The sequence below is a fragment of the Microtus oregoni genome, unplaced genomic scaffold (assembly GCF_018167655.1).
Source record: "Microtus oregoni isolate MIOR12 unplaced genomic scaffold, Mior012 000020F_ref0000438, whole genome shotgun sequence".
Taxonomy (NCBI): domain Eukaryota; kingdom Metazoa; phylum Chordata; class Mammalia; order Rodentia; family Cricetidae; genus Microtus; species Microtus oregoni.
The window spans coordinates 3,736,006-3,808,094 of record NW_024543079.1 but is presented as its reverse complement, the minus strand read 5'-3'; positions in this window follow the sequence as shown (position 1 = coordinate 3,808,094).

The following is a 72,089-nucleotide window of genomic DNA, read 5'->3' as shown; positions in this document are numbered from 1 at the left end:
GGTGCTGTAGGAATTCCTACCACCAATAGCCTTTAAGTTAACTGCCTACTTGACCATAGCCTCTTCTACCATATAGGCCTATGTAAAGTGTACATCCGCCTCTTTTCCTGCTGTGGGATTCAGTTGCTGTTCCTCGTTCCAGCAGAACATTGTGATCTGTGAGTCTACATAAAATAAATAACTTTTATTATATTCAATTCTGAGCTAGTGTGGTATTTCTTTTTTAGCGCCCTTCTTCATCTTACAGTTGGACCAACAGAAGCCTTCTTCCTTGTTGCCCCACCACCCTCACTGCAGGTTCCCTGAGTCCATCAGTGAGAGGACTGAATCACAGAAAAGGGAAAAGCCTATAGATGACACCAGATAAAGGGGTGCCAGGTGAGTGCCCAGACCTCAAGATCTGCCTGAACCCAGTACTCCAGGTGATGGCCAACCACATGGAACAACCTGACCATCAGGATAACCGTGACACCATGGCCTTTGTGCTCACCTGGTCAGTCCTTGCCCCTGTGTGTGTGTGTGAGGAGACCCCTGCAGGCCTGGATTTCAGCAACTGTGTAGGGAGGCCAGCTCCCATTAGGCACAAAGGCTCTCAAGGGACCCTTGAACTGTGCTTCAAGTCCCCACAATCCAGCTTTGGTGAGGATAGACCTAGAGCAGCTTTAGGGCTCTGCCAATGTAGAATAGTCCCATGTTCCTCTCAACAGTGATAATCCTTTCCAGATATTCCAATGTCTGATGACATCCTGGAAGAGCTATGTCTTCTCTGACCAGACCGATGAAGAGAGACAGCACAGCCCCTGCCGGAGCCTTGTCCCAAGAGAAAACCGTGAGCTCATAGCATTGGCTTTAAGGCCTCGGCTGGTTAAGTAGCTTCCAAGCCTGACAGGCGTTGTGATGACACGAGGCTTTGCTCCTAATCCGCTCGCTGGGCACCGAGGCACGTTCCCATTCTGTCATTTTCTACGGCTGCCTTTGGTAATTACTTCCAGTTTGGCTCAAAGGAAGCAGGCACAGGAGGACACAGGCTGGGCGGATCCAGTATCTCAGTCAAGCATCCCTGATTAGGAGCTGGGGTGGGAGACCAAGAGGTTGGAGCTCTGTGTTCCCAGATCCCACTGGGAATATACAATGATCAAAGAGTTCTAACGGTTGTTGAGGCCTGCCATGGGGCAAGCCATGTCCCAGGACAGTGTCCAGGTTGTCACTGTCTTTCATTTATAAAAATGAAGTCCAGCAATGACTCCTCAGGATGGGTTTGCCTGTCTGGACAGCTCAGGGCAGGATGTGGGATGTAGGGGAAAGGCCAGTTCTGGGGGAGATTCTAGAAGAGTGGCCAAGCCTGATGAGAGAAGATTCCGGCAGGTGAAGGAGCCTGGGAAAGGGAGGGCAGTCAGGGAGTGGCACAGGTGGCTCAGGAAACAGGAGACAGTCAGTGTGCTTAGCAGAACATTCTAGACTGAGCTAGTGGTGGTGGTGGGGGGGGGGCAAGATAACTGATAATATAGATCTTAAAGACTGGGAAGTGTCTTCAGAAGCTAAGGCTTCAGTAAGCAAGGCAAGTAGGTGACATGATTGTGCTTTGGGAAGGTCACTATGTATGCTACAGAGAGTGACTCAGAAGATAGGTGAGTCCAGTGTAACCCCTGAGCCAGGAGGATGACAACATTGGAGGAAGCAATGGTCCAGTGTCCAGTAGTATTTCAGAGAAGAAGGGATATAGACCTATCTGGGAGTTTGGCATTGTCTTGGATGGACGGGGTCACTAGATACTATGTGGGGATCCGAGGGTTGTTTTCGAAAGTGACCCCATTGAGCTAACCTCACTTGCTTAGGGATCCCTGTATGTCCTCACAGGGTTGAAACCCTGGAACGTAGCATTCCCAAGTGAGTGTAGCACTAAGATCCTAGGAGGCTGAGCTCCCAGGAGAGAGAACACAGATGTGACTAGAGGGGCCCTGACAGTTAGGACAGGCAGGATGAGGGCTAAGGAGGCTAAGGGGCATCAAGCAGGAGGTACAGCAGGGGACAAGGCAACTGGCAGCCAAGGGTAGGGAGTTGGAAAGAAGGTGCAGAGAATGGCTGTCCGTGGGGTTGTAGGCCACTGCATACATCATGGAGTGTCGGAAACATTCCTCTCTTTTCCTTGACCTGTCCTTGACCTCTAGCAGAGCCTCCTTGGCTGAAGCCAGGTGAATACTGAATGACAGGAGGAAAGGCAATTTGGAGGGCCTCAGGGTCAGGTCCCAGAGTGAAAAAGAACACAGAAGTTTCCTGGGAGAGGAAGAGAGGGTGGAAAAGAAGCCCTTGTGGCACCCATGGCTTTCCCTTCAACTTGTGCCCAGAGGACAATGTTCTCTCCACATCCAGCCCAAGCTCTAAGGGCACAAGTGAGGGGAAGCAAGGGGGAGGGGCAGAGTGTGCTCTGGAGAGCTGGAGAAGCTGGTGGGGAGCCAGCCGCCTGGAGGGCTTGAACGGGGAGCTGAAGAGGAGAGCGGTGACTTAGGAGATCTAAGTTGACACAACACGGAGCGGGCTGAACCTGGGTCGGTCTGTGCGTCTCATGGTAGGGTCACGTTCCCACCCCTAGCAGACTTGTAGAACACAGGGGAGAGGGTGACAAGTACCTGTGCCCTCTTGCACACTACCTCATGGACAAGCTGACCTTGAGGACAACACCCTGCAGAGTGTTCTTACTGGAATCACCTTTGAGGTCTAACACCTCCTGTGGCTTCAGTGGAAGCTAGAGAAGAGGGCGTGTTCGAGATATTAGTTTAAGAAGGCCACTTACTTCATGTGCAATTGAAACTCATAAATCACTTCAAGCTCTTTAGAGACAATGTACTTGACAGGAGCTCTGTCTAGCCAGCTTCAGACTGAACACAGCTCAAGTTCACATAGAAGCATGCCACGTCTTCCTCATAGGCTGCAGACAAATAAGCCGTGTCAGCTCCCAGACGCTGAAACCCCAGAGGAAGGGAAGCGAGCTCTGAGTAAGCTTTCCATGACTGTAATAAACCTCTACAGGCTGCCTGGGGAAAATAACAGAAATCTAGTTCCCAGGGTTCTGGAGGGAAAGTCAAGGTCGTTCTGCATTTTGTTGTCCTTGCCTGGAGGGTCGGGTTCTCCCTGCATCTTCATCTACCGTCATGTGGCTGGGGTTCTTTATCTAGATCCAGATGGAAATTTCCAAAATAGACAAGTGGTGACCTCCAGGCTCCTGAGCACGGAGGGTCTGATGCATGGATTAAGATCCGGCGAGTTATGACTGGGATCCGAGAACATAAAGCTATGGGTCCAAGCAGTAGAGGCCAGAGACTTGGTTGGCGGGCTTTCTACTCTGGGTCTAGATGTCAGTAGCCCTGCCCTCTGTGACGAGCAATCCAGGACTCAGCAGTAGCTACTGGCCAGTGTTATGGTGCTCAAGGCCTGAGCATTGGGACCTCAGTGAGTGTTGTGCTTGCAGGCTCTGGGTGTTGGGACCGCATCAGTTCTGAATTCTTCTAGAGACTATTTCTGCAGACTCCTTGTTTTCAGCTTTTCACAACCCCTTTCCTGGCTTCAGCGATCTTGGCTGTTTTTCCTGTTCCATTTCTTCTCTGTTATTCCCCCACCCTCCGTCGTCTCCACCACCTCTGTCCCCAGGTGCCCTCCGGAGCTCTCCAGCTGCCTTCTTGCCACCACTGATGCTGGAGTTTGCCCGCTCTGCTGTTGCAGCAGCCACTGTCACCATGTCATGTTACCAGTGCAGCCCAGTCTACCATGATGAGGACCACAGGTAGGCAGAAGACGACCGAAGAGCCTGCAATATTGTGGCCTATGTAGCAACCCCAGGGAGGCCACATAGAAGACAATCTCCTGTCTAACCTGAAAGACAAGTTGACCATGTGTTTGTGAGTGTGTGTGTGTATGAGATATATATATATATATATATATATATATATATATATATATATATAGAGAGAGAGAGAGAGAGAGAGAGAGAGAGAGAGAGATGTGGTCATTGTGACTATCACCAGTTACAGCTCAATTTCCAAAACTATCAAGACTGATCAAAGTCAAGCATATAGCCTGTTCTGGTCAGTTTTGGGATTCAACTTGACACAACATAGAGTCGCTTTTGTATTAAAAGATTAACATTAGATGTGTTTATTTTGTCTTATATGGAAGCGTTTTACCTGCATGTTTGTTTGTGTACCATGTGTGTGCTTAGTGCCCACGAAGGTCAGAAAAGGGTATGAGATCTGTTGGAACTGGAGTTACAGATGACAAGCCACCATGTGGGTGCTGGGAATGAAACCTGAGTCCTTTGCAAGAGCAACAAGAGCTTTGAATTACTGAGCCGTCTCTCCAGGCCAATGGGGAAGAAAGTCCTCTGAGGCATCTTCTAGGTCAGGCTGGCCTGTGGCGGTGGCCGATTGTCTTGACGGTTAGCTGGGCTGGGAAGAAGGCGGGTGGTGCTGGCCCCGGATGGTATGAAAATGTTGCAGCCAACGGAGGACTTAACACAAGCAAACAAGCAGCTCGGGCTGGACGTTCACTCTTGCTCCCGACTAGGGAAGTGGTCCTTTACGTCCCTGCCTTTGTGCCCCCCAACATGGACTGTGCCTGCCATCGTAAGCAAGGGAACCCTCCTCTGCTGTGTGGGTTCTGGTCTGAGGGTTTCAACACTATGGCAGGAATGAGGCTAGACCGCAGTCCCTCTCTCCGCCAAGGCTTTGACTCTGTTGCTGCAGAGGGGCCTTGCTTTGCAGACGGTTCGTAGTGCCGAGATGGTGCTCCCTGGAGCAGGTGTCCAAGCGCCCTTCTAAGTTCTCCTGGGCCTTTTCCTAGTCCTGGTACAGGTGCTGATGGGAAAAGGCCCGTGACCAGAGTCATGTCCTGGACTCTGTAGTGGGAGTGCTGTCCCTTCTAGACAGTTATTCATCAAAGGCTGCCAGGACTGCAGGAAAGGCCTGTTGGATGACCCACCCTGATGCCTTCATTCAGTCACAGAAAAATAGCAAAGCATGCAGAAAATAGACATAACAAATGCTTACCTGTCATTCTCAGTAACATTTAACTGTGGTTGACTGTAGGGCCCGGGTCTACCCCTCCTCCCGGGGTTCATCTTGAGGACAGTTTCCGGCCAGACATTTTGTTGCATTTTCCGGCTATCCTGTGCTCCCTCTGCCCTGCCTGGTGATTAGCTATAGGGCATTGCTTACTCCATCTTGGGCATGGTAATTTCCCACCTGCCTGGGGGAAATTCCATTGTGCAGCAGCTAGGTATATAAGGCTTTTCCTAAGCTTGAATAAACGGCATTCGACTGATCTCCTTTCAAATGACCCAAGTGTCTTGTGTGTTCTTTCAATCTCCAGGCCCTTGCCCGGCTCGCGAGCGGTACAGTGGCACGCGAACTGTACTGAGAGTAATGCAGGCTTTACAGTTGACCTTGTATCAAAAGGTCTTAAGGGCTTCTTAGGATCCCAGGGAGAGTTGGGTCCCTCTGATCCAGTGGTTCTCAACCTGTGGGTATGACCCCCTTTTGCAGAATTCACATATTAGATAACCTGCATATCAGATTATATTACATTCATAACAGCAAGATTACAGTTACAAAGTAGCAACGGACATTGTATGGTTGGGGGTCACCACAGCATGAGGGACTAGATTAAAGGCTGGCAGCATTAGGAAGGTTCCCTTTCACCTCGCGTGGTCTTTCTCTGCCCACATCTGTTCCCCACCCTCTTCTTGAAAAGATGCTTAGGGACAGGGCTCACTCTAATAATGTCATTGAACTTTGAAAAAGAAGGTGAACCCGTCTCCAAACACAGTCACAAGCAGGAGGATTGGGAGATGGGGCTCTAAAGTCTAACCCCGTAACATCTATTTTCTATTAAAAAAATAAACAAGTACTCCCCCCGCCCCCTTTGGCAGAAGCTCACATATTCCAGACTGCTCTGAACTTGCTAAGTAGCTGAGGATGACCTTGAACTTCTGATCCTCTTGCATCCACCTCCCTTGTTCTGGGATTACAAGTATGTATCACCACATAGGGGTTTATGTGGTACAAAGGAATCAGATCAAGGGCTTTGTGCATACTAGCCCAGTACCCTACCAGCCAAGATTAATCTCAACCCTTTCCTTTTTATTACTGTTGCTTTCTAAAAAGATCTGTTTTATTTTGAATCATGTGTGTGCATTGTGTGCAGGTGCGTGTGTGTGTGTGGACTGGCCAAAGACAGAGGAGAGAGCTGCATCCCTTCGAAATAGTGGGACAGGAGTCGTTAGCCGCCAGACATGGGTACTGTGACCAGGGCAGGGTCCCTGAAAAGGCATTGGGCACTCGTACCTGCTAAGCCATCTTTCCAGCCGCCCCTCTGTTTTGGGTTCCATTTTGGTTTGGTTTAGGAGACAGGGTTTTACTCCTGGAAAGTCACATGCTGTGTCTGGGTGACACACATGAGCCACCACACCTGCTGGGCATTTTCTTTTTCTTCAACAATCTTAGTTTACACCAAGTCACCTCCTGGCTCTGGATCCAAGAGCCATCAATCAAGCTGCCAGGCAGAATTTTCTCAGGACATCTTGTCCTTAGATTCAAGAAATAGTAGACGGATGAAGACAGCTCCCAGCTCAATGCTAACTTAACCCCTGATAGCCTCTATCAGGGAGCCGGCTCTAGCCATAGACTTAGTCCTTTTTTTTTTTTTTTTGCCTCTTCAGGTATGTACCACGGGGCTCACAGACCCACCCCAGACTCCATTTCGCTCATGTGTAATTGGAAATCGGGCCACCCTTGTTCCAGTGACTCAGCACTAAAGAAGCCATCAATTTCCCATTTAAAATGAACTGCAAAATGCAGAAAAGACAATTCAGCATGTGGTGGGGTGGGGGTGAGTGGCAAGCACATTTTGCAAACTTAAAAAGCATTTTGGAATGAAATCATCCTTAGAAAGCTGGAAGCTAGGGGAAAGAAATCTGCCAAATCGGTTATTAAAAAAAAAAGCCAAACCCATTATGTATATCTTGAAATTCTTTGGGGATATTTTATCAAAGGATCTGTTCCTGGGGATGTTATTTCGGGGCTGTGTCTGAGACCAGCTGACACACTTCTATTTAGCATTTCACTGGCTTTCAAAATCACAGCCACCAAATTGCTGTCTTCTAACTAAAGCGGGGACTCATCTGCAAGGGAGGCTGATTAATATATTCACATCGTTATCGTTGTCTGGTTTTTGCCTCAGATGACGGATGGAAGTGACGAATGAGTTATCTATTCTTCTCGGAGAAGAAGGCAAATGGGGTGTGTGGTGGCTCTCCTGTGATCTGGCTTCATCTCTGTCTTCCTGGACGCTGGTCACTGCATGCACAATGCCTGGCCCATGGCGGTGGCTGTGAACTTGACTGCTCCACTTTGGAAAAAGCATGTGAGGTCTTATGGTCCATCTTATAGGTGGCAAGGAAGGCCACCCACCATGCCTGCCCTGAGTTGCTGGGGGAAGGAAAGTGTCTGTGAAACTGGAGGTGGGAGCATCCTAAGGCTCAGACTCTCATGAAGGGGGAGTCACCGTTGTGCCTTCAGAGAGGGATTTCACTCTTTTAAAGATTTATTTTTATTACTTTAAATTAGGCATATGTCTACATGATGGTATGAACCCGAGCCCGGGGAGAGGGTATCAGATACTTAGGCGCTGGAGTTACAAGTGTTTATGAACAGTTCAGTGTGGGTGTGGAGACTCAAATTCAGGTCCCTTGCAAGAGCAGTTCTTTCTTGGAGAACTCCAAGGGTCAACAGACTCTGGATACCCATCCTACTCATTATATTCCCCATGAACTGAGATAATGCATGCCCATGGAGATCTCTATGGCAACTACTTATCACCTTCAGAGATACCCTGACCCGTGACATGACCTCTGCTGTTGACTTGACAGCACCTATGTGGGTTCAGATGGCTTGGGCCAGTTAAGGTTTTCAAGTTAGAATTCCAAGAGATTATCCACTATGGTAGTTTCAAAGAAAATGGCCCCAAAGGAAGTGGCACTATTAAGAGATGTGGTCTTGTTGGAGGAAGTGTGTCAATGTGCAGTGGGCTTTGAGGTCTCATCTATGCTCAAACTTTGCTCAGTGTGATGCTCAGACCACTTCCTGTTGCCTGCAAGATGTAGACTCTCAGTTACTTCTCTAGCACTGTGTCTGCCTGCACGCCGCCATGCCCGGCCATGATGATCATGGACTGAACCTCTGAAGTGTAAGCAAGCTACCTACCCTAATTAAATGTTTTCCCTTCTGAGAGTTGCTGTGGTCACTGTGTCTTTTCACAGCAATAGAAACCCTAACTAAGACAGCCACCAACAAGATTGAAATTACAATTACTCACACTAAGGAGTTAAGATGTGGCAATACTTTCTCTTAAAAATATTATGTGTATGGGTGTTTGCCCGCATGTATATCTATGGACCACATGTGTTCTTGGTGGCTGAAGAGAACATTAGATTCCCTAGAAATGGAGCTAAAGAGGATTTTGAGGGGCTATGTGGGTACTGGGAATTGAACCTGGGTCCTCTGGAAGAGCCGCCAGTGCATCTAACTGCAGAGCCATCTCTCCAGCTCTAACAGATAATTTTTCCTATCTATAACCAGTGATGGCGACGACAACAAAGGAGGCATATGGGCAATAAATCAACCAGTGGGATTTTGGAATTCATTTTTCAACCAGTCAAGATTTCAAGCCATAAACTGCTCTTTATTATGGAAATGCCATGGGCCGCCTTTAGAGGAGGGCAAGAACACGGGGCTGAAATGGCCCTGGTTAATGGGGAACACTTTGTAAAGAGCCCGTGTGAGGTCTGACATATTCTCAATTTTGTATGTTCGAAGTGGGTAGGAGAAAAAAAACGAATCACCCGCAGAGTACGCGGTTATGAATTCCCAGGGGCTGTTTACTTAAATGGAGCCACTTAGCAGTGGTGCAGTGGGAATCCATCCAAATTCTGCCTGTTGTCTTGGAGCATGGGAAGCTCAGTCAAAGGAGGGCAGCTGCCACCCCTGTCAACCCTTGTGTATCCCACCATTGCTTTCTCTTCATCAAGTGGCAATCTAAAGCCCATTCCAAAGCTCTCAGTAGATTGTGCTGTGGAAGCAAAAGCAGGCAACCGCTAAGGGGGAAATAAATGGGACCTGGGGGATGTGAGCAGTCCTGTGGAAGAAAACAGTACGTACCAACGCCTGAACATGTCTCCTGGGGAGTGTCCCTTACAAACTGCATCGTGAATTTCAGTTGAAGTGGGCTAGGTGTAGACCCTGTTTCTCCTGTGTGTCCCAGGGTGCTGGAGGCTGACATCGTGCATTGTCTTGGCTTGGGATCTGCCCCAATAAAGAAGCAGGGATAATCCCAGGATGCATTTGGAGCCACTGACTCCGGGTGAGTCATTCAAGTACAGATGTTTGACGTGCCTCCAGCTAGAGATGGAATCTGTGTCTGCTGCCCATCCCTGCAACTTTCAGTTAGAGAAACTTATGCTCTGAGACTCCCAAGGCTTGATGAGAAGAGGTCTTTCAGTTTCTACCTCATTTGTTAGACTTTTTGCTCTTAGAACCTGAGCCGCCACAAAAGGAGCCTGACCAACCCGAGGCAGCCGTGCTGGGAGGAAGCCCAGCTGCATGAGGGAGTCTCTCTTCTTAGGGTATTAGTTGGGTTGACTTCTGAGCCATTCCCGGCAGACTTCCGGGCTCAGTCCTTCCTAGTGGAGCTGTGCAGCCGTGTCTGACCTGGGACTAGATCCAAAGAAGCAGATCCAGCAGGTTCTTGTCTGGCGCCACTAAGTTTTGAGGTGAACTAGACAGTATTTCTGTGTAGCAGACTAGAGCGTGCTTGTGAGTGGCTGGGCTGAGCCCCACTGGAGACCGTCAGGTACATGTGACAGTCTGGGAAGTCAGGAATGGTGACACAGGGCTGCCAGTCCGGCACTTGGGAGGATGAGGCAAGAGGAGGAAAAGTCCAAGACCATCCTTAGAAACAGAGAGCGTTAGAGGCCATTGTGGGTCATATGAAAGATGAGAGCCTACGTTTGAGGGCTTTGGCTATGAAACTCCATGGAGCACATCCTCATCGATAAGCCCAGAGCTGATTTTCCAGGGCCAGTCTGGGGGCGTTCATCTGCTTCTGCTGGCACTGTGCCCTGATATATAATCCCAGCGCTAAAACTCACAGGCCTCTGGGGTTGGGGAGGTGACTCAGTTGGTAAAGTGCTTGCTGTACAAGCAAGAGGGCCTGAGTTCAGATCTCTGGAACTCATGTAAAAGTCATGCGTGGTGGCATGTGCTTGTTACCCCAGCACTGGGGAGGTAGAGACAGGCGGGTCTCTGGGGTGCCAGCTAACTTAGAAACAAGCAAGCTGCAGACTGTGTGAGAGTTTGTCTCAAAAAAAATAAGGTTGAGAGTAAGAAAGGAAGACACCTAACTTCCTCCTCTTGTTTCCACACGCCTGAGTCCAGACACACATACAAATATGTATGTTAATCCCAGCAGGCAAGAATAAGACCACTACCACAATTTTTTGAGCCAAATTTGAAGCAAACTTTATTAAATACTGGCCAGGACCATATCTAACACCTATGCTCAGAATAAGGCACCGAATTATATTAGTCAGGGGCTTATAAGGGCAAAACTCACTAAGCTACTTATTTCTTGCCTTTGTCCAATCAGAGGCAAGCATGCATCCTGATGTACTTCCTGCCTGTGTACTTCCTGTCTGTGTGGGATTCAGCACACATCCTCTCAGATGGGGCAACCAAACCTGTTATCAAAAGTGAAAGCACAGGGCTTGTTATTGTATGTGAACAACAGCCTCTAGCATTTCAGGAAGTTATCTGTCCTTGGGCCTTGCATGTTAGAGGCATTTTCTTTTATAGATCTCCCAAGCTCAGTAATTAAAACTTAAAGCATACTGTTATCCATTGCAGTACAAACACATATGCACTTACGAACATGTACAAATGCACATGCCATCTTGAAAGACAGAGGGGCTCATGCATCTTTGTGAAAATTCAATAGGAAAGAGGTACACCAAAATTTAAAACATCTTAACTTTGTTTGGAGACTTCAAAGAAGCCTAAACATTCTTTAAATTTCCTCTTAAATATTTAAATTCTCATGACCCCCATTCTCTACTACAGAGTCGTAAGAACTTTACATGGTCAAGATCGCCAGTGTTGCTTGGAGATTTTTTTTTTTCTGTCTTGACCTTAGAAAGGTCCAGAACCTGCAGCACGGCATTCCTTCTGTGTCTGTGAGTTTCTCTAAGGAAAGGTGACTTAGAGTTAAAGTTGTTTGTGTCTTTATTTCCTTAGCTATTAGAAGCCTCACAGACGCTGTATGAGAGAGAAGAGCAATGTCTATGTGCTTTCCTGTCAGGCTATAAATAAGTGAACAGGAAGCCACCAGTGTATCTGCCCTTGGTGTGTGCTCAGCCTCTGGTCCTGAGCATCCCAACCCCTTGTGGCACCATGGACTACAGTGTTGGGGAGGGAAGATCTTCTGACAGTCGTGGGTTCCAATCAGGGCTTTCCAGAAACTAAACTCACAAGATAAGATCTCAAGATGAGATGTAAAAATCACCAAGGTTGCACTTGGCTCACAGAAGACCCACGGCTCTCACAGGCATACAGATGCCGTAGGAAAAGCTGATTTCGATGCATTGTATACATCTGTCACTGTGCGCTCTCTCTCTCTCTCTCTCTCTCTCTCTCTCTCTCTCTCTCTCTTTCTCTCTATCTCTGTGTGTGTGTGTGTGTGTGTGTGTGTGTGTGTGTGTGTGTAAGCATGCACAGGCAAATGCAAGCAGAAAGGGGTGGGTAGCACCAGTAATGTTGTTCTTCTTGTTTTTTCTTTCTTTCCTTTTTTTTTTTTTTCAAGGCAGGGTTTCTCTGTGTAGCATTTGAGCCTGTCCTGGAACTAGCTCTTACAGACCAGGCTGGCCTTGAACTCACAGAGATCTACCTGCCTCTATCCTTGCCAAGTACTGGGATTAAAGGCGTGCGTCACCAACACCGGCAGTAATGCTGTTCTTAAAAGACCACCAAGGGAATCTTCCTGGGTAAGAAGACATTGAGACAAGATCTGGGGTTTGCAAGTTCTGGGGCAAATTGAATAAGAGAGAGGAGGCAGCTGGAGTGTGGCTTTTCCGGTTGGGCTGTGCAATGCTGAGGAGCAAGAGGATAGAGATAGGTGAGGGGACAGAGGGGGCTTAGACAGGGATGGGACCAGAAGAACAACTGAGGAAAGCAGAGATGCCAAGACCCAATCAGCAGAGTCACCCTTCTGAAGGAATGGGGCGGGGCCTCGCTGACTCCCCCATCCCAGAGCCTCCTTCCTTGTGGCTATGTGTCACGAAGATGGAAGCTGCCGACTCTGCTCTTGTCTCCAGGGATGAAGGTCAGTGTCACAGCAGCGTCCACTCTGATGCCGTCTTCACGCTGAGGCCCTGATATTCAATGTGAAATCTGCATTGATGAAATTTTCATTACAGAAACATCTTCCCTTTCATGGCCTCGTTAGTCTGTGGCTTTGGGGATCCGCTGGCTTGGGTTTGGTTACCCTGTGAGTGAGGATGGGCCGTTATTAAACATTTAGATGAGGGATGGTATGTCAGGACGTCCTCTCCCATCGTGGGCAGAGCATGAGGGGCTTTGCTAATGACTGCAAGGGAGTCAGGGCTGGGAGCCAATTGCAGCATCCTCTGTGGTCCAAGGGAGCCTCCACCTTCTGCCTGCAATGGAGAGGAGCTGCCTGGCTGCAGGACGCAAGAGAAGCCCAGTCCTCCACCCACCTCACATCCACCAGGTCGTCTGTGTGTCTGAGCAGGCCCCACTCACTTCTGCACCTCACAAACAGCATAAGGCAGGTTGACCAGATGGACATTTGGATGCAGTGACTGTGGACTGATTCAGGTTTAAGGAGGATGCTGTGTTGTAAGCTGGTTGTGTTTAACAAACGCTTTTCCAAAAGTGAGAGGAGACTCTGTGTCTCACGTGTACACACCTGTCAGATTTTCTCACCTGTCTTATGGGATAGGTGGCCTCATCACTCTGTTCCTTGAGTTATTCAACAGCGTGTGAGTGCCGCTGAGTCAGTTCCGAGTTGTGTGCCAGGCTTTAGAGCTGGGGAAACAAAGCTGGCCCTGGAAGCCAGAGACAAGAGGGAAAGTGCAGCCCTGGCAGCTGAATCTGAACTTGTTCTGCACTTGTTGCCCAGAGGCCTTTGTGGGTGCAGAAGTTGCACAGTACACAAGGCTGAGCTGAATAGCCATGGGTGTCACCCCCATCCCAGATGTCATTACGACAGAAGTTGGAGTTCAAGCCTCAACAACCCAGAATTTCAGAAAACACACAAAAAACAACCTAGGAGGTTGTTCTTGAGAAGGACAAACTGCCATAGAATGCTCAGCCTTACAGTATCTTAATTCTGGTTTTGGACAGGTGCTCAGCTTCTGCCATAAACAACACCACGGAAAAGACTAAAATGTCCAGAGTCTCCAGCATTCACAAGGTTAGCAGACCTCAGAGTTCAGCCACCAGATGCCACGTGGGGGGAAAACAGACAACAGGAGGCCCCAGGTGCTTAGTCACTGAGGTGACTAGGGACAAATTTGCAATATCAATTAGCAATTTATTTTTAACAAATGAAAAGCCGGAGTACATTATCAGAGGAATTGTATTTGAAAATAGAGCCAAATCACATCCAACTAAAAGGCAAATTCAAATGAAAGCCACATGAAGCTGGCACAGTGATTGTTTAAACAAGAGATAAGCAAATTTTCTAAAATGTTCCAGGCTGAGGAGGTATGGAACAAAACCCTTGAGAAATAAAAGAGTACACTAGGGTATGCAGGGTGCTGTGGAGAAGTTGAGAATGTGTAATTAAAATTCTTAGAAGGGGGCTGGGGGAGGCTCGGCAGTTATGAACTTTGATTCTCTGCTGAGCAAAGCCTGCCATGCCCAGCAAAGGAAGAAACTGTAGGGGGACTGCTGACTTCTCACTGGGAACGATGGAAGCTGGAGGAAATGGAATGGCGGCTATGAAAGTGCCAGATGAGAGCCACGGCCCGCAGCCTTGAGTCTTGTTCCCATCAGGACACTGTAAAAGTGCACATGAGATTGGCACATCTTTAGAGAAGCAAAAAAACAAAGAGGATTCACTAGTGGCCATTCTGTGCAGAGATGAACACCCAAGAAGGGTCCTTCAGGCACAAGTGGTGTGATTTTAAAAGAGCATACAGGGGTTAGAGAGATGGCTCAGAGGTTAAGAGCACTGGCTGCTCTCCCAGAGGCTCTGAGTTCAATTCCTAGCAGCCACATGGTGGCTCACAACTATCTGTAATAAGATCTGATGTCCTCTTCTGACCTGCAGGCATATATGCAGGCAGAACACTGTATACATAATAAACAAAAACATTTTTAAAAAAAGAACATGCAGACACACAAGAAAGAAGGAAGGGGTATGTACATTTGGTGAGAAGTTCAACACTGTCTATGGTCCTTCGAGCCTGTAGCATTTGGAGAATTAAAGGGTAGCAGGGATACAAGCTTCCAGAAGGCTAATAATGACTGCTCCGGTGTTTTCATGCAGCTGCACCTCCCAGGAAATGGTACCATTTGATCCCCTCCCCCTTTTTATGGTTTTTCGAGACAGGGTTTCTCTGTGGCTTTGGAGCCTGTCCTGGAACTAGCTCTTGTAGACCAGGTTGGCCTCGAACTCACAGAGATTTGCCTGCCTCTGCCTCCCAAGCGCTGGGATTAAAGGTGTGCACCACCACCGCCAGGCTAAAATGGTACCATTTGAAAGCAGGTGAATCTTGCAGTGGGAAATCGACCCTTCCTACACGCAGGGAGCTCAACGGAGGGATTAACACGAGCAGCCTTATTGAAAGTTGTCACATAGAATAGAGACAAAATATTTGGCAAAATAAAATAAGGCAACATGGGCAGAGAAAGGTAACACAAAGAGCTAACCATAACAAAGCTAACTCAGATTCTGGAATAATTAATGTTAACAAGGACTGGTCTCATTCTTATTTGCGGGGGTGGGGGAATGGAGTTGGGCTTCATATTCTGCAAACTGGTTCACAGGATGTGCTTCTGAACCAATGCGGGAGCTATACAACGTTTCACTTCCAGGGACCAACACCAAAAGTGGAGGAGTAGAGCTTGGGGACCCTGCTGTTTAAACAGGTCTAGGTACCCTTGGAAAGACAGCAGCTACCTGTATGGAAGGAGGGTAACAGTTAGTACATTCCTCTAGTTGTTGGGGAGTGAAGAGCTCATGTAGCAAGTTAACAAATCAATCTACCCCGAACAACTGTCATCTAGCCTCTGACCTTCTGCAGCCAGCTCCGCGGAGGTCCTGACTGTCCTCCTGCATCTTAACTCTGCAGATCTTGGCAACCCGGGCTCAGACCAGCTGGAGTCAGGGATCCCCAGCCAGGCAGGATCCATCCGCACACACTGTGTTTACTCAGTTCTGTAGCTCAAGCATTGAAGTTCAGGACGGGGTTGAGCCAGTGAGAAAAGGAGGCCATGTGAGGGTTCTGACTCTCCTAGGACACCCGGCTCCTGAGGCCCTGCTGGGGCCAACCCTTGCTGGACACAGAAGGCACGTGCCAGTCTGTTGCATGGAGGCTGTGGTTTCAGAGGTGGCAGCATGGGTTGGTCCTGGCTCCAGGCTGCTGGAGGGCTCCCTGCTTTTGACAGTGAAGGGAAAACAGGAATGTTCCAAAGCAAATGGAGTGCAAAGCCTGTGGTGGCTGAGAGGTCATCTGTGACAACTGAGGGGCTGGCTGTGATTCCAGGTCCCCAGGGTTGCTCTGATGAGGACACGGCAGAGCAGAAACCTCAGAACCTGGGGAGTGCTGGCATGGCCTGCCTCGCACTGTGCAGGTGACAGGTCAGGGTTCTGTGTATCCTGGGAGCCTACTGGGGTTGGGGGAGCACTGAGAGAGCTCCCCAGGTCCCGAGTTCCATTCAGAGAGGTGCCGGTGAAGGTGACGACGGTCCTGCCATGCCAACTTCACTTCACCTGACTGAAAGAACAAACAGTGGAATAACATGATTGCTTTTTCTTCCAGCCAGTTTTGGAATTTTACAACTAAGTTTTGTGACATCACTCATAGGGGTGCACACGTTCTGGGCCCCTAAAAATCCTTAAATAATTAAACTCGAAAGCCGCAGCTCTGGGAATGTCACCCCGATCTCATGAGGATCTGAGGGATTCAGAAGATGCCGGCAGCTCCACAGGGAAGGAGCTGAGCTCAAACCAGTACTAGGGCTGACAGGACAGGCTGGAAGCCAGAAGTAAGCAAGGCTCAGCTTCTTAGTAGACTGCAGAGCCTGCTAGAGGTCAAGGGTGAGGTCAGGGCAAGGTCACTGCAGACCTGCAGGGTGGCAGCCTTTCTCAGAAAGACATTGGAGGAGAAGTTGTTCTAAATGAGACAGAGAAGAGGACACTGTGGGACCCCAGACTTGGCACCAAGTCCCAGGACAGACAGAGAGCATGTGGGAAATCTCCAGGTACTGCTCTGAGGCAGAGAAGGGAGCAGTCCTTCCCCAGGGTGTTGCCAAGGGAGACAGGAAACCATCCTTTTTTCGAGTGGGTGTGTTGAGAGGTGGGTTACAGGCAGGGTGAGAACTTAGTGACGGCTAGTGATGAGCACAGACAAAAGTTAGACATCGGAAGAAGATGGAGCCAACAGCAAACAGCGCTCTGGTGCTAGCCAAGTCTCTGAGGGATAATCGGTAAATAACAATCGTGGGACTAGGGAGATGGCGCACTGAGAAAAGCGTCTGCATTGCAAACATGAGGACCCGAGTTTGAATCCCCAGAACCCACAGAGAATCAGCTTACTATGATCAAGCACGTGAACAGACTCATCGCCTCCCGCAGCTTCATTTTTCTTTGACAGCAAGAACATGGCAGAACCGCCTTCTTGGCAACCCACAAGTTCAGGTGCTTCGGTATGGAAACGCAATACACTGCCATCATCAGCTGTGGGAACCATGCCACACACGAGGTCTCCAGAATAAGTTCACCCGACACGGAACACCTTTACCATCTTGCCTACCTCCCTGCTCTGAAGCACCCCAAGTTTTTGTGTGAGTGAGGACTTGCAGTGGCTGCCCCGGGTCATGGGTGAGGGGACCGTGTGGAGCAGAAACACCGGGCCGAGAACCAGCTCTTCAGACTGGGTTTCACAGGGGCCATGAGGAGCCAGGCAGACAGACAGGGAAAGGAGCCATAGATGGAAGATGCAAACTCCCAGCTTCTTTACCTTCCTGACCTGAGATAAAAGAGGGGTAGGTTTTTTCTCTTGCTGACAACCCCCCCCCCGCCCTCCCCAGTGTGCCCCCCACCTTCTACTGGCAGGCCAGGTAAGCTCAAGGCCTGTTCTGAACACGGTTACCTGAAGCTGTAGGCCTATCAGATTCTTTTTCTTTGTGCAAACCGACCAACCCCAATTAGGGGAGGGAGAACTGTCTCAGACCACCAAACAACTTAACACCCCCCTCCCCCGCTGCCCTTCAGGTCTTTTCTGTTTGTTCTTCCTCACCTATAATTACCCTTGTCACCCGTGGCTACACACTGTGTCTTGAGATTTTTTTTTTCTGCTTTTTAATTCTTTCACTGGTAGAGAAAATAAACCGGACAAAAATCCCTTGCAGGTAACAATAGCCCCTCCATCCTAGGAAGCGAGTTAGAAAAGGAACCATTCAGCAATTTCATCATATTACTTAGAAATACAGAGTTCCAGAGACACAGAAACACCATGAACTACAGGAACTGAAATGGCTGTTTTTGGAGTGGGTGGAGTGAGAACCAACATTTTTTTTAAATATTTATTTATTTATTATGTATACAACATTCCTTCCATGCCTACCTGCATGCCAGAAGAGGGCACCAGATCTCATTATAGATGGCTGTGAGCCACCATGTGGTTGCTGGGAATTGAACTCAGGACCTTTGGAAGAGCAGGCAATGCTTTTAACCTCTGAGCCATCTCTCCAGCCCCCCAACATTTTTTTTTTAAAAAATTAAAAGTCATAGAATTCTAAAGTTCTAGTTGGCTTTTGTTAAAAGTTATAATTAAATAATGGCAGAATATATTTTTGGTGTTTGCTTTTTTATTTATGTATTTTTTTAATCTAGAAATAAAAGCACATTGCTTTTTCTCCTAATGGTTTTTCCCCCTTGGGGGTATTTTTTTGAGATTTATGTTGATTCACATAGTTTTGAATTTTTTTTTTTTTTTTACTATAGACTATTTCTTCATGATTTTACCCCTGGGGTTGTTTGCTCATTTGCATAAAGGCTATGTGCAGTGTTTTCATGCCTCCCAATAGTATGGATGAGGCTACAGTGAACATCTCTGTACCTGTGTGTGTGTGTGTGTGTGTGTGTGCATACGTGTGTGAGTGTAGTGTATGTGAGTATGATGTGCATATGTGTATATGGGGGTGTGCATATATGTGCATGTGTACTTGTGCTTATGCATGTGAGAGTCTATGTATTTCCCTAAGATACGTAAGATCCAAATAAATCCAGACTTTAGCTTTAATGGATTAAGTCACATCACCAAGCATTTTGTAAAACAACATAATAACAACAAAATGTGTTCTGAAAAAACTGATTTCAGAGTTTGGAGACCTAGCTCAGTAGTTTAAAGCTCTGATGCTCTTCCAGAAGACCCAGGTTCGATTCCTGGTACCCACATGATAACTCACAACTGTCTAACCCTGATTCCAGGGGCTCTGACATCTTCTTCTGGCCTCTGTTGACAGTGCACACATGTGGTACATGGTCATACATTAAAGCAAAACGCTCATACATGTAAAACAAAATGACGATATTCTTTTAAAAAGAACCTGACTGAGGATAGAATCCTCTGCCCCCTGTCCTGTGTTCTGATTAGATCATCAGGGCTGCTTGCACACACCATGTGCCCTTTCAACCTCTCTCTGCCTTTTTGTGCTTTTAGTGCAAACCTGGCCTGACTGCTCTGTTTTCCAGACCTGGCCATGACACCAGCTATGTGGGGACAGAGACCATAGACTTGTCCTTGAGAACCCAGCGCTGAGGAAGAGATGAGCAAAGGGATGGTTATGATACAAGACAAAGAGGACCATGGCCATGGAAGCAAATGGCGTGGAATGCCAGGTCTGAGCAGCGTTCGGACCTATCTGACATGGGGGTAGGGTTTCTCTCAGCTGCCCCATCCAATTGTCTTCAAGCCAGGTCACCACCCACATTTCTCCTCTCCTCATCTGTGGGTGCTCCTTTCAAACACACCCAGAAAATGTCCCCTTCTCCTCTGTGTCCCTGACTATCACTCTCCCATCTGATTCCTGCAAATACCTCATGGGTCTTCTTATTCCTCCCTGGCCACTCTGCCCACATCCCACCCCTCAGTGCTCCCAATTCAGGGTGGGCCCAGGGCTGTTCATCAAGAATAAATCCAGTGACCTTACAAGGCCTTGAAGGGTGCCACCCCTCACTCCCAGACACCCATCCTGGAGTCAAAACTCCTCTAACCCAAATGGCAACAGAACAAAGGACTTTCTTACCCTCAGCAGCCAAGTAGCTCCAGAAGTGACATCACATCTGTCACCACGGACTGCTGCTCTTGCCATGAGTGTGCTGAATAACTTGCTTGGGGACTTCGTGCTCAGGTGTCGGGCTGTTCAGAGTGGCAGATTTACATACATGGTGCAGGCTATCTTAAAGGCATGTTCCTCACTGTGAAGAAAGCAGCAACAGAGATTCTCTCCTCTTCTCATCCTTGGGTGAAGAAGGGTGGAGATGGATGGGTCCTTCACAGACAGCCCCAGGATGGAGAGGGTCTCAGTGGAGCTACACCCTCCAGTCATGCCCTGTCAGGGTGTGGTGGTGGGGGGACTGAAACGGGGTCCCACCTGCATGAGAAAACTGGTCAGCTTCACGGGAACACAGGGGAACTCCCAAAAGCCTGGCTGGGAGCAAGAATCTCATCTGGTTTTCATATTTGTCCCTAGAGACTGGAAAACAAAGACAGACATCTGAGGAGCCTCCCAGCCTCCATGCGGGCTACTCTGGGCTCAATCCTTGTGCCTTTTAGTGCTCTTTTGTTTTGGGTGCAAGCCATTGGAAGCAATGCATTCATTTAACACTTTCTCCGGGCTTCTTAAGGGAGACAGTGTTCCCCTCAGAAGCCATACATTGCCAAATAAAATACTCAGTGCCTAGTGTGTGATATCTCCCCTCCAGTGCTTGGTCAATGGTGTCCCAGAGAACCTCCAAAACAGTATAAGCTATCGCCACTACCCTTGATTGCTAGCCAGAACTCGATGATTGAGCCTCTACCTATTCCTGAAGACATTACACTTTTCTCACAATACATGGAGAAAGCAGAATCGATATTTCTAGGTCTGAGTGGTTTGACAGTTGATTGGCCTATCCAGCTCACAGAATCCACCTTTAGATCCAACAAAGCCCCTTCTTCTGGCTTCATTGGTTCCAGGGATGAAAGTCATATCCCCATGCTTACAGATCATCTCCCCAGCCCCAGTCACTGTCTCTTTAACAACCTCATTGCCCACCTTTTTCTGCTAAGCAGGGGTCCTTGGAAAGCTAATGAAGCCTCCTCCCTATTGGGCTATTTCCGCCCTAATCAGCGGGGGACAGACAATTCCTCTTTCCTCTGGGGGGGGGGAGGGGCGAGCCCATTAGTGGCTTATCCAGCTCAGAGCCGCAGGAAGACCTGAAATCCTCGCGTTCCTGTTCCGGCACGCATTTGGCCACGGAAATGATCTGAGGTTTGTGGCTTCAGAATGACCCTGAGATCTGTCTATGATCGCTCAAGGCCTGACTGAGCAAAGTTTATCGTGTAGTTTCTGAGGCAGGAAATCTTTGTGCTCCAGACTGACAGCCCCTCAGCCACCACCTGATCAGTCACACCAGCCCTTAAGAATGCCACCTATCCGCAGGCCTGATCCATCATGGGTCCCTGGGATAGAACTAAAAAGTGCATGGGCCTTAACCACCAACATAGGAGTGTGCAGACAGGCCTGGACAAAGGGCATCGGGCCTTAGCCACAAACATGGGAGTGTGCAGGCAGGCCTGGACAAACGGCTTCAGTCCCGATGACTCACAGGACTCCAGTGACTTGTCCCAGTCCCCTGCTGGGGTAAATATAGGGAACAAAATGCAAAGTAACATTGGTGCTCGGAGACCCACGGGCACACTAATTGCCAGGGCATTTATCATAGATCCACACACATGTATTTTCACAGCTGGGAGATGTTAAACACTGAGAGGGAGGGAAGAGGAGGCAGAGGTCCCAAACAGCCCTCATCTCCACAGAGGGTCTCTGTGAGTTCTTCCACTGTAAGGCTCTCGGTGCTCAACAATCCCGGACCAGTCACAAACTACGACTGTACCTAATTCCACAACAATACAGGGTGGGTACAATGGGTATCAATCACCCAGAACTCTTTATTAAAGTGATAGATTTATGAAACTGTATTCTTTGGTTGAGCTTGGCTATGTCAGAACTTTTTAATGCAATTTTCTTTCAGAGAAAGTTGACTTAAAAATTATTTTCATTGTTAATTATGTGTGGGAGCATGTGAGCACAGTCACAGGAGGAGGCGTGAGTCTTCAGATCTCCTGGAGCTGGAGTTAGATGTTGTTATAGCCATCCATCCAACGTGGGTGCTGGGAACTGAACTCAGGACCTCTGGAAGAGCAGGAGGGGCTCCTAACCACTGAGGCATCTCCCCAGCCCCAGTGCAAAGTTGATTTTAACTCTTAGAAAAGAAAGGGAAAGCACCTTTGTGAATATGTGTGCACACATATGTGGAGGTCAGTGGTTGATGGCCATGCCTTCTCAATTGTTCTCTGGGGAGCCCCAGGGATCCTCTGTGTTCACCTCCCCAGCTCTGCAGTTACACTGGTATGCCATGAACCTGACTTTTACAGCGGCAATGGGACTCGAACTCAGGTCATCGGGCTTGCACAGGGAAAGCTTTCTAACTGTGCTGTCTTTCCAGCCCCCAAACCACATCTCTGTAGAATACCTCTTTTGTTCCCCAGATCTAAGTTTCTAAATACTCTTCTATATGAGAGCCATGTAGAGAAGGCAATGCCATCTCGTGTAGTCTGCTCCACAAAACTCTGGGACACACACCTGCTTCCCATTCTTCCTATAACAAGTTCCAGGTGTCTCAAAATGGCATCCGCACAGACCTCACAGATCCGCCCTGTGGGGTGGAGTTAGGCTCCCAACTCAGGGAGTCAGCTCACTGCCCTTTTCCACCTTCCAGCAGCTGCCTGCTTTCTTTAGCTCGGTCCTAACTTCAGTCTTCACCTTCACTCTCCCGAGTCAACCCAGTGGCTCTTCTCTCTCTCTCTCTCTCTCTCTCTCTCTCTCTCTTTCTCTCTCTCCTCTCTCCTCCTCTATTGTCACAGTTTTTTTTTTTCTCTGAACCCTCCCCTCCTATCAAGACCCTTGAGATGTCATTGGGGCATCTGAATATCCAGGTTCACTTACCCATTTCAAAGTCCTCCATTTAATCACGTTCATGGGGTCCCTTTCATTCGTGTGGCATTGTGGTTCCTGGCTCTAGGAATTAGGAGGTGGACACTTTGTTGGCTTCATATTCAGCCTAAATATATATGTGTTATAACAAGCAAATCAAGAACAGGCTGGGTCTGGGTCAGGCTGCAGGAACAAACAGGGGCTTCCCCAGGAAGAGGGTCTCTCGCTATCCCCTCCCTATCCTACCCTTCCCCGCTCATTCCCACTCAGGGACACAGGTTAAGGTGGCTTTTTCTTCCTAGTCCCACAGGAGGCTCTTACTCTTCTGCTGTGCTGTGACACACAGGAAGTAGGAGAGTGACAGTCTCCATCTTCAGGCCTGGGGCTGTTGAGCGGCTTACACAAGACATGTCCACAGAGCACTAGGGTGTCAAAGCTCCCCACCTGTGTGTCCAGCAGTCCCAGGTCCCCTCTGCGCCTGTGCTGTGAACTCTCCTAAGAGCAATGCTTCTTACTTTGTTCATGGGGCACAGCTGGAGAGGGGACATGGAGAGTCATGTCCTGGCCCTGACCCACAGCCCTTGATTAACCACACATGCACCCTCCCCAGGCAGGTTCCTCAGCCCCTTTTATAAAAGTCACAGTCTGAGCTCACTGATCTCCTCTGCTCTATTTATTTTTCAGGATCTGCTTCATAAACCGTTGGGCATCCAAGTCAATCTTCTTTATTGCTGTTAACTTCGCCTTCCAATTATGCAAAATGTCCTGCAGTTCCCGGAACGAGGTCCCATTTCCACTGACACTTGGACAAGGCTGGGGGTCTCAGCCTTGACTGACAGGGGCAGTGACTTCTCATGTCATCTCCAAAATGCAAACAACTCTAGGACCAGAGAGATTTCTGAAGGACCCCAAGGCTGAAGAAACAAAGAACACAAACCAAATCCAGTACCCACCACGGCTGTAACTCAGGTTTAATTGCTTTCTTAAAAAAAAAAAAAAATCAAGATTAGGAGATGGTTAAAAAAAAAAGGCTTCCTAGATTTCGGTGGTTTTGTCTTTCTGTCCTTGGACACATCAAGGCTCATGTGCCTCCTCTCACTGGGCATCTGGGATTCCAGCAAACATTGTGCTTTGTTCTGTTTTCTAGTTCATCCCTGAATAATTCCTCCATGCATTCACCAAGATCTAACTTTAGCCTTCTAGGACACTCTAAGTGCTGTTCCAGGTTCAAAACATTCAAACAGAGGATAGGAAAACACAGTCACCAGCAATACAGAGTTCATGCTCTGGGCTGGGAAACATCACTGGAAAGCCAGACTGTAGTTAGTGTAATGGTGGAATCTCCTTCCACGGTTGAAAGGCGAGGCTCATGTTGGGCAACCCACCCTTGCCTGTAACTCCATCTCCGGGGAATCCAACAGCCTCCCTTGGCATCCAGGGTCCCTGCACTCATGTGCAGATACCCATGATCTTAGGGTTTCTGTCGCTGTGGTGAAACACCATGACCAAAAGGCAAGGTGGGGAGGAAAGGATTTATTTGGCTTATACTTCAACATTACTGTTCGGCACTGAAGGAAGTCAGGACAGGAGCTCAAACAGGGCAGGATCCCGAGGCAGAAGCTGATGCAGAGGATGGAGGGGAGCTGCTTGCTGGCTTGTTTACAGTTTAAAATTTCAGTCCATTATCATCATGGTGGGAGCATAGTGGGGAGCATGGCAGCATTCAGGCAGATGTGGTGCTGGCTATATCTTGATATGCAGGTCACAGGAAGTTGACTGATACACTGGGCAGTGTCCTGAGCATAGGAAACCTTAAGGCCTGCCCCCACATTGACACACTTCCTCCAGCCAGGCCATACTCTCCAACAAAGCCACACCTCCTAATAGTGCCACTCCCTATGAGATTAGGGGGGGCAGTTACATTCAAGCGGCCACACCCACATTCCTATTTACAAATAAAAATAAAAATAAACCAGTGGCAACAATTTGCAGAATTACCAGCAGGCCAGGAACCCTGTACTTTGCTGGTTCTGTCCTGAATTAGCTGCAAGAGAGATGAGCCTGAGCAGCTCTATCAGGCGCGTATGACAGTGTCCCTTGGAGCGACAAAGGTGTGAAAACAGAGAGGAAACACCTGTTCTTCAGAAATTAGCTGAGAGCTACAAGCCTTTTCAGGTCGATGCTGTTGCTGTGAAATCCGACATTCTGAGGAAGGGAATTGAAGCGAGGCTACTAAACACGAGATGGCAGGCCGTCTCATTCCTCTCTAGAGCTGCTGTCAGCTGGGCTGCTCCTGGGAAGGGTGAGAGGATCCCTTCAGAATGTGTGCTGGCCTGCAGGGTGTGGCCCTCAGGATCACGGGGTCTTCTGTAGCCTGCTCTGGACTTTCCTTAGATGGAAACTAAAAAAACAGAAACCATGAGCCTGGGAGTCAGCTGAGCTCACTCCGATGCTGTGGAGTCCTCTGGCTAGGAAGTCTGTGTCCTTCGGAATCTCCCTCCCGTTCTGGGAAAACTGCGATTTGTTTACGGTACAGAGGAAAGGTTGGGAATCACCTCAGGCAACCACGTCAAGAATCAGACTCATCCAGAACAAGCATAGCCAGGAGCCTTTGGGGAGACAGAGGGGAGGGAAGCAGCCTCTGCTCCACCCCTTAATCCTTATTGTAAGCTCTCTCCCCCCCCCCCCCCCCCCCCTGTGGCCCAAGGCTTTGAGTGCTCTTTCTCAGTGCCTGTAATGGTTACAAGTGTTGTCCCACAGGGCCTGTGGTGTTTGACATTACATTTAGATTTTTCTATGCTTGAGAGACTGAAAAGTAACTGATGTCTCTAACATGTAAAGGCCAAGCTCGTTCAAGCTGTACCTTAGCAGTCCATCTCTCTCCCCTCTAGATGCTAAAAACTATTCTTAAATTAACTGATCTTGTAAAATTTGCCGTTCTGGCAAGACTGCCTTTTCTGCTTTTGTAATCAAACCTGCTTACTCTGCTCAATGACTGGGATAACTGTAAGACACAAATGTTAAAGTTAGAGCCACCGACATGTGGACAGAGTCCGTGTCATCTTGTGGGTTCTGACTTTATAAGCCCTAGACTGACATGAGTAGATGCTGCGACTTGGGAGCGCTCTGGGTTGCAGTCCTGGTGCCATGGATGGGTATCCAGCCTCTATTTTACTAAAACCAGAACTTGAGTCAGACTAGTGAATCTCTGAATGACACCCATACCCACAGCATGCCCTTCACCTCTCTGAGTTGGTGGTCTCTCTGCATCGGAACTCACTGAGTAGCGAGGCTGGTTGACCAGCAAGTCCCAGGCATATGCCCATTTCTGCTTCTGCCTGGCTGGGGTTACACCAGCTGATAACTCTGACTTTCTTTACATTGGTTCTGGGCATCAAATCTGACTCCTCATGCTTCAACAGCGGGCACTCTGCCCTCTGAGCCATCTCTGTTGGAACACCCCATCAGCAAGTCCACCTTCAGTAACCTAGCTACGGTGGCATGTCCTCATCAGTCACCAAACCTGGACACATTTCCACTGTTGCCATGAGTCCTATTTTCTCCCCATGCACATGTGCTATACCCTCTTATAAAAAGCCAGTGCCTTCTATTCCCGTCCTCTTTCCTCTTCCACTCTCTCTCTCAGAGGCAGCCTCCCCTCCACCCCAATAAACCTCTTGAGTGAGACCGTTGCCTGGTGTGACCTCTTTGTATCACACCCTTTGGTATCAACATACCAAGGTACTCTACAGCTAAACCCTAACACTGGTCCCACCACTAAATCATAACAGTCTCCCCATTGGCAGAAACTTTCTAAGTGTTGACATGGTGCCACAGGTGGGAAAACTATGATGTGATGTTGCTTCAATTAAAAGTATTGTATAATGGTCTGAAGAGATGGTTCCACAGTTAAGAATGTTTGCTGCTTGCTACTCTTGCAGAGGATCCAGGTTTGGTTCCCAGCACTCACATCAACATAGCTACACACACACACACACACACACACACACACACACACACACAGAGGCAATTAAAAATAAATATATAAGAATATTTTACAAAATTACCTCCAGTGGCCGGGCGATGGTGACGCATGCCTTTAATCCCAGCACTTGGGAGGCAGAGCCAGGTGGATCTCTGTGAGTTCGAGACCAGCCTGGTCTACAGAGCTAGTTCCAGGACAGGCTCCAAAGCCACAGAGAAACCCTGTCTCGAAAAAGCAAAATAAATAAATAAATAAATAAATAAATAAAAAATAAAATAAAATAAAAAAATAAATAAAATAAAAATTACCTCCAGTGTACTTGTGTATAGTGTATATGAAACATAAATTGACTTTGTTTGAACTTGAATCCCTCCTCCATCATACCCTATCATACATGTGCAGATATTCCAAGATCTGAAAAATCATCCCAAATTAGAAACACTTCTGGTCCCAAATACATTGAATAATGGATATTAAACTTTAATCTGTCACTAATTAGGGCCTAGATACTTCACAACTATGGAAAAGTAGAAGCTGAACAGAGAAAACATATACAAAATAATACTAAATAAATGATGTTTTGAAAAATGTGGGGCAGGTAGACCAGATGGCTCAGCAGGTAAAGACACTCACCACAAAAGCCTGATGATTACAGTTCAATCCCCGAAATCCATATGAAGATGAGAGACTTGATTCCACAAAATTGCCTTTTGACCTCCACAGATCATATGTACCTTCACAGTCACACACACACACACACACACACACACACACACACACACATCACTACTAATAATGGTAAAATTAAAACATTAACTATACAAAGTATAATGTTTTTCTTAGTGGTATTAAAGATGGCTGAAGCAATCAGGTTTTGCTCTCCATTAAAATGGCTGCCTCAAATTCAGTATGCCTCCCAGTGTGCTTTCTCTCTCTGGGGTTCACCGTCTCACTTCCTGTTGAAAATCAACTCTGCAGCCCCATTAGTTTATGATGTGGATAGATGCTCCCATCCAACTCATGAGAATTATGCTTTTCATATTTTGAGAATTCTACTACTACACACACACACACAGGGACTCAACAGCTTACTCTTCTGAAACCAAATAGCTTTCATTGCAACATCAAGCTCATGCCCAAAACACGCATTCCTGCAGAAACATCTGGACCATGTATCGTGACCTGTCTCCACCCATCCCTGGCTCCTCCTTTGTCTCTGAGTCAGGAAGAATCAATCATGTCATCATTTCTGGCTCAGACTCTTCTGTAGATTTTAACGAGAAACACAACCGTGGGGAAGAGCATTTCTGTGAACCAGTGCCTGATGGAAGATGGAAGAGACACTGCCATGTTCTGGAGTCCTCTGGGACCCTCAGGACAGTTTCACAGGTCAGGGAGTCCCTCTTCTTCATGGAGAAGAAAAGCCAGGAGTCCACAGTCCCAGCTCCCCTCAACCCCCACCCGGTCAGGGTGGCATCAGGACAGCGACAGTGCCTCTTGGATGGAGAGGACGGAAGTTTTTCTTCAGAAGAGAACTGGAGAGGGCATTACTGAGGCAGCGGGGGCCTCAGAATCACAGAACAACTGGGGCACCCTCTCCATCCCTAGCTTTCCATAAAACTAAGGAGAACTTCAAGGCGCACCAGAACCTGTTGCCGAGGACTCTGCAATCACCCCCTGGACTCCACAAATTAGTTATCCTGCCATCTCCACCAGTTCTTTGATGTCCATCCCGCCACTTAACAAGCACACAACACAAGGTTATCTGAGGATTTGCCTTGCCTCTGTGTTGGCAAAATAGCAGGGAGACCTCCAGGGTTTAGCGCACCCACCCCCTGGCACACCAGCAGGGGAAGCTCATTTAAATATATATTCGAAGATTTGATGATCAGGAGGTGACTCCTGGGATGAGCTTTCTTGTTATCTTCTTCAAAGACAGATTTGCCTGTGTGAAAAATAAGGAAGATGCGGTATTGAGGATGCTCGCACGGATACAGATGAGGAAGAGAAAGAAGGGCCCACCAGGGAAGAGGAGCACTAGACAGGCTTTTGTATTTGTCACATCAGAGCTTGTCATAGGTGCTTATTAAAGCTCAGCTCCTGCTTTGGCTAAAGTCGCAGGCCCCCATGCCTCTCTGAATCACTCGGTGTTAAGCCTGGAGAGAGATAGCCAGGGGCCAGAATGGCAGTTCTTCAGGGACCTCAGCTGCTTCCTGGATTCTCACCCCTCGCTTAAAAAAATAATAATTACAAACCCTCAGGGGACCAGTTCATTCAGGCATTGAACATACAGATTTTCTCCAAAGACTCCTTCAAGTAAAAAGACCACCTGATTCTTTTCCAAAGACTGTCTCATTGAGAAGATTGAGTTAGATTGCAAAAATGAAATTTAAACTAAGTACGTTTGTGTGTGTGTGTGGGGGGGGGTGTATATATGTGTGGGCATGTGCAGGTGCTTATGTACCTGTGTGAACGTGTGTGTGGAGGCCAGACATCAGTGTTGGGTGCCCCCTCAGCCACCTTCTGTCTTTTCATTTTATCTATTATAGTTTTAAGTGTATGGGTGAGTATCTGGAGTTATTTATGTGCTTGGTGCACCTGCCTCCAGAAGAGAGTGTTGGAACACCTGTAACTGGAATTACACACATCTGTGAGCCACCATGTGCATTCTGGGAATTGAATTTGGGTCCTGTGGAAGAACAACCAGTGCTCTTAACTGCTGAGCCATCTCTCCAGCCCCTGCCTTCTTTGCTAAGCCTGGAGTTTGCTGCTTTGGCTAGACTAGCTGATGGGTGAGTCCCAGGGCTGTCTTTTCCACCTCCCTAGCACAGGGATTAAGATGTGCGATTTCCTACCCATTGTTTATGTGGGCATTAGGGCTCCCAACTTAGTTCCTCATACTTGTACAACACTTCACCCACCACTCGTCTCCCCAGACCCTGGGCCAGATATGTTTTAGAAATATTATATTATTTTTTTAAAAAAAATAACCAGATAGTCAAATCAGCTTTTTGTGGGTGCCAAGTTGGTGATGGTAAACACATGTCTTGGCTTACCTTTCTATTGTGATAAACTGCCATGACCCAGCCAATTTATGAAATAAGTGTTTGTCTTCTGGGTTCAGAGGGTGGGAGTCTGCGAGGGCAGAGGAAAGGAGCAACTGAGAGCTCACATCGTTACCTACAACCTTGGGATGGCATGTGTGAAACCTCCAAGTTGGGCCCCAGTGATGCCCGTCCTTCAACAAGCCCACACCTCCTAATCTCTCCTAAACAGTTCCAATGGCTGGGGACCGAGTATCCAAACTACAGCTATAGGAACCATTTCCGTTCAAACCACGACACCACAGCTATAGGCCGACTGTCAACACAAGTATAGACTGATATGTACCCCACCACAATCAGGGTAAATTCCAGTGATTTTTTTTTTTCTTGAGACACGGCTTCTCTTCTTCCAATCTTTATGTGGATTCCAGGCTTGAGCTGCAAATATCTTTGCCTACTGAGCCATCTCAACCGCCCTTCGTTTTTGTAGTTGACTCGCCAGGGGACAGGTGTCTGGGTGGTCCCTGTGGTGTGTTGAGCCTGAGTGGCAGCGCTGTGAGTGCTCACATGTAGAGCTGTGTGGACATGTGTTTTCATTTCTTCCGGCTTGCAGCTGTGGGGCTGGGGTGATCTTCCAAACAGTGAGAGTCGGAGAAGGATGAAGCTAGCGCGTGTCTGTGTCTGCGTGCCCAGCCAAGTCGCCTTTGCAAAAGTAATAAAACGAAATTAATTCTGTCACTTCCCATCTGTAGTCTTCCTACACTTTCACGTTCCCCTCAGCGTGCTCTTTACGGAGTAAGAGCGACTAGGACTCGTTTGATTTCTGAGCTGGGGTTGGCGCGTGTCCTTCAACCTCCTGTCTGGGCACAGTCCCTCGCTTGTCTTCTCTTATCTTAATAGACTTCAGATGCTCTTGAGGCGGTAAGGTCTATAGCTCCAACAATTCCAAACAGCGAGGAATGCCCAGTCAGTCTTGCAGGTGCTCATTGTTATGGTCGCCCAGGGCTTCTCTTTCCAACCTCCCTTGACCTGCTGTGAGCATCCGTCCCCGATGACTGCAGCCCCTAGGGACCGCAGTCGGCACCTGTCTCCCCTGACAGTCCCGAGATGTCATCCTGGAGAAGGCTGACAACTCTGGGGAGAGTCCAGAGGGAGCCATGGCTGCATTCCTTACTTCCCTCGTTGCTGTTACAAATGGTGAAAGCAGGTTTGGGAAGGAAGAGATTATCTGAGTTCCTAGACTGAGGGGACAGACCCCCATGGTCCCCCACCATGGAGAAGCTATGGAGGCAGGCACTTGAGGCTGCAGGAACTTGAGGCAGCAGGAACTTGAGGCTGCAGGAACTTGAGGCTGCAGGAACTTGAGGCTGCAGGAACTTGAGGCTGCAGGAACTTGAGGCTGCAGGAGCTTGAGGCGGCAGGTGCCATCACATGTACAATCAGGAAGTGGAGGGGATGGACACTGGTGCTCAGCTCGCTTCTCCTTTTGATTCAGTCTGGGACCCCAGCCCACTGGATGGTGCTCACATTCAGGGTGGCCCAGTCTAGAACCTCATTCATAGATGTGCTATGAGGTTTGTCTGCTAGCTTATTCTAGATCCTGCCAAGTTGATAGTTGAGGCTAGCCACCACGCAGGCGTTCAGTGTGTGTACCTGTGGGATCCCGTGGAGGAGGAGGGTGGTGTGATGGTAAGAGTGTACAAGAGTGTGCTGGGGTAATGAACATGACCCACTCTCCACAGTGTAATAAAGTCAAGAGAAAAACAAAACTAATAAAAAAGAAAAGGTTTACCCATAACCCTTACTGTATATGTGTTGTGTGTGTGTGATGTATGTGTGTGAGTGTATAATATGTGTGTGTATGCATGTGAATGTATAATATGTGTGTGATGTATGTGTGTAAGTGTGTGTGTGTGATGTATGTGTGTAATATATATGTGTGCGTGTATGTTGTTGTTGTTGATGCTGGGTGCCTTCTTTCTTCTTTCACTCCCGTTAAGTTGGGAGCATAGCTCCCAGCCCCCAGGTCTGAGAGTTGTATTGGTCTGGACTCCAAATCCCAGCATGCCAGGTGCTGACCCCTCCCTGGGGGGCGGTCAGGACCACTCCCACAGGGTATTTAAGTGAACTCCCAAAAGAGGATCAGGTGGTGTCGTTCCCCCCCAGCCTCCCCCCCCCCCCCCCCCCCCCGTCGTGTTTGTGGCCTCCTGGTTCCCCCTCGGGGCCACCTGAGAGCACAGGAATCCCATTAAACCCGGATATTTTTTAATTTGGCTTGTTGTGATTTGGCATAATTGGGATTTTTGAGTTGGCAGAGAGCTAGCATTAGGAAAATTCCTAACAATTCCTTCTCCTCCCCTTTTTTTTCCTTAAATTTTATTTTGTTATATTTTGTGGGTGGGACTACAGGGGCAGAGGGTGAATGCAAGGGAATCGGGATGCATGACGTGAAAGACACAAAGAATAAAAAAAAAAGAAAGTTAAAAAGAGAGCTAGTTGGGAACAAGCCTAAGCTAAAGGCCAAGCTTTCATAATTAATAAGTCGTCTCAGTGTCATTATTTGTGGCTGGCATTCGCAAAAGAAAGTCTGACTGTGGTGTGGGTTTGGAGGAGGCTCTTGGTCACCACGGTGGATCAGCGATCCCAGACTGATGGAGGTGTCACTGTCTTGACACATGGTCCAAAGAAGAGCGTGCCACAGAGGCACAGAGTCCCACTGTGGTTCTTCCTGGGGGCAGCACCTGCCGCTTTCCTTTGATTTATTTCTGGGAGTGGTCACCTGTCTTCAGGAACACTTGGGCATCTGTGATTGGAACAAATGACCGGGGGATGGTGCTGAGTAACCTCCAGCAAGGAAATGAATGTGGACAGGGATAATTGGGCTTAATAAGCAATTTGATTTGCATGGTTGTTCTTTCTTGGACGATTTGGATTTTGGCAAATTATCGTGCCTGTGTGCTGACGGGGTGGAGAGCATTTGTATTTGAGGCTGGGGACTTTCTGCTCTGCTTCTCTCTAATCTTATTTTGTCTGCGGGAAGGCGCGGCATGCATCTTCTGGGCTTGGGGCCAGCTGAGTCATCTCAGCCGGTTCTCTGTCTCTGTGGCTCGAGGTCTGTGTCAGAACCCAACAGCTACAACTGAGCCAAGGGTACAGACATCACCAAGCTAGGCAGCTCTGATGCTTTTGATTGAACCACCCTCAGGCTGTCACCAGGAGGACCAGAACCAGGGACTGTGTCCCTAGGAGCCTTGTGAGTCAGGCTTGGTTCATGGCCCAGATCAACTTTAGAAAAGGGATGGAATTAGCAACACTTCCTCTCCAGGACACCCTCAGGAGGTCCTTTGTTGTGGAAGTGGGATTATAATCTTCCATTGAAAGCGCCACTGCCCCAGAGATTAGAGAGCAGGGATAGATAGACAGACAGAAAGATAGATAGATAGAGAGCAGGAGAGAGTGAGTTCCTGGGGAAGGAGACAGGAAACACCCCAGGCTAAGTTTAATTATCCCATTCTTAAAAACAAACAAACAAAAAAAAAAAAAAACCCAGGTGCAATAGCCAGGAGGCCTAAAGGTACCAAGAGAGCAGGTAACCAAAATGGTTGGATCCCATAGGGCAGAGCAGCCCAGACCCTGGGCTGGACAGTTTAGGATAGAGTACAGGGTGTGCCAGCCAGGATAACCCTGTAACTGGTAGGGACTGAGGGATGCAGGTAGAACCTAGTGGCTGGTATTGGCTTTGATATGTTAAATAAGCACCTCCCCTTTGTCCTGGGATTGAAACCTAGCAGAAGGAAGGAAATGAACTAGCTAGCTGGGATGATTTTGTCTGAACTGCTTTAGCTTTCCCTGACTGAGGGTAAGAGAATGGATGAGCCCCATCTCTCATATGCTGAACTGGGGAGCAGATGTCATGGGAGATGGTGGCCTATCAGTCAACAGCAGTTATCTTCTCAGTGCTCAGAAATACTAGTCCTGGGCTGGAGAGAGCTCAGCAGTTATGAGAACTTGCTGTTCTTACCAAGGACTCAAGCTCAGTTCCCAGCACTCCCATCAGGTGGCTTGCAATTTGCAGCTCTGATTCCAAGGGGTCTGATGCCCTCTTCTGGATTCTGTGGGTACCTGCATGCACATGGGACTCATAAACTCATGCAGGTGTGCATGTGAACACACACACACACACACACACACACACACACACACCAATAAAAATAAACTGAATAAGCCTTTATCATAAATGCAAGTTCTAAGCCATTGTAGTCCGAATAAAGTAGCCACGTTGGCTAATGGGTATCATTTACAAAAGATAGTTGAGAGCTGGGAGGGTAATTCAATTGATGAAGCATTTCCTTTACAAATACAAGAATGTGACTTCAATCTCCAGAATCCACATAAAAATATCGCACACGGTAGTGCATACCCTAAAATCCCAACACTAGGGAAGTGGAGACAGAAGGATCTCCGGGACTTACCAGTCAGCCAATCTAGCCTAATTTTTGAAGCCCAGGCCAATGAACCAATGAGAGATCCTGCCTCAAAGCCAATAGATGATCTTCCTAAGGATGACACCCAAGTTGTCCTTTGGCCTCCATATCTGCATACATACACATACACAGAGGGAGAGAGGCAGAGAGAGAGAGAGAGAGAGAGAGAGAGAGAGAGAGAGAGAGAGCGCCTTCCATAGGAACTCCATCTATAACCTAGCAACCAAGCTTCTCTGGCTAAACGTGGGGTGTCCCACCCACCCCGCCCAGGAACCATGCCCTTTGCAGACAGACAAGTTCATACATCTATAAATCTTGCTGTTGCCTAAGGTCAGTTCTGCTCATCTGAAAATATCTATGAGGAGACTGTCCATGTAACAGACTGTGGCTCTGATTTCTAGAATTTTCATGTGAGGGACTACAGATGCTTCTATGTGTCCTGCAGTGATGAGCCAGCATCCCAAGGGCAGATGTTTCAGGTCGCCCAGTGGTCAGCCCCAGTTCTGTCAGTCCCGTCTTAACCAGGCTTCCCTCTTCCTTTTCAATTAGGGTCTGACCCCAGGGGATAACTTTCCGGGGTGGGAAAGTTTTCTAGGAAGTGTCTTTTAGAAAACAGGTCCAGGAGAAGAGTGTCTTCTTCCTGGTTCTGAAGTTGAGGACAGAAACCCACCATGCAAAGTCCACCAAAGCAACCGTTATGTGAGGACACGCTTGCAAACCACGCCAATGAACTGAGGAAGGCAGAGCCGAGCGGGGCTGAGGCAGTGGTCAAGCTGGGTTATTTACCCCTCCCTTTCAGGGGGTAATAGGTGTGGTTCTTGAAGTCCCTGAGCTTGGTTTCCGGCATGCACTTGTTTCCACATACCCTCTACCCACTATGGATTCATTTAGAAGCTTGGGGCTCTGAGAGAATATTCTACATGCATGTCGAGCCTTTGATATCGCTGGGACTTTTCTCTTGGTTCAGGCTGTGTGAGCCTTTATTTCCTTCCACACACTTGATCTTCCTCTTCTGCCCGAGGCTCCTTTCCTGGGGTGAGGAAAGCCAGAGCCTCTGCTGCTAAGGGCAGAGCTGCTGTTTGGTACTTAAATTCTTTAGAATCCTTTATCTGACAGGTCCAGCCCCATCCCACCAAACATCCTCCAAGGGGGGTCTACCTGTCTGCTGACTGTCAACACTCTTCCCTGAGCCCTAGGCAGAGCAGAGAGGGGCAGCTCCCAGACTCAACTCTCTTGCTCTCTCCCTCCCCTGAACTCCCTTCTGTCGTCCTTCTCTGAGGACAGACTCCACTCTGCAGAAGCCTCAGGTGTGTCGTCACAGTGTGGACAGTCTGAGCTCAAGAGGAACATGGCAATTACAAAAGGGAGGTCTGACTAAGGCAGGGCCTAGTTCTGCAATCGCTGATGAGGGCAGCTGGCCCATTACATCTGAACTCTTGTTAAAGGCTGGAGGTTCTGTGGGGACAGAGACACTGGCTCTGAGTACGTCTCTCTCTGGATGTTACATGTCTATCGCGTCCAGCTCAGGATGTGGTTGCACTTAGATCCTGGTTCAGACTTGTACCTAACAGTTGCTGTCCTGGTTTAGGGCAGCTGGAGGAAGTCCAGGTCCCTGTAGGCAGCTGGCTGTGCCACAGGCAGCTCCTTCTCAAGCCCTGACAATCAATAGACAAACCACAATGCATGTAGTGTTGCAGGGAGGAGAGCTCATTGCCCCCAACAAAACAGAAAAGGAAAGAAAAAACAAACAAAAAACCAGCAAAGAGTAGAGAAGACAATCCAAAACCGCTAATTCGAAGACTTAACCACACAAGCCATGTAAGCAAATTGAGGAAAAGTACCATACAGAGCATAGAAACGCATGACCGTGGAAACACGTGAGCATGGAAGGGAAAACAAGTCCCAGAATTCCTGGGGGATTTCACAGGTGAGGGAAGCGCAGAGAATTTCCAAGACATCTTCCTTATGAAGCCTGACTTATTTTTGTTTTTCTTGAGATAGAATTTAATGTGGCCCAGGCTTGCCTCAGACTCCCTATGCAGCCCAGGTTGGACTTGGGCTCCTGATCCTCCTCCTGCTCAAGCGCAGTGTTAGAGGTGCACCCTGATGCCCAGCTAAAATCTGACTTATCAGAGAAGGCTGGGGGCAGGGTCCTCTCGGGGCAGGGGCTGCAGCTTGAGTCTTATTGTTGAATTAGGTAACAAGCACCTACTGGTGTGTGTGTGTGTGTGTGTGTGTGTGTGTGTGTGTGTATGTGTGTGTGTGTGCGCGTGTGTGTCTGGTGTGTGAATGTATGTGGGTTATGGATGTTTGTCACCATTTGAGGGGTTGTTTGCAAATTGTTACTGGTCACAGTAAGGAAGGAAACTAAACAAGGGAGATTAGATTCAAGGATCTCTTTCTGAAAAGGAAAATGGGGGCTATAGAAATGATAGGATAAAAGGGTAGATTATTGAGTCTACTTTAAACTAAAAAGCAACTATTAATCTCAAATATTTTACATTGGTATGGATTTTTGTACATTGATACAAATTTAAGGTTATTTCTGTTAGAATATACTCAATATATGTTTCTACTCTTAAGGTATCTTGTGTATTTCTACAAATGTAAAATTATTTTTCTTATACTATATATGCTTCTACTCTTGTTTAAGGTATTATATCTATGCAGCTTATTTTAAAAGGTATAATTAAGAAACACAGGTTAGTAGTCATCTTGTAGTCATGATAGGTATGTCTTCAAGATCAAGCATATACATACATACATACATACACAAGTGATCTTCAAATACTTCAGAGACCTACAGAATATGGTATTTAAGATGTTTTCATAACATAAGGCTTTTCATGATAATGAGACACCTCTGCTCCTGGCAGCACTAATCTACTTCAAAAAAGGATGATGGACATCAAAGAACCTTCATATGGAGTTTGCTTTGGTTGTGGCAAACTTAGCCACGGGGCAAGAAACTACCCTTGACTCACCTGCTGACAGTATGCTGTCTAAATTGGATGAGCAGGATACAAAAGAAAGCAACTGCTGAACTTTTACAAGACAAGGTCGGACAGTTCTTCAAAATTCTTGCTTCACTGAAAAGTCTGCCAGAGATTCTTAGGCCTTGAGTCTGAAGATGGATGCCCCAACATTGGAAACTTGGGTGACTATCCAGGCAGCTGCTGTCTCTGTCATTTCTATAGTTTTAGAAGTTATTTGCTCTGCACTTCCTTTTACTCAGGTCATATTATATCCTTTTCAGGTCTCTGGTGGGGTTGAAGACTAGATAGTTATAGTTACCAAATTTCAGAAAAGAAATTTACATAAGAGATGTAAAGTTTATAAGGTTGAGAAACATAAAACTTAAGTTGTTATTCTGAGATGATGCTTTTAGGTCTAAAAAGATATTTTTAAGATGATCATACAAGTAATGATAGAAAATGGTTTAGGTATAAAACTTTGGACTCACCAAGATAGAATAGATAATGGAGTAATTTCTCTGAATTTGTTAAATATAAATGGACTGTATACTGTAAATTAAATGTAATTTAAAAAAAATTTTTTTGTTTTTTGAGACAGGATTTCTCTGTGTAACATCTCTGGCTGTCTTGAAACTAGCTTTGTAGACCAGGCTGGCTTTAAATTCACAGTCTGCCTGCCCCTGCTTCCTGAGTGCTGGGATTAAAGGCATGTGTCACGGCTGCCTGGCGTAAACTTAATTCTTACCTGATAATTGTTCTTACAGTATATATAGTTTTACTGTGTGAGAGTTAGAACTTTTCCTTTTTACTTAGACAGAAAAGGGGGAATGCTATGGGATATTTTGATTGCACTGTGATACTCTGAGACTGTTAAATAAATCTTAGGAAAATAAAGTTTACCTTGATCAGAGGGTGGAGCTAGTGCTCAGATTACTGGAATTAGCCACAGAGAAGCCAGCAGTTTGGATAGAGAAGACACACGGGAAGAAAAGGGTAAAGTCTGGAGTTTGAGCTTCCTTTTAGTTCTGGGACAAGGGAAGAGCTGTGTCTCTTGTCGCGTCTTGGACCAAAAAGCAAGGTCAGCTAGTTGGTACTCAGCCTCTCTGAGCTAGCAGGTTTCCACCCCAGCTTTTGACTCCTGAGTCTTACTGATAAATAGAACAATAGAGATTTAATTTAAACCTAAATATCGCAGCCACAGCTGTGGGACCAGAAGGTCTGCCAGGTCATGGCATAAGTGGCTGACTGCAAGGCTGTGGGGCCTCAGACGATAATTAAAATATCAGTAGATTTATGTGCAGGCCCTAAGCCAACAGAAAAGAATCACTTCCTCAGCTCCCCAACCTCCAGGCCTGGCACCCTATCCTGCGGGCAGCCTGGGCCTGGAGCACCTAGCCTCTTTTAGTGCTGTTCATGGCTTGAGCCGCACAGTGCAACCAGCTGCTGTCCCTGTGGACTCTGTTCACCCTCGAGAGGGAGGGACATTTCTGTGAGTGTGGACTCCTGCATCCCTTCCCAGGTCTCCTTGTCTGAACATCCTACCTCCTGGCTGCTCTCTTCTTGCCTCTTCCTCCTCCCTTGTCCGTCTGCCTTCCTCTCCTTCTGCCTTCCAGTCTTTTCTTTCCTTGGAACCATTATCGTAGAACTAAGGCATGCACGATATTTGAGGGGAAAAAAAAATCACCAAGTGGCTGAGAGTGACATTTCTCTACAGGCCTGGGTCCAAGCCTTTGACAAATGGAGCTGCTATCAGGGAAACGAATTGTTAATATTACATCGCGGCTTTGTGACAGGGGACGGGAGGACCTCAATATCTGTGTCAAGCAACCAAATATAGTAGGGTCGAAGCAGATGAATCCCCTTCTAAAACCACTAAACTGAGCAAACGGCTGCAAATTAGGTTTGAAACGGACACCCCTGTCCTCGGAGATTTTGCAGTGACTAATGGATTAGTCCCCGAGTGGAGCGCAAGCCTACTTAGCTTTCACGGAAGCGGGTGGGACTAATGAAGGCTTCGGCATGCTGCAGCCCTGAATCACCGGCTGACCCCCTTGGTTTGATTGCCCTATGCTTCTCTGTGAGTTTGTTAATTAAGTTGCAATAAGAGGTGGCCCTCGAGAAACTCTCAAACACCTGAGTCCTTACGTTTATTTATTAATTAATGTTTGATTTTTCTGTAAAGCAAAGTGTCTTTGATTCTTTTATTAGTTTTTGTCTTCTAATTAATAGAGACAGGGCTCAGAAGGGAAGCCATAGCCCCCGCAACCTCTGCTCTGCTCCCTGAGGACACTATGAAATGAGGAAAGGTTTGTGGTTGTTATTGTTGTTGTTTTCTTTTTAGTTTTTTGAACCAGGGTTTCTTTGTGTAGACTCAGCTGTCCTGGAACTAGCTGAGTACACCAGGCTGGCCTCGAACTCAGAGATCCTCCTGCCTTTGATTCCTAAGTGCTGGGATTAAAGGTGTGTGCAACCACTGCCCACATTGGGAAGGACAAGACTGTAATGCTTGGAGAAAGCAAAGAAGAAACAGGAAGAGAGGGAAGGAAGGAGAGGGGGAGGGGAGAAGAGGAGGGAGAAGGAAGGGAGAAAGGGAGGGTAGGTGGAAGGTATTCTTTCTCCCCCCGGGGCAGGCCTCCCTTGCAGCCTGGAACTGTACCAGGCTGTGTGCAGAACAAAAAGATTCTGGCGAGGGAACATCTAGAGAGCTGTGTGCTCAGGAGACCTCTCGGTAGAGTAAAGGTCAAGTTGTGAGCACCATTCTCGGCTACCCCACCCTGAGGGTGCCCTTCCAAGAGGGGAATCCCTTTCTTGCAGTAGGCAAGGCCCTGGGATGGGTTGTTCAATGCCTTCCCTAGGCCGCATTGTGTGTGTGTGTGTGTGTGTGTGTGTGTGTGTGTGCCAAAGAGACCAAGACAATTCTGAAACATTGACTTAAGGCAGTCTGTGGTAATATTTTGTTTGTGCTCTAACAAATAAAGCTTGCCTGAAGATCAGAGGGCAGAGCTAGCCACAAGTTAACCATAGAGACCAGGCAGTGGTGGCACACACCTTTAATCCCAACACTTGGGAGCTGGGAGCAGGAAGATCAGGAGTTCAAGGCCACCCTGGGCTACTTGAGATTAAATCAATCTAAAAAGAAAATGAAAACAGAGCTCACTCACACCTTTGATCCCAGCACTAGGGAGGTGGAGACAGCAAGTGATATGGCTGGGTAGAGAGGAATAGAAGGCAGGCGGAGACAGGAGCTCCCCCACTTTTTAGGCTGAGGAGCTGGCTAGGCGAGAAGTGGCTGTTGCTTGCTCCCTTGTCTCTCTGATCTTAGTACTTACCCAGGTCTTTATTATTAAGACCAATTAGAATTCGAGCTACAGCAGTCCTCTTGGATAAAGGAGGCAGGATCCCTTTCCCTCAGAGGGGAGGGGGAGCTTTTTCTTCATCTTCACTGACTTGGAGAGCAGCTTCCCACCTCCAGGCTGTCTAGCCTGGGACTCTTGTCATTTTTCCTTTCTCTACCTAGGGTCAGGTGTTCCCCGAAATAACATAGCTGACGGGACTTTAACGTAGAGTTCATTCATTCACTCAACAGCTTGCTGAGGCTCTGTCACGGGCCAGGCTTTGCAAAGTCTCTGAGCTGTAACACTGAAGACGTCGCTGTTCACAGATGGCCTGGGCAGTCCTGGCTCTTACGCACTCGGGGCAGGAAGACCCGCGCTCACAGACCCTGGCCCAAGGTGTGCCCAATTAAATGACCAACATTTGTGAGGTATTAGGAACATCGCCCAGCACTGAGTGAAAGCTAGAGACGCCCTCTAAGAATGCCAGCTAAAAACAAACAAGCTAAGGTACATTAAGTGTCTCTACCTAAGGGAGCATGTTTTCATAGATTACCTTAAGGAGACCATACATGTAAGAGAAACAGAACAATGAACACTAATATAATCTTTAAAAAAAAATTCACCAAAGCCAGGTATGTTGGTACATAACTGTAATCCTAGAACTTAGGAGGCAGAGGCAGGAGGATTGGCACAAATTTGAGAAGGCCAGTCTAGGTAGGCTACAAAGTGAAACCTGTATCAAGATATAATTAATTTTTAAGATTTTCTTTAAAGATTTATTATTTACTTTTTTCTTTTGGTTTTTTTTTTTTTTTTTTCAAGGCAGAGTTTCCCTGTGTAACAGGCCTGGCTGTCCTGGAACTCTCTCTGTAGACCAGGCTGGTCTCGAACTCATAGAGATCCACTTGCCTCTGCCTCCTGAGTGCTGGGATTAAAGGCGTGCACCAGCACCGCCTGGCTTATTTACTTATTGCATCAGCTCCCCAAGAACTGGGAATCACACGCCTACACCTGCCTTCCACAGAGGAAGTTAAGTGCACATGGGTAAGCCACAAACATCATTGTGCTCAGTTTCCTTGTTTGCTAAATGAAAACCGAATAGGGACTTGGTTCAGAACACTAAGAATAAGAGGCGATCAATACCGTGTTAAGTATTTATAATGTCTGCCACCTCCAAAAACAACAACAAAAAAGAGTTCTGCAAATGCATTTAATATAAGCAGCCAGATGCTGTCTTTCCAATGCCAGTCATGATCCAACTGAAGCAGTAACCTTCCATTCCGCTCCCCAGTCACACACGCATGCACGGTGGCACGCGTGCGCACACACAGCTCATCAGCACAGGCAAGTCACCGTGAAAAGTTTGTCACATTGTTATTGCTTTTGGCCCAAGGCCATTTCATGATTAAATGAAAAGCTGGGGCCTTTGGGTTTCCCACGGCCTTGTGGGAACAAGAGGAGAGGGCTGCTCTGGGGTAGCTCTCACCCTTAGCAAAAGAGACTGAGTCTAGCCCTCAGTACCGTGACATCGTGGGAGACACACAAGGGCAGCTGGGGGCTCGGGGTGGGTGGGTGATGGGGTGCTCAGAGGCTTGAACAGTGAAGTAGCTGGAAATCTGGAGTCTAAATGTTGATAGCAAAGCTGAATGAGACGGGCTGGAAGAGCAATGGGAAGTCTGGGGGATGCTGAAGGGCAGAAAGACATAGCAGGGCATCCTAGAAACATGGGCTAGGGAGGGCTTTGGTCATGAGTGGATAGCGGGGCCTTTTCAGCATCCGAGATCCTTGGGTAGTTGGTCTCTAATCCCTGAATGTCACCTATGGTATCCTGCTCAGGCAGCCCACACTCAATCCCTTCCTCCAACCGTCACTAGGTTGACATGATGACCAACCAAAATAATTAATTGTAACGTTTATATTTGCTTGCTACCAGCTGGATCCCTATTGCTTCTTAAATTACCCTGGAAACAAAATCAATAGTTTATTTTCTAAAGATGAGAAGGGGGAAAGACGCGCCCTGAGGAATGCTAGCGCTTCTCCTTGGAAAGCCGTCCACCCGGTGGTGCAAGCCTGGGACTTGGTACTTGAGGTGGAGGTGGGAGGAACAGAGTTCAGGGTCAGCTCTAGTGACATAGCAAGCTCAAGGTCAACCTGGGCTCTGTGACTCGCTGACTCAAAAAAAAAAAAAGTTTTACCTGGGAAGGCACAATGTACATATTGATAAACTGAGGGTCCACATGGCCAGTAGGACCTGGAGGCCAATACACCCGAGTCTTTCCTGTTCATTTCTTGGCCCCTTCTTGTGAATGAAGTTTGTATTTCCCTTTAACTGAGTGACAAGAATAAAGAACACTGTGGACACAGTGTGAGCTCTCTCTCCACCTCCGACAGCATCATGTAGCTCAGGCTGGCCTGACTGTGAACTCCTTTGTCTTCACTGCCTCAGGGTGGATGCTCTACTCTAGCTGACTTCTCGTAGACTGTCTTGAATGGGGTACCTTGGCCCTCAGTACATTGGATTCCCCAGTTCAAGCTCCAACAGCAAAATTCAAACCAGTTTGAAATCTTTACCTCCAATGCTTACTCGGTTTTAGAAATTTTCAAAAAAAAAAAAAAAAGGTCTCTGTGGGTGTGCACGTAGGTGTACGTTCCATTGCCCTTAGATGCCATTCCAGAAGAGGGTCCCTAAAGCTGTGAGCTGCTTGACTTGGGCACTGAGAACCGAACCTATGTCCTCTGCAAGACCAGCAACTGTCATTTCTCCAGCTCCATTGTGTGTGTGTGTGTAATTTTTTTAAAGTGAAATTTCTTATGTTTTCTGCCCCAGTTCATGGTTCCTTTACACACACCACCTTATTCTGGGCTGCAAGGACCCAAACACTCAGAGTTGCTGTTCCCACCAGTGAGTTTCTAACACATGTGTTGGGTGCCTCCCCTGCAAATACCTAGCAGATGTGGGCTCAGACCTTACATGCCCAGGCACTCCTGGCCAGGCCTGAACAGCTGGTGGGTGCTTTGCAGCCAACACCCTAGTGTCTGGTGGGCATGGCCCCTCCTACTCACCTCCTGGTGACAGCTGACAGATTAACGGAGTGGAAAACTTTGGTTTCTCCCCCTCAGAAGAAGAGCACAGGGTTGTAAATCAATGAGAGGGCCCATCTGGGACATGTTCTCCACAAAGTCAAAACACGTCATGTCAGAGATGCTCAAGTCCCTGGAGCTGTTCAGTACTAGATCTAATGGTAGCCATGGAGATGAGCACTTTCTGGTAATGAAAAGGGCTCATCGCAGATGGAGAGAGTGAACCCTGGGCGCCAAGTCCCTTGGGAAATGGGACAAGAGGATGGAAAGATGCTCCAAGCCAAGGCGGGAAGGTTGGGTGGAGACCCTGTAGCACACTGGCATGGCCCCATCCCTTGTATCGCATCATCCTTCTGTGGTAGGGATGCCACTCAGCAAGGTGTACAGGGCAAGTGTTAGAGTTCCTGCCCAGGTTCGCTGGGAGATATGGCCACTGTGTTCCAGTTCATGGATAAGTCTCAGTGCCGTGTTTGAGTTCTGAGAGGTATCTCATGGAGGGGCATTGCCATGTTCCTTGCAGCTGGCTGGGAGCAGGTTGAGGATTTCAATCTGCAGCCACCTTGAGGACCTTTTCTGAGCAGGTGAGAGCCACAAGGTAGAAGAGGCCTGGGCTCTTCATGTTCACAGAAGCGCTCTTCTAACTACAGACCAGCCACATCTCTATGACAGAGGTGTGTTTTTATGTAGTGGGGAGGAAAGTGTAGCCAAAGAAAATCTCAAACCTCATGGCAGTGGGTTAGAAACCTCTGGGCTAGAGATCTTCCCACAGGGTACGGGTAGTTCTGGGGCCCATTCTGACTCTAAGCTCCAGGGGCTGTGGGCTGGGGAGCAGCACAGACTGGGAGAGGTGCCGATGTTGGGGAAAGAGATGAAACGTGACAAGAACGATTAAGAAAAATTCTTTTTTTAAAAAAAAATATTTTCTTTCCTGTGTATGTACATATGCATGTGTGGGCATGGGCGGGTATGTGTGCTTGCACGCGTGCGTGCATGTGTGTGTATGTGCGTGTGTGTGCGCGCGCGTGCCTGCATGTGTGTGTATGTGTGTGTGTGTGCGTGCATGCGTGTGTGTGCGCGTGCATGCATGTGTTTGTGTGTGTGTGTGTGTGTGTGTGTGTGTGCGCGCGCGTGCGTGTGGAGTCCAGGAGAAGACTTTGGATCCCCTGAAGTTGAAGTTACAAATGGTTTGAAGCATCCTGTGAGTGCTGGGAACTGGAGACCTCTGTAAGAGCAGCAGATGCTCTCAGCCACTGAGTCATCTCTCCAGCCCCAAGTACATTTATAAACTAGTGACACAGTCGTTCGTCACCCTCAGCAAGATCGTGCAGTGTGTAATCCATGTGCCATCCTTTGTGAGTGACTGGTGGGAGGACAGGGCTATTCACACCAGCGTCACTCAATGCGTGAGCAGCATACTGCATTGTGACGTCATGACAGCGGCAGTGTCATTGGGTAATAGGGAGCTTTTAGCTGCACAGCAGTCTTATAGGACCCCTGTTGTATGTCTTAGCTGTCACATAGCTATGACCTATATGACAGCACACAACAGTCGTTTGCAGAGTGAAATAAAGAAGAAAGGACTGCTCGGGTACCACCCAGAGGCACAGGATCAGTAAGGGACAGTGGCCCAGGAGTGCTGGGTGCTAGATTCTGACGGTTAACCTGATATTCAACCTGGCTGGACTTAGAATCACCTGGGAGACACGGCACTGGGTTTCAGAGAGGGCTTTCCCAAATAGGTTAACTGAGGAGGTAGAGGACTTACCTTGAATGTAGGTGACACCATCCCACAGGCTGAGATCCTAATAGAGAGAAGAAAGCTAGCTGAGCACAGACTGGGGACACAATGTGAACGGTCATCTCACTTCCTCCCACCATGTCTGTACCTCCGCGATGGGCTGTGGCTGACAAGATAAACCCTTCCTTCCATCTGTTGTTGGCTGGGCGTTTGTCAGAGTGAGGCGGTGATGAACACTTTGTAAGCAGGTGTCTTGGACCCACGCATCAGCACATAGGACTGACCCTCTGCCCCGTCCCTGTGGCTGTTGGGGTGCTGAGTGATGTGTCAGTAGGCTTATCTGACAGAAGGGAGGGGACTCCCTAGCCCCAAGCAGCCTCTTTCTAAGTTTCTCGGGCATCTTTTCCTCCACACTTACAAGTCCCTCCGACTCTCCCTCAGGCCTTGTTAATCTCCTATGGTTACTTCAGGCCCCAGCGGTCATCATCTCTGATGGCTTGAGGTCACCCTGTCATTGGACACTTGGTGTAATGGTTCCTTGACTGACTCTGGGGGACTTGGTTATTTCCTTCTGTTTTCTCTGCAGGCAATGGGCAGACAAGGAGCTTGCTGACAAACTTGACTGCTACTGAATTCTGCCGGACACACCCTGCATTATGTCCTCCATCCAGGATCTGCAGTCACGTGACTGTCCTCTGAATAGTTATCACAAGTTTAATGCATAGTTGGATATAGCTCTATGTTTTATATAGACATTTAGAATATTTATATGAAATGAACAAATTGATATATTTGGCATGGTATAAATATTGATATTTAAGAGATTTTAAAATAACTTTTCAAGCTTGTTCAATTGAGCTCAGTACTACGGTGGCTGATGTTCAGAAGCGTCAGGTTATTGAAAACACACACGTAGGAGCCTCGCTTTGCCAGGAATTTTGCATTGTTCTTTCTTCCTCATTGAGCCTGAGGAATATGAGTTAAGTATCATTTTTCATTCTTGGAAAGCTGTTGTTGATCACTCTATTATGTCACAGCAAACATATGGGCACAGACTGAAATTGAGAATTTAAAAATTTAGGGGCTGGGAAGATGGTTCGCTTGATATGCAGGCACGAGGAGCAGAGTTTGGAGCCCTAGCACCAGGGAAAATGGTGAACCACCTGTAATCCCAGGGTTCAGGTGGAGACGGAAGGTCACAGGAGCAAGCTGGCCCGGCTGGACTAACTGAGCTCCTCAGTGAGGTCTGGGCTCAACAAGAGTCTTTGTCTCGATAACTACAGTCGAGAGTGATGGAGGAAGACACTCAGCATCAACCTCTGACTTCCCAGGCACACACACAGATACATGCATACACACGCACACACATGCACATGCATTCCACACACAGAGATAAAATTAAAAGGTTTTAGGGTCTTCAAGTTTTTAAATTTATTTTCATTGAAATCACTTTAAACAAGTAGACCCCACTCAGTGAGGATGCAAACAAGCCATACCTCATGATAAAAACAACTCCGGAAAGAAGAAATTGCTTTGGGATATGTCTGTCCCTCACCGTGATGGAGGCTGTGTTTACAGTGACTGACTGTGTTGAGAAATGGCCGTTGCTTGTCATTTAAAGGACACAGGCAGTTTGTCAGCTCCACTCTCAGTGTCCTGGTTTCTTCGGCTTCAGTGCCCAGAGCATTTCCTCATAAACAGTGAAGAGGGTGGAGAAGAATAGTGAAGACTCCATTCAAGTTGCATGCCAGACTCACACTGTGAGTTGTCATAATAATACATCGTGTGTGTGTGTGTGTGTGTGTGTGTGTGTGTGTGGTTGAGTGTGTGTGTGGCACACATACATGTATGTCTGCAGGTCTGGAGTGGCCAAAGAAAGACACTAGGTGTCATACTCTATCACCTCCTATTTATTCCCTTAAGACAAAGTCACTGAAGATGAAGTGAGGTTGGCATCCTGCAAGCCCCAGCCACCCCGCTGTCTCCATCCCTGCCACAGTACCAGGGTTACCAACATGTATGTGTATGGCTGTGCTAGACTTCTCTGTGCTCGCTGGAGATCTGAACTCAGAGCCTCATACCTGTGTAGCAATTGCTCTTACCTGCTGATTCATCTCACAAGACCCCCACAAAATATTTTTTTTTTTTACATTCTATGGGCTGATTTTTAAATGAGGGACTGCCTCCATTTCCATGGAATTGAAAATTGACTCAACTGTGATTGTATCCAGACGTGGTACCGTACGTCCTAGGCTCCAAGGCCAGTATTTCAGAGTGTGTCTTTCCCTGGAGGGTTTTCCCCAGCACTGTTGTATGATTCCAGATAAGTGTTATCTTTTGTAAGCCTTGGAGGCTGGCTGTGATCCACGTCGCTGCCCTCTCTGACCCTGTTGTTTCCAGTTAGGTGGATGGAGAGTACCTGCACTGGGTGATAGTGAGGAAAGACTAGTGAACTTGGGCATCTGTTCTCAGGGCTGCTACACCTGCTTGTGACTCAGGGTGGCTTCATCTCTCTCAGGTGGGGCATAGTCTCCACATTCTACACAACCCTCCTCCTTCATCTCCCCATATTTGAAAGACTTCTCCTTACTCTGACCCTGCATCAAGCTTGTTAGGGTTGGAATATGGAATATGAGAAGTCCCTATAAACACAGGTGTCAGATGCTTGAGCCCCAACTGTGGGTGCTATTTGGGGAGGTTTTGGAAACTTTTGTTTGTTTCAAGACAGGGTTTCTCTGCATAGCCCTGGCTATCCAGGAACTCACTCTGTAGACCAGGCTGGCCTTGAACTTTTCCTCCTGCTTCTGCCCCCAAGTGCTGGGATTAAAGGTGTGTGCCACCTGGCAAGTTTTGGAAACTTTAAGAGGTGAGGCTGATCTGGAGGAAGTGGGGCAGTGGGGTGGTTCCGTGGTTTATTTTATTCCTGGTCACTTCCTGTTCTTCAGTATCTGCTTCTTGTCCACCATGACGTGAAGGAGGTCCTCTGCTACATGGGGCCACTGCCATGCTGTCCCGCCCAAACACGTGGAGCCAACAATCATGATCTGAACCCTTTGAAACCATAACAAAAATAATCCCTCTCTCCACTAAGTTGTTCCAATCAAACATTTTGTCATAGGTGACAATAAAATTAGCCACCCTTGCCTCACCGGCCCCAGGGGCTATGCTACCCTTGTGTCTTCTGTTAAGTTTTTCCAGCCCAACCAAACCCCTCCCTTTAGCCCATCTATATGTTTATTCACATTTCCTGCTATATTCTTCCTTAGTACCCACTATGAGTGAGCTGCTGTTTGAGGTCACTGTCCTGGCCAGTAGTCCCACGTGGAAACTGGAACTTGCAGAGGAGGAAGCAAAAAAGCTCAGCGTCTGAGATTGATTTTTTTTTTTGAGCTATAGGTGTCTGGGACCCCTTTTATAAAGCGTGGTGTATCCCCCAGATCTCACTGTTCGCATTTGATGTAAGTTGCTCTAATGCCTGACTATGCTCATTCCCACATATGATGACGAAGACACCTTTGGGAATGAAGTAAGCATTAAAAAAAAAAAAGCCAGTGGGTGCATTTCCAACACTGCTTCCTGGTGTGTCCAGCACTTTCCAGTCACCCCCTCTCACCTCTCTACAGGGGACCAAAGGTGTGTCTGACTTTCAGAAGTTGGGAGTTAGAGCTGCCCACCTGATTCTTGCATCTCCTCCTGAAGGGCAGCTTGTCTGGCTTCTTGACCCGTCAGGCTCTCTGTGGCACTGATTTAGACATTCCAGACAGCCCATCGAGGGTTCTTTTATTGCAGCGGAGGACAACCGATCTATAATAACATGTAAAAAGATAGGGGTCCCCAGGCAGCGACAGCAGCTGCAGTTTAAAGTGGAAATCGGAGCTAAACTGTGTGCAAATCCACCTGCTGGGGGAGCGAGGCTCTCAGCCACATCCCTGACTTGGGTAGATGCCTTCAGGTCAATTTACCAGGGGTTTGGTGCCAGTTAGATTCAGGGTCCCTGACAGATGGCTGCGGGAGGGGCTTGCACCAGCTGCCACTGGAGCTTGTCACTCAGAATATCAGCTTCTGGCATTTGCTTCAGCAAATTCAGTCACACTGAAGCATTAAGACAGACAAGCTCTAGCCCATGGCTGTATTAAACAGGACTGGGTCACTGTTTGGGCCTTGTTTCGCGTGGTGGTTGGAAAACCATTGGCTCCGACACTTTCCCTGCCACTCAGGGTGTACTAGCTATTTCTGTTGCTGTGATAAAACACCGTGACCCAAAGCTTACGGACAAAAGTTTATTTTGGCTTATGATTCCAGAAGGGAGAGTCCATAACAGTGGGGGAGGCGCGGCTGCAGGTGACCTAAGCGGGGCACAGACAGGTCAGCAACGCCAAACACAAACACAAGAAAACAGGCTGGAGGTAAAGTGGCGCTATAAATCCTAAACCTGCTGCCCGCCCCCCCCCCAGTGACGTACTTCCTACAACAAGGCTCCGCCTCCTAAAGGTTCCACAACCTCCCCAAAGAGCGCCACCTGCCGGGGACCAAGTGTTTGCACACGGCAGCCTGGGGGCCATTTCTCGTTCAAACCACCGCCACATACAGAAAGTATGTCTCATATAGTCTACTTACATGATCGCTGTGACCAAAGGGCATGAGCGATAGTGGCAGGGAAGGGGCCTAAAATGTGCACTGATGGTTTGACTGCCTGTTGGCCCTGGGCTTGGCCTTGAGAAGCGCGTGTGTCCTGGTAGCTGCTGTTCAATTTCATGGGCCCAGGCTGCATGCTGGAAGAGTCATTCTGAACCCACCCGCACCTACAGTTGAGCACAGAATCTGCAGAGCCCGCCTGTGTGAGCGGAGCCAGCGCTGACCCGTGCTGGGAGCATTCTCAACCACGGTCAACCAGTGTGCTGGGCTGGCAGCAGCTGGTGGATTACTGTGGTTTCAGTTTCTTCTCTACAGAGAGCCCAAGGAGGTGTTTTTTTTTTTGGCCAGAGTTTTTCTATTTCCAATGATAGGGATGGAACCCAGGGCTCACTCATGCTAGACTGGGTAGCAGTGAGGACCGGAAAGCACACAGAATAAAGGAAGAGAGGGATTTGTTGTTATGACCCGGGAAGGCTACCAGGAGGAGGTAGCAACGGAGAACCGGGAATGTGCTGAACTTAAACCGCATTTTAAAAGTGCAGCAGGCAGCAGCGCAACCAATGCAAAGACCCTGAGGCAAGACCAAGCCTGACTTGTTAAATAGACCACAAGCTTACTTCCCAGAATCCCACAGGAGAACAAGAATCTCTTAGGTATCAATCTGGTATTTGTGTAACCCCTCACCCCACCCTTAGGAAGCAATGCCTCTCCATGGAAACCAGTGTTGTTTGAACAAAAAGTTAACAACAGACAGCCCCATGTTCTCAGAGAAAATCTTTGGAGCAGAGAGTTTGTAGCCAAAAGCAACCCAGGTGGTGGTCAGAGGGACAATAATGGGGCTTGGTCTGCTGGCCGTGCTGGGCAGGGCACCTGCTGGGCCTTCACAGGGCAGACACAATAGTCTCTCATTGAACCTGGAGCTCACACACTTCTGCTAAGCTGGCTGGCCAGAGTCTGTCTGTCTTCACTCCCCTCTGCTCATGGTGCTGGGGTCATAGGAATGTGCCACTGTGCATGGCTTTTACATGGGCACTGGGAACCCAGACAAGACCTCATGCTGTGCAGCGAGCACTTTACCCCCTGAGCCATCCTTCTAGCCCCCTGTTGGTTTTTTCCCCCTAAAACAGGGTCTCAGACTGACAATCCTCCTGCCTCAGTCCTTCATGTGCTGAGATTATAGGTAAATACCATTATTTGTCTAAAAAAATAAAATTATTTCCTCACTCCTTTGCACTGTGGATACTAAAGTCCCTTGGTGCCTGCCACCCCAGTCATGGGCCTCTGTCCAGGGAGGAGGTGATGCCCTCCCCATCTGCTGCAGCCTGCTGACATTGTGCAGCTGGTGGGAAGGTGCAGCCCCTCCCCCACAAGGCTTCCCAGGGCAAGGATGTTAAAGCAGAGCAGAAAGAGAGAGCCAGCTCTGCTTCCCATAGCAGAATCCTGACATGAGCTACACTGGTGGGGGGCGGGGGTCCCCTTGACCAGCTCCCAGGCAGTGAGTCTGTAGTGAGCACTGAGCTCTTTGGTTGACAACACCCCTCACGTGGCATAGCAAATCCTTGCTGGGGGAATGGGGTACTCTGTAAGCTCCTAGAAATTGGCACCAGCTTTTTAATTCAGGCACCTTCTTCCCTGGATGATTTAGCGTTTGAATTCTTTTTAAGGTGAATAATAAATCATAGCCAAGAGGATGACGAATCCTGCGGGGCCACGAGGCATCCTTGTGAACCATCAAAACTTTGAGTGTGTTTGGGGCCCTTTGAAGTAACATCCCCACCTTTATTGGACCCCACAGCTTAGCTTGAGGTCCTTCTTCTTCACCAGGATCAGCACCCTGGTTGTCAGGACTCTGTTCAAATCTCACCTTGACCAAGACTTTTGAAGGCTCAACCCTTTTCAGAGTTCTACAGCGTTTGATAGAGGCACCACCCGGGGCCTCTGTGTCAACACCGGCCATCAGTTCTCTTCCTAAGAGCTGTCCGCGTTTTTGAGCTTTGTGACATGTGTCTCTTTCTGACAGCTTGCTTAGCCTGAGAACTGAGATAAGATGCTGCAAAACGAATGTTTTGACATTGGTGTGCCTTGCCCTCGATGCTCTGTGTGTGCCGGGAAGAGACTTTGGAGGATAGCGCCTTAATAGATACCAACTCATCACCTAACTTCAAAATATTTTGACAATTCTTCATAGATACAACTACAGCAAAATATCTGTCTCGGCAAGAGTGCCTACCGCCGTGATGGAGCGCTGGGAAGCTGACTTAACTGTCATTAGAAACATATGCCCTCCTAATCACTCGTCATTTTAACGCAACCTCACTATAAAAAAAAATTTTTTATTTTGTCGAGTTTCTACTAAGTGATGTGTGTTGTGAACATTCTGCAAACTCAGTTCTCAGGTTTGGAAAGAGTGAGCTCTCTATCTGATAGTTTGGGAAGACTCTATTTATCATTCAGTATCTGGTTTTCCCACCACACTCTCTCTGGGGACACTCACTTTCCCCTTAGTAGCCTTCAAGGCTCATGAAAACTCACCCACTCCCAGAGACAGCAGTGAACCCTGATTGGCCTAAGATACTGGAGTTATTCTAAGTCCTTTGCTACATAATGAGATCAGCAAATGAGCTTAATCCAACCAGCCCACAACATTATGCCCAGAGTGGCCCAACCAAAGGCCATGTCATCTTGTCCTTGGAAATCGCTTCTTGATGTGGAAGATTCTGTGATTTTTGAACTTCAAAGCTATCAAGTCACCTTGGAAAGCTGGGCTGAGGACAATGAGATGAGCACACCAACACTGAAAAAAAAATGCACAGAAACTTAGATCAAGCTGGCCCCGATGCCCAAAGTTACCAGATGGATGGTAGATAACACCAGTTCTAGGGTGAGCCTGGAGAGCTCCCTGATTCTGGACAAGAGGATCTCTGGCAGTCTGAACTCCCCTCCCTCCCTTCCAACCTTTTTGTGACCCTGTGACATTGGCGGGAAAGACCCAAACCAGGTGGAGTCTCACTGCATAACAGGAAACAGCCAGGATGAAATCTCCCATTCCTTGGTACACAGGCACCTAGGGACATAGAACTTACCAGAAACAGTGGCAGGCAGCATCACTGAAACGATACGGCCATTCTCTGATGACTCTAAAAGCGGTATAGATTTGTAAACAATTGAAAACAGCCCGAGCAAAGAACAGGGGAATAACTGTGACCCTGGGTTAAGAAAAAGGGTTTTAGGTGTGATTCCAGTCCATAAACACCATTGATAGATCAGTAAATGACAAAAACGGACAAAACTGACTTGGGGAAAGACTATAAAAAGGAAAGGAAAAACCAGTCTGGGCTTGGCAAGAGGGCTCAGTGGAGGAAGGGGTGTGCTACCAAGGCTGATAAACCGAGTTCGAACCCTGGAAACTACACAGCAAAAGGAGACAACCGATGCCCACAGTGTCCTCTGATCTCCACATGCATCCATTGCATGTTTGGAACCTAGCACGCATGCACGCACGCACACATGCACACACGGTCGTGCATAAAATGTCAATTTTTTAAAAAAGCGAAGAGTCCAGTGTGTTACTAGGAGAGACTATTGAAGCACAATCACATAGCTAACAAAGCATATGTAGCTAACATACCTAAAGGAGCCTTCAAACCCAGACTGGAGCCATTGTAGCTCAGTGATGGAGCATTTGCCTAGCATGCCAGAGGCCATAGGTTCGCTCTCTGGTATTGCAAATATCCCCCCCCCCCCCACACACACTATCTTAGAACTCATCTGCAGGGAAGCAAAGACCCCAGGAGGGGCCTTGCACTGGCTCTTGGCTGGAGAATATGCAGAAAGCGGCATTGTGCAGGATAAAAGTGTTCCCCATCCTTAGTCTTTAGAGGACTGTGAACGAACAGCCGCATTTGCCAGTTATGGTGGCTCGTGCTGGTAGGATTTGTTGAAGGAGGTGGAGGCAGGAGGACCAGGAGTTCAAAGCCAGACAGGGCAAACAAATGCCACCTTGAGATATAACTTCTGCCTCTCTGAGAGCCTCAGGACACAATTTAGAGTCTGGTTTCCCTTTGGAAAAAAATGGCTGGAGGATGGGAACATGCGGAGGGAGTTCTGTTTTTGGAGTGGAAAGTAGAGAGGCCCCCCTGGTAAGCAGTTTGCAGCTTGTTAGAGAGCTCAGGGGTCATCTGTGTGCCATGTGACCCAGCTGCCTGTGCCTGTGCAATCCTAGTGGAAGGAAGGCACTGTGCTAGGCAGCCTCCAGCAGCGCCTGGTTAAACAATCAGGCAGTCCAGGCATGAGGCAGGACCCAGCCACACAAAGGTAGAAATCACAGACTAACACAGCCACTTGTTTGAATGTGGCAAGCACTAGCAGCCTCCACAGCGACACACCGTCTCCATTTCTGTAACTTTGACTGGGAGCAGGGGGTGTCCCTGGGCAGGGGCAGGGTAGAGGGGTGGGGGTGTCCCTGGGCAGGGGTAGGGTAGAGGGATGGGGGTGTCCCTGGACAGGGGTAGGGTAGAGGGATGGAGGTGTGGGCAGGGGTAGGGTAGACGGATGGGGGTGTGGGCAGGGGTAGGGTAGAGGGATGGGGGTGTGGGCAGGGGTAGGGTAGAGGGATGGGGGTGTGGGCAGGGGTAGGGTAGAGGGGTGGGGGTGTGACTCTAAGGGAAAGGTATGAGGTGGGCTGGTTTAGAGGTGGGGAAGGGAAGCCTGACTACTGGTGGTGTTTCCACAAAGAGGTGCACAGGTTAAAATTCATAGATCTGCGCCCCCCACAAAAATCAGTTTTGCTCTATAATAATTTTAAAACATGATGGTTAAACTCACACAAAACTGATGGTGTCTCTGAAAACATACTCAGATTTCTTAAAAATAATAATTAAAAAAAAAAGGAGTAACCCAGTGTCCCTGCTGCCATCTGTGGAAGACTCACTCCCTGGCTTTGCTCCCGCAAATCCCTTCAGAGGGACGGGGATGAGGCTGCGCCCTTCCCCTCAGAGGCAGCGTCAAAAGTGTGCCTGCCTGTGAAAACACAGACCCAGCTCAGCCGGGGCCCTGGTGCCCCATTCGTCACTCCCCCGCCCAGCCCTGACAGGACATGTGGAAACAGAGCCAGAACTGTAAGCCTGGAGCAGGAATGGGGATTTTATTGCCAGAAATGTTTATAATGTTTTTCTCTGGGTTTGAAGGCTTCTTTCATATCCAAATAAGTTATTTGGAGTATTGATAACAGGCCCAGTCAGAGAGGGCCCACAGAGGTCTGTTCAGAAGAACTGCCCTTCTTCGGGGCTGTCTCCACCAAGCGTGGGAGGGAGTGGCAGGCCACGTGACTTTCCAAGGCTGTTTTGTGTTTTCTTTTCCTTTTGGTCCCGTTCACAAAGCACCCTAAGATATCGGACCACCCCAAGTCCAAGGTGAGAAGGAAGATAGGCCTTGCGAAGACAATGGCCTTTCACACACAGGCAAAGACACAGCCGATCCCACGAGCCCCACCAAAGCAAGGCAGCCTCTGCTGGCATTTGTAAACCAGCAACTGGGAAACACCCAAAGAAAGACCGAGACCCTCTCTGTGGCTGACTGTGCTTTTGGGTAATCGGGGACTCTGATAAGGCTCATGAGTGAACAAGAAGGTGTATTAGTGGCTCATGCCTGTAACTTCAGCACTCAGGAGTCAGAAGGAGGAATATCAGAAATTCAAGGTCATCCTTTGCTGCCCAATTGTCTTAAAGCTAGCCTGGGCTACACAGCACCTGATCTCAAAACCCAAAGCAAAGCAAACAAAGAGGAAACGTGTGATCTTTATGGTCATAGAGAGGGGCACGTTTAAAGAATGGTAGGGTAAAAGTGTCACACGCCTGCCTTCCCCCACTTTGACAGAATGTGTGTGTTTGTTAAGCCTTGGCTAGCAATAGCAGGGACCCAGACTAAACTAGAAGATAAGAGTCCACAGGCTCTTTCCATTGAAAAATCAAGAGGGGATGATTCCAGGCATGGCTGGATCTTTGGGGCCTTTCATGCATTTTTGCTACAGCTAGGTGAAATGAATTTAGTTTGAGTAAGCATAAAAAGTATATTCAAGACTGTCATCTCACACAGGGAGGCGTGAGCTCATGGGATGGAAAATTCTAAACAGGCAGTGAATTTAAATGCGGACGGACAGCAAAATCACCCCACCCACAGCTGCCGCAGGTTGATACTTTATCCCACTCCTGCCTCTTCCAAGTGCACTTGTGAGTTAGCAGAGTTTCCAGCCATTTCTTTGGAGACAAAGGGCCCAGAATAAAGAGACATAGAGCAGCGAAGGTCCAACGTGACCATCCATGCTGACTTGGGGGACAGCCCAAAGTAATACTAACACCTTCCCCTTACTCTCAAAAGTGGTCTTAGTCAAGTCGATTGATTCTGGAATCGATGTGTGTCACGTAGCTTGTGTGTGTGTCACCTAGCTTGTGGGGGGGCATTGATGAAAGGAAGACAGCAATGGCCCCAGGTAGCTCCTTCCAACTCCTCCTTGCCTTCTCCAGCTCTGCCTTCCCTGTGTGGGCTGACCTTTGGGCTGTTCTACTCCATGCAGAGGACACCGGACTCCACCTCACACTTCCAACCGCTTGAGAGCTGTTTTCGCACCCATTGTCACAGAACTAATGTCTCAGAGAGTTTCATCTGTTGTATGACAGTGACAGACCCAGATAAAGCCTTTATCCCGTTGCCTGCTAACGCCAAGCAGGGAAAGTCCTTTGGGTGTTTGGGACCACCTTGGCATCTTGCCAGAGCTTCCTCGTCTCCTGAGCTAATTAGGGATGCTGTCAGGAGGGACTCTGAGGGGCTTGTCTGCATGCCTGTGCACTCACTTCTCAGACTCTGGCTGGGCTCAGAGAACAGCACAGTTGTCAAGGAGACATGCAAACACCTGGAACTTTCCAAGGGGCACAGTGAACGTAGCTGGCTCCCTGCATGGGTAGCCATGATATGTATGATGTCTGGTCTCTAGGTACAGGGTCAAAGTAAAGCCATCGGGGAACTGGACAGTGGTCATAAAAAGGAAAGATGGGACCCCTATGGGACATCCGTTCCTTCTTCTGTTCCCATGAGAGTGACTTTTTCTGTGTTAGCCATGGCTGTTGGGCCCTTTCTGGGTGCTCCAATATGGCTGAAGTAACACCGTGAGGACTCAGGCTTGCCCCAGTCCACATGCAGAACCTGGTGCTACCCGACAGGCTTCAGGTTTGTGGCTGGCAGGAGTGGTTCCCATCACCATCCATCACAGGCCTGACGTGGACTGAGCCCCTGGCCTGTATGCACAGCTAACAGTGCCCATCTGTATGGGCTGCCTGGCTCAGACAGGCAGGTCTGAAAAGTCCTGACGGAGGAGGGTCCAGCTGGCAGCCTCCCGTGTTTGCCCTCCTGTCTCACGTTACTTGGTCGGTCCAGGAGCAGCAGACAGTATGGTACAGAAGGCAACTCTCCAGAGAGCCAGGAATGCACTGAGGTTTATCCCTCCGTGAACATGTGGAACAAGCCCAAGAGAAGCCTGGAGAAGAAGGTGGGTCCTTATTAGGGGCCTGTTCACCTCTTTCTAAGGACATGGAAGACTTGTTTGGTCTCTGCTGGAGACCCTATTGTGGGTAGAAGTTTCCAGAAGTGAATAGATGATGGTCTGTGTTTAGCCAGTTGCCCCTGGTTCAGGGTCAGTGTTGTCTCACAGCCGTATATGTGTCTGTTCTCACTGTAAGGATCGGAGTTCTCTTGCGTTCCCAGACTTCATATATCTTTTGCTCCATAGAAGAATCCTGGGAAATGTTTCAGTCAAAAGGCTCTTCATAAGTAATGGTGGTCTCTTCATTGCAGCTTCATCTGGGCTGAGAAGCACAGCTGCTTATGGCAATAGACAGAAGCTGAAGGAGGGAGGGCGCCTTCCACCAGGTCCCCAGACACGGTGGCTCTGGTCCCCAAACTGAAAGGCCCACGAGAGAAAAGGCAGGGAGATGTGATGGTAGAGGCTCGGAGACAAGAAGGCAGAGGGGAGCCAAGAAGGGAGCTAGAATCGTGGACCGGAGAAAAGACCAGAAAGGAAGCCAAGCAGGAAAGGAAAGCAAAGATGGTAGAGATGAGAGACCTGGAGACAAATGGTGAGTGTGTAAAAGAGGGTATGTAATTAATATTAAGCCTCAGAGTGGTTATTTCATAAGCTGCTTTGGGAGCAGGTGGGCTGAGGAAGCCCAGTCCAGGGGGGACTAGCAAGACGGAGGTTACAAAGCTACAAGAGGACTGTTTGGAAGGCTGACCCAGAAAGACAGCAAGTTCAGGTCCATCGAAACTATAGAGTGAGTTCAGGTCCTACCTGGACAACTTATCAAGACCCTGTCCCAAAATGAACAGTATGGAAAAGAATTGAAGGTATAGTTCATTGGTAAGGGGCTTGCCTAGCATTCTTAAGTCCACAGGTTCAATCCTTAGCACCACCATGTGGGAAGGGGGGCTGTGCAGGGGGAAGAGCAGGGGAGGAAGTGTGTGGGTGTACAGCCTTTGCTGTGTGTGTGTGGGGGTCACAGGCAAGTTGCATCCCACCCCAGAGGCAGCGAGTATGTTGTAAGTAGATGAAGATTGTCAGCTCCACGGAGGCATGGCCTTTGGTTAGATTCATTCCTTTTTTTTTTTTTTTTTTTTTTTTTGGGCTGGGCCATTGCTATATCTTTAACACAGAGAACGATAAATGACACACAGAAGATGCCTGAGGAATATTTGCTGAATGGAAGCAGGAAGGCTGAGTGCAGATGAGGAAGGCTGTGAGTTTTGAATGGATATTTCTATCAGGGAAGAAAGGCACATTAGAAGGTGCACAGCCATCACTTGCCATCAAGAAAATAGAAATTTAAAACCCCAGTAAAGGGGCTGGAGAGGCGGCTCAGTGGTTAAGAGCACTGGCTGCTCTTCTGGAGACCCCAGGTTCGGTTCCCAGACTCACAGGGCACGCTAACAGTGGTCTGAAACTCCAGTCCTAGGAAATCCTACTTCCTCTTCTGGTGGTAAAGGGTACTGCACGCAAGCAGTGCACATAGACTCCTACACAGTAAATAAAATAGTAAAATCTTAAAAAACAACAACAGAGAAACAGTGAGAAGCCACTGCATACCCACTAGGATGGCTGCTATGGGAACAAACAACCAGAAAGTCGCAAGTTTTGGGTAGGCTTTGTGTACTGGTGGTGGGGACGTAAAAATGGCAGAGCTGCCCTGGAAAGCACTATGGTGGCTCCATAACGATGCGGAAGTCACACTTGCCAAGTGCGTGTGAGGCTCCAGGCTCGCTCCACAGCACCAACAAGGAAACAACAAAACTCTGGAGTTACCACAAGTCATGGCTCATCTTGGTTGTCAACTTAACTGGATCCGGAACCAATTAAAAGGCAAGTGTCAAGGCACACCCTTCAGGGCCTTTCTTGATTGGAGTACATGACACAGGAAAACCCGCCCTTAAATGTGGGTGGCACCTTCCGGTAGCGGCCCACATCAGGGAACACAGAAGAAGGAAACTGCTTTTCACCTGCTTGCTCTCACCCTTGCAGGCTGGTTCATCTGTCCTGTTGCTGCCATGTCCCTTCACTAAAGTTAGAACCAGACTCGACATCTGGATCAAATTGGGACCACAGAGACATCCAACCTCAGGGATTTTCAGTCTGTCTAGTGTGAGACAGCCATAGTTGTAGGCACAGAGGTGTTGAATAACCTTGCCCAGGTCTCTCCTCTGGCAGCCGGTGGAGTCAGGCTTTGAGCTCCTTTGCACTTCTCCTTCCTTTAGTTAGAAATAAGATAAACACTGGATCCATAGAGAGGGGGTTGAGACATAATTATCATCCTTACAAAAGAGCTTTATTGGGAGAGTTCTAGGCACGGGGGCCTTAGGGAGACACCATGGGGCCCTGGACAGGGTGAGTATTAGGAGAGGCATCAGGACAGGGGACCTGAAGGGACCGAGCCTTCAGTTCCAAAGTGGGGTTTCGTGCTCTTCAAGGTCACTGCAGAGCAGGTGTGTAGATTCTGCATCATGCGACCTAGTCTACATAAAGAGGACACTAGTTATATTTCAAGAAAGTCATAAGAATGCACCAGGAAATCATACTTGCTTGGAGCTGCCAGGTGGCGGGAGAAGACGCAGGTCCTGTGAGAGTTTCAGGGTGCAGCGAGAACTCTGAGATGCTGCTCATCCCACACGCCCTTCTCCTGTCCTGAGTACACTAGGGCTGCTCCCAGGAAGCTGGCTCATTGGACTGTCCCCACTACCCCCTCGAGAAATACAATGCTGTACACAGTGTCCCCTGCAGAAGGCTTCCCATCTGTTCCCTACACGAACACAGTGACACATACAAATGGTCTCGTGCTGCCTGGCCATAGAAGACGGCTATGTTCCTGAGGAGGGCTCCTCAGTGGAGGACAACACCAGCAGCCTATTATAAATCAGCCATCTGCCCCGGGCATCGTGACCATCGATTTCCTGTCCTGGGGGTGGAGGACAGGCTTTGTCGTGCAGTACGTCCTGTGGTGACTCTGTGATCTGGGGAGGGTGCTTTGTAGTCATTGCTGTTGGCCTGGATGTGACTTCTGGTGACAGAAGTCCCCTCACTGTCTCTCAGCGATGGGAAGGACCGGTCAGGCCCAGCAGCATGAGGAAACACAGGACACTTCTTACTACAGTGACGACATTGCCTGTGGTGGTCAATCCCTCCCTAAGCAGAAGTCCCTGACGAACAAGTATGCGATCTCCTTTGCTAGGAAATACCTGCCTGGGAATGAACACCAAAAACGAATGAATGAATGAATGAATGCCAGAAATGTTGCCTGAAAGAAGTCTGCAGTGTGAAGAAAGAATGCACTTAAGATGGAATGAAAGGGGCGCTCTAATCTTGGCTTTTACATTCAGCAGACTTTTCCTTTGTGTTTTCCATATTTAATGTTTACAAATCCCACAATATTATGTAAATATTCATTTACTCTCTTCTGGGCCTTTGATGATTTCTACATTTAATTTACCAGTACATCTGGAGTTTATTCTGATATACATAATGAGATATGGGCTGGATTATGTGGCGCATTATGCTTCTCCACTAAGTTCTGAAGTCCAGTTCCCTCCCAGAATCTACCATCCTCTGACGATTATGATATCATCAAACCTACCTCTATGTGTGTATGAACTTTTGTTTATTTTTCTTGGCTCCAAATCAACTCCATCCTTTTGTTATTATAATCCTATGTGTGGGAGCACCTGATTGCATGCATCATTGATTTTGTTTTGCAAAAATAAAATATTTCATGACTTAAGTTTTAAAATTCACTTTAGACCTTTTTCCTCGTACCATCTTCCAGGAATGTTATGTGTTGGAGATTGGAGATGACAGATATAGACATCTGGTCTACCAGTCCTATCTTCTTCTAAGGAATGTGCTATTCACCCCTTTCTTCCATCTTTCTCTTTTCAGACTTTGCTCATCTGCACCTCAGCAACTTGTTGGGATCATATCCAAGTGATCTATTAGCTGTTGAATTTGAATTTGATCTCTTCGGGGTAGGACAGTCATGCTAAGTTAAGTGTTTTCATTTTTGTGTCAAAAATCCCAACAAAAACAATGTATGGAGGGTAGGATTTATCAGGGTTCACAGCTGAAGGCTGCATCACCCATCATGGTGGGGAAGGCGAACCATTGAAAGCAGTTCTAGACATGGCCACAGGAGTATAATGTAGCTGCCACATTGCACGCAGTCAGGAAGCAGAGAGAGACAAATGCATCCGCCCAGATTACTTACTCCTTTTATGAATTTTGTAATTCACTCTGTTCCCAGTTTTGAATTTTTTCTTTTCTTTCTTTCTTTTTTGTTTGTTTGTTTTTTTTTTTTTTTTGAGATAGGGTTTCTCTGTGTTACAGTTCTGACTCCTAGAACTCACTTTGTAAACCAGGCTGGCCTCGAACTCACAGAGATCTGTCTGCCTTTGCATCCTGAGTGCTGGGATTAAAAGTGCATGCCACCACTGCGCAGTCAGTTTTGAATTACCACATCCACCATTCTTAAAGGGGACATGTACATACATGGATTGGTCTCAACACAGCCACCATTTCCTAAGGGGACGTGTGCAGGTACATGGATTGGTCCATTTCCTAAGGGGACATGTGCATACATGGACTGGCCTCATCAGCACAGCTTTGTTGAGCTCCCTGCCCACTCTGACTCCCTAGGAATCCTGACTCCCCAGGCATCCTCTTGCCTCTGACCTTGTTAGGCATCCTCTGACAATGGGAAGGTGCTTGGCTACATTTGGAGTGGATGATTTCTCCTCCTCAGTAAAATACACACAGAGGCATGCCAGGGGTGTGTCTCCTTGCTGATTCCAAATCCAGTCAAGTCGACCATAAAATTTAACCATCACAACTACGTATTCTTAATCATAGGGTTCATTCATTTGTGAATTGGCGCTCTGGCCGTTGATTTCTTTCTATCTCAACATCAACACCAAGTTTGGTCAATGGACTCCTCCTACATCCCTTTCTTCTCCAGAAACTTCTGGGGTTTCTTTACATGCTTCTTTGTGTGGGTGTTATACTTGGCTGATATAACTCCCCAAATGTGTGTAGATTGGACCAGTGAGAGTTCTAGTGGATTCTCCTGCGTGTTCCAAGGACAGCAGGTGATGTCACATTCCCATTGCGCCCCCTGCCTGCCGGAGTATCTGTCCTTCATCATGGGAGGGCTCCTGACACTTTCCTGGCGCCATCCCAAACACCACTTGGCTCCTCTGTTTTTGTCCGCTGAGTTACAAGCTGTATCTTGGCTCTGCCTTGTAATTTTAAAGTCTTCTGCTGCCAGTCCTGAGCTGCCCACCCTGACTTCATCTGATGACTGAGGAGGGGAGAGCTGAGCTCTCCACGGGCTGAGTTCTTAACATGGGCCTATAGAGTTTGAATCCAGATGTGTTGCAGGCAGTTGTTCAAAGAGCAGAAAAAAAAAAATCTGGAATGTGGCCAAGGGATCAGCCAGTCGCCGGAGCGGCAGAGCCTGCGTGGTACCATGTGTTCTGGCTTCTGTGTGTGTGAGTTCATTTTTCAAATGAAGGTTCTAGACGTAGAGAGGCCATGTCTCTTGTCCAAGGTGACATGGATGAAAACTGAAAAGAGGCCGGGTTTCCGCCAAGGCAGTGTGTCCTCGAGTTTGTATTCCTGATCACCACACCCATCACAGGTTAAAATCCCCGCGCAGGTTACAAATCAGAAGACTTGGATAAGGTGGAACAAAGTCCGTATACTTCTGTCCAGAAGGCAGAATTATATGCCATTCTTATGGTGCTAAGGGATTTTAAAGAACCTATTAATATAGTTACAGATTCACAATATGCAGAAAGAGTTATTTTACATATTGAAACTGCTGAATTTATACCTGATGATACTGAACTAACCTCATTGTTCCTCCAGGTTCAAGATTTGATCAGGAACAGGCTTTGCCCTATGTACATAACACACATCCGATCCCATACGGGTCTGCCAGGTCCTCTAGCACAAGGTAATGCAGAAATTGATCAATTATTGATTGGTAGTGTGCTACAAGCCTCTGAATTTCATAAAAAACATCATGTTAATAGCAAAGGTTTGAAGAAAGAGTTTTCAATTACATGGCAACAAGCTAAGGAGATTGTAAAGAAATGCCCTACTTGCTCTTTCTATAACCAAACGCCACTGCCTGCAGGGGCTAATCCAAAGGGCACCCAAAGGAATGAAATCTGGCAGATGGATGTGTTCCACTTTGCAGAATTTGGCAAATTAAAATATGTACACCACACCATAGACACGTATTCAGGTTTTCAATGGGCTACTGCCCTGAGCTCAGAAAAGGCTGATTCAGTAATCACACATTTATTGGAAGTTATGGCCATCATGGGTATACCTGCGCAAATAAAGACAGCCTGGTCTATAGAGTTACTTCAGGTCAAAGATACAGAGAACCTGTCTCAAAAAGCAAAGAGTTAAAAGTAAAAATAAACAAAATAGAGGTTAAAACAAAGCTGCACAAAGATGGAAAATACACAGAGAATCTTGATACTGTATGCTATTATGCTCTCTTTAAATTATTTAAACGCTGAGGAAGGAGCAACAGATGCTAAAAGATATTTATTTATAAATGCTGCTGAACTAATCCAACATAGATATTTTGAAAATGCCTTGAATTTGAAATTTGGATCTAAGGACATGATACTTTGGAAAGGAGTTTCTTATTTTGTTTTCACAGAGGATGAGACGCTGTTCATTTCTTCTATTCCGATTTGGTATGATGGACCACGCCCTCCTGAAGGGTTGGTGTGAACACCTTCAAAAAATTGCTTCGCTCAACTGCCAACTGAGATGAAACTAGCACACAGGTTATACCATGAAAGACCTAATTAACGACGCCCCCATTCAGCAGGAAGCAGTTTGGAGAGAAATAACTGCGCCCATATTCCCAAAAAATGTTTATAAATGTTCTTTTACATTTAAAGGGGGATATGATATAGGTATGAATAATTTGCATTAGTATAGATTTTGCTTTATTGATAGAGATTTAAGGTCAATTTTGTTATATGTATAAGTGTTTCTGATTTTGATTAAGGTATTGTGATTGTGTAGTTCATTTAAATATGTACTGTATAATTAAGAAATATAGGTTGTTAATGGATAATCATCGATAATAGTAAAGCTTGTAGTCATGTTAGTTAATATTTTCTAGATGTGCGTAGATATATTTTAGATAGACATTTTTCATGTCTTTCAAAGATTACAGAATAGGACATTTAATGTTTTAATAACTGAGGACTTTTCATGACAATGAGACACTCTGCTCCTGGCAGCACCAATGTACTTCAAGAGGAAGATGGGCATCGAAGAGGCACCTTATGGAGTTTGATAGCCATTTGGGCAAGAAACTGCTCTTGCCTGGACTATTGCATAAACTGGACACAGAGAACCCGCAGAGAGAGGACTACTGAACTTGCCTAAGGTGAGATGATCTTTCGGGGTTCCTGATTCATGAAAGAGTCTGCGAGACATTCTGCAGGACACAACAGATAGTGACTGAACTGACTTTGAATTTTCCTGCTTTATGGAAATGTCTGCTGGATACCATGGGCCTGAAGGCTTGAAGATGGATGCCCCAACGGTACAAAAGAACTTTGGGTGACTGTCCAGGCAGCGAGATTTCTTTGTCATTTCTAGAGTTTGAAGTTTCTTAGTTCTTGTTTACTTAGGTAATATATCTTTCTGGAGTCTTTGATGGAGTTAAGAATAGTTAGTTGTAGTTTTCCTTAGTTATGATAAAGATTATTGTAACTTTTACTTGATAACTGTTTTGTTATATGTAATTTTGCTATGTTAAAGCCTTTTTTTTTGTTTAAACCGAAAAAGGGGAAATGATGGAGGAAGGTCATTGGCTAATAAAGGCACTGCCCTGGCCCATTTTATTGGTTAGAGGATAGGTGGGAGGAGTAAACAGAACAAAATGCTGGGAGGAAAAGGAAGTGAGCTCAGAGACTCCACAGCTCTCTTGGGAGCAGACGCCTCAGAGAGAGACGCCATGCCCCGCTCCCGGCATAAAGCTCCGACCCAGGATGGACTAGGCTAGAATCTTCCCGGTAAGACTGGTTCTCACAGATTATTAGAGATGGGTTGATCGGGATGTGAGAATTAGCCTGTAAGTGCTAGAGCTAAAGGGCCAAGCAGTGCTTAAAAGAATACAGTGTCTGTGTAATTATTTTGGGGCATAAGCTAGCCGGGCAGGCAGCCGGGTGTTGGGGACGCAGCCCCGCCGCCGCCCTTATTACTTCAAGGCATCCCACTGGACTGGTTTCTAATGGTTCCAGTTACATGTAGCAGAGAGCTAAATGCAGTCAGGGGCTTGACTGCTGGTGGTCCCAGTTCAGCAGCTTGGGAGACATGGGGACTCCCAGCACCTTGTGGCAGGTGTACCAGGGCCGCCCTGTCCTGGATGGCCCATCTGATGCATCTCTCACCCTGGTAGGATCGTGCTTGTTTGTGGGCAGCTCGTCTTCCTCAGCAAGGATCAATCCAGCCTGAAGTCCTGCTTTGTAGATTACAGAGCAGGACAGGATATTGGAGGGTGGCTGCTCCAGCCCATCAGTTTGCAACCAGCAGAGAGCTGTGGTGGTGGATGACCTTAGCATGAGACTGGAGCCAGAGTAGCCTTGCCTAGGACCACACAGTCCGCATGAGGGTGGGGTCAGAATGGCCTTGCCTAGGATCTCACAGTCCACATGGGGCTGGGACCAGCTGTTGTCTCCCTGGGAAATCTTCGAGAAGGATTTAAATGGCCCTGCATGCTGATAGTGCCCACGTGTGCTTCTCTACCCAGAACCCTCTTGAGTTCTGAGCCCCTGAATGCATGTCAGAAGTGGGCAGATGCAAATACTCTGCCTCCGCTGCTTTCTCTCCCCTGCCCCCTGTGCACATACTGAAACCCTGCCCCAAAGGTGATGGTGTTAGCAGGGGTCCTGAGGGGTGGAGCTCCCTCAGAAAATGGCATGTGTGTTCTTGTGAAGGAGGTACATGGAAAGTTGGTCACCTGCTTCCACTACAAAAATATACAGAGAAGGTACCACCTGGGGTCCGGAAAGGAGGCCTTCCCAGACTCTGGCTCCACTGGCATCTGGATCTTGGCCTTTGTAGCCTCTACACTGTTATAGAAAATAAATTTCTGGCATTCATAAACTACTCTATGAATACAGTTTTGTTATAGCCTCCCGGACAGGCTGATTGTCTTGTCTAAATCTGTGGATCCTACCGTCTTCCCTATGAACTACAAGTTCATCTGTCCAGTGTCTTGACATCTCACCCAGAAGCCATCTTTGTCATCACCTCACCAGGAAGTTGTGCAAACCCCATCTTCAGAACCCTTCTCTACTGGCTGGAGCCACCTAGTTTTTACAATAAACTGCTCATGGGCTTCTTACCTCTGCCCTCCAGCCCAGCCCCTGTCCTGGCCTCCCATTACCATCTAAGCACAGCAGATTCTGTGGCTCGGAACCTCCCATTGATCTTTGCTTCTCTCTGACTAGATGGGATTCAGTGAGAGTCAGACACACCTCTCCTACCGACATCATCCCCGACTCCATGACTCTGTTTCCTGTCATCCAACAGCCCTCTTCTTCTGATTTTCTTTTCTCTTTCTCTTCCTCTGTGTGCACTCATGCATGTTTGCATGTGTGTGCGTGTGTGTGCATGTGTGTGCGTGTGCGTGCACGTGTGTGTGTGCAGTACACTTGCCCATGCAAGTGTTTGTGGAAGTCAGAGCGGCCCCAAGTGTCTTCCTCACTCACTCCCCTCCTTACCTTTGAGACAGGGTCACCCACACACCTGGAGCTCCCTGTTTTGGCTAGAGGGCTGACCAGGGAGTCCCGGCATCCTTTCTACCCCAGTGCTTGGATTACAAACAAGCACACATGGCCACACTTGGCTTTAACATGGTTGCTGGGGATCAGAACGCGAGTCTCCATATTTGTGCCCAAGCACTTTACCCATGGAGTCACCCCCTACCCTTCCTTTAGTTTGTAGTTGCTATATGTGAAGATTTTAGGAGAGAGAGGGTTCAGCAGCCCACAGCCCCTTCCACCCCTCCTGCCATCCTCTCTGACTCTGGCTTTCCTCCTTGATGCTCCTGGGGGCCGGGCTGCAGCTTCTCTTCCCTATCCCTCGTGCCCTACCTCCAGAGGATCTGTCGCTTGCCAACTGCTCTGTTTAGGCTCCCAGAGAGCATGGCAACAGCTGCATCTGAAACATGAAAAAACTGGAAATAAGAATTTTTTTTTTTTCAAAAAGGAAACGCATGCTCAGAAGAGTGGGAAGAAAATCTCCCATGAGAAGCAGTTGGGGGCCATATTGACACATGGATGGAACTTATTTTCCAAGCTGACTTTGGAAGTGCAGGAGCTGAGCTAGGCTATGACCTCACAGCATCCCAGGCAGCAGATCTGACACGTGGAAAAGAATTATTAAAGTCTGTATTTGCTCACTGCCAGAGTCTAAATCTGAGCCACCCCCCACCCACTGGCTTGAGGTTTGAATGCTTGGTCCATGACTGGTGGTCTATTTTGAGAGGCTCTCGAGACTCTGGGGAATGGAGCTTTGCTGGAGAAAGTCAGCCACTACGTGGGGAGAGGGCCCTGACATAGTACTCCAACCACTTCTTGTTGCCTTTTACTTCTGGGTCCACCGTGATGTGAACAGCCTTGGTTACACACTCCCACTGCCAAGGTCTGCTAGGCCATGCTTCCCTTCCCTGCCGTGATGGACTGAGGAGCTGCTTGGCACATCTTCCTTCCCTGTCATGATGGACTGAGATCCTCCTGAGTAAATCCTTTCTTCACTAGGTTGTTTCTGTCAGGTTTTGTCACAGCAAAACAGAGGTAATGACACATCCACATACCCCAAACAGATGGTCCAGGTCTCCGTCCTCATTTCGGGCTCTTCTCTGTGGTACTATCCACCAGCCATGGGCCAGTTTCCCATCCGCCATATTCCCTAGTTCTAGCCTCTATCCTGGGCCCCAGAAGCCGGCATTAATCACCATGGCTGCCAGGGTTCTCCTTACCCTGCTTTGCTGGATTACACACACGTGTGTGGGTGAGGGGGCGGTGTTTGTTGTCTGTTTTTTTTTTTCTTTTTTGGTATCTGCATCAGCTGGCTTTCCGTGCATGTAAAACACACCCATGACAATGGTCTTAGTGAGGGGAGCTTATTTAAGCCCACAGTTCTGGAAGTTTCAGTTCATGTTCAGGTGGTCCTGCTTCTCTGGGTTGCATCACGAGTAAGCTGCTCCTTGCATGGCGGCCAGGAAGCAAGGGAAGCAGAAAGAGACCAGAGCCGCACAGCCCTCTTTAATGGTACCCCCACCCCTGCCAATGACCTGAAACCTGTCTCCAGGCTTCACCTCTTAGAGGTTCCATTGCCTCCCGGTAGCATCACCTTGGGGACTAAACCTTTGACCCAAACAAGGCCTTAGGGGGACATTTCAGATCCAACTAGTACACAGTACCTGGTTGTTAACTGAAGAGTAAATAGGCCTGAAGGCATGACCCCAAGGGCCTTTGAGATGGCTCAGTGGGTAAAGAAAGCATTTGCTGTGTATGAGAACCCGAGTTCAGATCACCACAACCCAGATGTGATGCTGTAGCAAGCAATATGATCCCAGCACTTCTATAAAGAGACGGGAGTGGGGGATAGGAGAACAGGGAAAACTTGTGGGCCAGCTAACCCGGTATGCGTAGAGGCAAACCACAAGTAACAAGGACTGCCACCCGACGCTGTCCACCCACACTTGTGATCAGGCACAGAGAAGGGAGGAGAGGAAGAAGATGAATATGTGTCAACTTCTAGAATCTTGGTGTTCCGCGCAGAACCAGATGGCCACGGGGACAGGTTTCATGGCAGCCTGAAGCTTCCAGTGGATTCCCCAGCCTGGAGTTCTAAGAACATAGCCTCCATCCACACCAGGAGAGCAGCTTGTAGTAGTCACTGTCTAGAACACCCGTGGACTCCAGAGCAGATGCTAAGACTGGGCTCAGGGATTGGAAAGCCCACGGCAGTATCTATCCTAAAAAACTACTACCAATTATTTTGCTAAGGGAAAGACATTTCTTTCTTCCTTCCTTCCTTCCTTCCTTCCCTCCCTCCCTCCCTCCCTCCCTCCCTCCCTCTCTCTCTCTCTCTTTCTATCTCTATCTCTCTCTCTCTCTCTCTCTCTCTCTCGGACTCTGCCTTTAAATCTGAATCCCGTCTTCTTTGCTGTTGATTTGTTCCAGGACAGGAAATCCAGCCCTCTATGCTCTCTGAGGCCAGTTTACAGTGTCAGCTAGCTTACAGGACACAAGCCTGCTGCTGGCCAGCCTCCCATCAAAGGCTTTGTCCTCTGGCTGCAATGAGGCACACCCAAGGGGACTGTGGTTGTTCCTGTCCAGCTCCATCCCTCCATGGTGCCATCCTGACACAGACCAAGAGTCTTGCAGATGGGCGCACCTAGGACAGAGGGTCTGTGGAGGAAACAACGGGGTACAGGTGCCCTGCTCACGCCCACACCTTTCCCAAGGGTTGTTTCAGCTAATGAGGAGTGTGCTTCCTTAGAGAAATGTCTATTCAAGTCCTTCATATTTGATGTTTGGCTTGGGTGGTCTTAGTTTCTTTTGGTTTGGTTTGGTTTGGTTTGGATATTAGGTTGTAGAACTTTGTTAAATGTTTTAGAAATGGATCCTGTATCAGATAGATAATTTGCAAATATTCTATTTGCTTAGTAGGTTGTCCCTTTACTTTATATATTATTTCCTGGCTACGCTGAAGTTTTAGTTTGATGCCATCCCATATGTCTATTTTTGCTATGTTTGTTTGTGTGTTTATGTCATATCATAAATAAATAAATACACCCACACCCATCACCAAGGCTACTGGATAATGGTCAGCCTGTCTATTCTTCTCTGTGTTTACTTGTTTAGGCTTCATGTCCACAAGTCTGTAATGCATTTGGAATTGATTTTCATGTGTGTGAAGAAAGGCTCTAACCTCTTCCCTCAGCACACTGGGGTCTGGTTTTCCCAATTTCATTTGAAGGGACTGTCTCCTCTGCTGCTGTGTAGACTTGGCAGCTTCACAGAAAATCCGCTGGTGTACTGATGTGGATTCATGTCTGGGCTCTCTGCTTGTAAATGACATTGTTTCCCTAATTTCCTTTCCAGGCAGCTTGTGGAGAAATGCGGCTGACCTTTGCTGTGTTTGCGTTCGGCAAGCTCGCTGGATTTGTTTCTTAGTTCTAGCAGATTTCATTTTCTTTCCTTTTTCAAGTCTTCAGAGGTTTGTGTATAGAAGACGATAGGATAAGCAAATAGAAACTTTTGTGTGTGTGGTTTCTTTCTCCTCTTCCTCTTCTCCTTCTCACCTCCTTGCTTTGACTCAGAACCCCGGAGCCCAGCTGAAGAGCAGCGCTGAGCATAGATGATCTGAGAGAAAAGCTTTCGTGTTCCACATTGACAGCCAATTAACTGTGGGGTTTTTATTTATAGTAATTACTATATGGAGTTAATTTTCCTCTATTTCCAGTGTGTTGGGCATATTTATTACAAAGGGCCTCTGCACACATGTGGCATACACTCTCACACAAACAAAAATAATTTAAAAATCTTTTTACTAAAAAGACAATCAGTCTCAGTGTCTTCCCTGAATCACACACCCAAGACCTGTCAAGGATCTTCTGACTGTTCCCATCTGCTAACAGAGTGTCAGTAGCTCCATTGCCTTTACCACAGACCTAACCAACACCACATACTGGGCTGCTCACTTGGTTAGCAGGGCTACCTAGCTGAGGCCATCTCTATTCCAAAGTGGTGATGGGACAGTCATGTAAATACTTAGAGGAAGAAAGTCATACCTCAGCAATTATAAATAGAAATATCATGGACTAGAGAGATGGTTAAAGGCATCAGTTGCTCTTCTTCCAGAAGACCCAGGTTCAATTCCCAGCCCTTACCTACGTGGCATTTCACAAACCATGTGCAATTTCAGTTCCAGAGGATCTGACACCCTCTTCTGGCTTCCTTGAGCACAACACATATAAGCTGCCTTTACACACACGCAGACAAATACTCATATACATAACATCAAAAAGTTTTAAAGTAGAGGTCTCAGAGGACAGAGACCTCAGCTGAAGGGAACATCATACCTGCTGCCCAAGGCTCAGGGAAGTCTCAGCTGCTGCCCAAGGCTCAAGGAACATCTCAGCCTCTACCTAAGGCTCAGGGAACATCTCACTCCCTGCCCAAGGCTCAGTGAACATCTTACTCACTGCCCAAGGCTCAGTGAACCTCTCAGCACTTACCCAAGGCTAAGGGAACATCTCACTCCCTGCCCAAGGCTCAGGGAGCATTGTAGAAGAAGGGCAGAAAGAATGAAGGACTGGAGGGTAGGGAGGAGCGCAGTGAAAGCCTGTCTTACGGACCTGGCACGGCCATGGCACTCACAAACTCCTGTACAAGATCAAGGTAACAAGATCAATCAACATTGCAGGCAGCCTCTTAGACTCAACTGGTTCCTAATTTGAAAAGGGAGCGGGCCTGAAGTGCGGAGGGGGATGTGTCGGGAGTACCTGGGGTTGGGGAAAGCAAGGGATAGAGGCTGTGGAGATGCATTATGAACAAGATGCATTGTTTGCATGTATGAGATTGTCAAAGAATAAAAGCTTCTCCATTAAAAATGGGTA